The sequence below is a fragment of the Dromaius novaehollandiae genome, chromosome Z, assembly GCF_036370855.1.
Source record: "Dromaius novaehollandiae isolate bDroNov1 chromosome Z, bDroNov1.hap1, whole genome shotgun sequence".
Lineage (NCBI taxonomy): Eukaryota > Metazoa > Chordata > Aves > Casuariiformes > Dromaiidae > Dromaius > Dromaius novaehollandiae.
The window spans coordinates 12,657,481-12,729,569 of NC_088132.1; positions in this window are offsets into that span (position 1 = coordinate 12,657,481).

The following is a 72,089-nucleotide window of genomic DNA, read 5'->3' on the forward strand; positions in this document are numbered from 1 at the left end:
TCTGTTCACAATGAAACAGCAAATGGGAGCATGAGCCTATACTCACAACTAGTTGGGGCCAGGTTCTAATCTTTCAATCTCTGTTAAGCAGGTACAAACCAAAAGCAGAGTAAAAGTATTATGATGTGGAAAATAAGGATAGAATTATCCCTGACAGACAATGGTGTGCAACCATACAAATAGCAAAAAAGACTGGCTACATATCTGGCTATATTTTAGCTGTGCAATTTAGAAGAAAAATGACTTCTCCATACTTTCCATGTTTGACATTATGGTAGTTGCTATAGGATATATAGAATAAGAATAAGATTGAAGGACAGGAGATACTAAACTTCTCAGATATGTTTATTCCTCCTTCCATGTGTTCTCTGCTGGACTTGTTCCTTTTTGGAACTGAGTGGAAGTAAATGTCCCTGTGTCCTTGAAAATGTTGTAGCTAAATTAAAATTATTTGCAGTCCTGCTACTACAGAGGGATGAAAAAGTCTGTGAGCTGTTTGTGGCTTATACAGAGAAAGCTAGGTCATTCTCAATAGCATGTTTCTCTTTTGGAAGACCCAGCTTTGTTGACAGAAAAGTTCTTTTCAAAAATAGTTAATTGCAAAATGTTAGTTTTGAAAAATGTATTTTTCAGAGGGTGGGGGAAAACAAATTTGAAAGGTAAATTGATAATGTCAGTATGTCCAATTCAGTGGTTGGTTTTTTTTTTTTTTAATTTTTCATGAAGAAAAAGTTAAGAGTCTATTATTTTAAATTAAAAATCAGAACAAATCACTTTGATTCACTGTGATGAGAATTTTTCTTTTTGTGGAATTTTATTTCCATATTTTATTGGTGGTGTTTTGGCCTGGAACATTTTCTCCTCTCCTCTCCTCTCCTGTCCATGTGGTTCCTATGAAACACATCCAGTCATTTTTTGCTGCCTTCTTTGGAATACATTTTGTACCTGTGGAGAGTGACAGCAACGCAGCTCCCACATTCCCTCACAACCTATTAAATATCTTGAGCTGCCTGCAGTCCCACAGAGGGATATGTCTAAATCTCTGCTAGGTGGATTCTAAGGTTCTGGATACAATACAAGATATATACCACTGTCCTATGTTACCAGGCAAATTTCTTATATGTCTCCACTGATAACCTCAATTCCTTTTAGAACCTTCCAGGTGCTACCAAAAAACAGCATAATCCTCAGTAAGAGGAGAAACCAAAGCAGGAGAGATGACTGCATGATTTGTCAAGTAACAAGAGCAGCAAGCCCTTGAGAGAATGATCCTGAGATTTCTGACAGTAATTTAGCCACACCATAATGACAGAATATTCTGTAGTCAGTTTGGGGGATAATTTTGGTCCTGATCTTTTTAGTCTTACCTTCTTTTCCCTTCACCCACAACCCGAGAGATGAAGGTTATTCCTCCCTGCTCAGCAGGAGAGTTTGGTGTCCAGAGTGTACCCAGCTGGAGGAATGACACTGACAACTTTTATTCCTGATAATAGTAAGGTTTACAGCATCTTGGAAACTCTCCAAAATATGTCTGAAGCAAATTGCCCTTTGTTAGGCTGAATACTAAGGAGAGGCAGCATAAACACCAACACTATCAGCTGAATTCTGCTGCATATGATGAGCAAGAGGATTCAACCCATTATTGCTGGATGCATATTATTATTAGCATTTTCAGTGAATCAAGCAATGAATCTATCCAAGAGGATGTAGTAGAGGAAGCTATATTGCAATGTCAGGTGGAAAGACTCATTTACCTTTTCTCATCTTGAACTCATGTGATTCTTTATCACATTTCCCTTGGCCTCATTCAATGTTTGGCCTCATTCAATGTTCAGGAGAAGGAATTTGGCCAGAGGTCTGTATGGCTTTGGTGCTCCCAGCATTGACATCTACCTCTATTTTCGAATGTACATGTGTGTAAATAAAGCACAAATTTGTCCCATGCTAAAGAAAGCTGTATTGAAGTCTTGTATGTATTTATTTATTTTTCCTTCTGTCTTGGCCACAACATCACGAAGAATAGTTAGGTCCTTAATATACTCCTCTTCTATTAGCTTTCCCTGAAAAGAGTTAAAAATAAAATACATTTGGAAGATGCATCCACAGATGTATCTAGAAGGACACAGGTGAGTTGGATCTTTACCCAGTATATGTTGTCATCATTCCCTATATCATTGAAATGCAATCAGTCTACACCTGGAAAGATTTTTTCTTCTCATTGTCCCGCTGTAGGAATCCCCGCAACTCCTCATTTCACCTGCCTCTCTTGTTAGTCACTTACAAAAGAGAATCTTTGAGGAAGAAAGGTAATTTCTTCCCTATTTGTGTCCAGGTTCGCAGGACTTTGGATTCCATTAAGGTCTCTGAGCCCTGACAAAAATTGTCACAGGTATTTTTAATAAAGAATCTGTTTAGGGTAAGGAGGTTTCCACCAACAAGACCCTCTCCTGAGAAAATATCAGTGCATGGGCTTGTCCTTTCTACTCCACAGAGCGGGTAGTACTGGATGGTATCTGCTTCCCTGCAGAAATGCCATATGACCTGGGGGCTATGCAAGAGACAACTTCCTGGTTGCTCCTGGGTGCTGGAAATGTTGCTGAGTCCAGCAAATGGCACAAAGCAATTTTTTCTCTCCTTGGCCAGAATGCTGTATTCCCCTCTCTGGAGACTGACACTTTTCTGAGCCAGAAAAAGGGGAAAGAAAAAAGTAAGCTGAGAGGAATGTTATTTTCCTTATTTTTGGATTAACTTTTACTAAAGGTTCAGCGGAAGAATACAAATCTGTTGATTACTGCCTATCTCATGATCAGCAGATGGTTCCACTTCTGAGATTGTCAAATATGAAAAAAGCAGGCATGGGCTGATTTTATGGGCCGGAGATTTCCTGGGCTTATATCATTGCTATAAAGAATTTTACAAGAATTCATTGGAATCCCATATGTCACATTCTGAACATTGATTTTCCTTAGTGAAATCCTGTTCTCAGTAGATTTTAGGTGCGGGTCTTCAAGAACCTAAGGACACTCAGTTGTGCCCATGACTGGCTTTGGGTTAGATGGCCCAAGGTGCTTTCTTTCCTTATCAGGAGTCTGGCCTATTAACCATCTACTGCTGATACCTCTGCAGAGGAAGGGGCAGAGTTTGGGGGCAGCAGTCGGCAGGGAGGAAAGATATCTCTCCAGGACCATCCTGAGCTCCTCAGTCTGATAATGCATCTAGGATGATAGCCAAAAGCAGTCCTTTCACTTCACACTTGAGTTTCTCGTTGCGGTGGTCTAGGAGGTTGAGACAGATGAAGAACAGTGGCAAAGAGGAAAGAGAGGAAAGAGGCGACTGGTTGCTGACTGTGGGCAGATAAACCTGGGGAGGTGGGTGAGCAGTAGATGTGACACCTCCAAAACCCATCTGATTGCTCTCAAACCCTCTGGTATCTTCTAGCCTTTCTCCTCTCTCTGTGCCCTTCCTCTGTTCCTTCATATCCCCAAGCCTGGTCTGAGCTGTCTGCCCTACATGTCAGCCTTTCCACTCATCCCTTTGCCTCCCAAGCCAACATTAGCCTTTGCTACAGCACGACATGAGAGGTCTCATGCCAGCATGGAACAAGCTGTTTGTTTGCAGAGCACCATGCAGTGATTGATACAAGATGACTCCTGGAAGCTAAATAGCCATGTAAGCATGGCACAATGCCCAGGGTAATTAGTGCTGTGTCTCAAGGCTAATTGGCTTGTGGGCGTTAACTGGTGAGAGGAAGGTGAAGGACTCCTCTATGCAGCACATCTACCTCCCTTCCCTTCCCATGCTATAGGATCCCTGCTTCTTACTGAAGTCATTAGGAAAACTCACCTGACCTCATTAGAGGCAGGAATTGGCTACAGCACCGGATGCCTATAGCTATTTTTATTGAACACAGGGAAAACCCTTGTGAAAAATATAAACAACATAAAGCGTGAGAGTAAGTGGTTGGTCCTTTCTTTGTTTTTTGCCTCAGGAACTTTTTGGAGGAAAGGCCTGGAAAGGAAAGGGAACAGGTGAATGGATGCCACAGACAGTAGATGGCATCCTGTCTGATTTTAGTGCTGCTCTAAGGGGTTCATGAATGAGCTAAGAATTTGGAAGGAGTTGGGAGGAATGAAAATACAAGAGCAGTGATATTAGGGCTAGTACAGGCCCATGGAAGATGAGGGAGAATAGGTGTGTGGGAGGATACCACAGGGGGCTAAATTCGTGGAAGCTATGAGAAAATCTGAAGGGGACTAGATATACTCTAAATTTGTGAGAAAGTAGCAAGCAGAAGGAGAAGAATGGCCCCTCAGTGCTGGTGAGTTCACAGTGTTTTTCCTTGGGTGGGAGAGTGGAAGGCTTTATCCTGTCTTGGCTATGTTCCTCCAGGCAAGGCCTGGTTGAGCTCCCCTTGAAGTCAATTGAGAGAATCCCATTGACGTCAGTGGGACTTGGATCTGGGCCATAACTACTGGAAAGACCCAAAATCTAAATGAAGAAATGTCTGCAGCCATGCATAGTTCTATTCCAGGTTAAAAATAAAAATAAAAAGTGTATTTCCAAGTTTAACATCCCTAGCACTATAAATAGATGTGTCTTTCCTCCATTGCAGATATGGCACTGTTCAGATTGAACAGGGGTATCTTAAGCAGCCAAATGGCTTGAGTTTCCCCCAAGGCACAGAAATAAACATAAATATTTCATAAAGGAAGAAAAAAGAAAGAAGAAGAAGGGGAAGAAGAAAAATAAACTTTGGTAACAAATCTTTTTGCTCCCCAGGCATCGAACTTACTGGAGCATTTCATGAGCCCTGCACTTTGGGGTGGGAGGGGGAGAAATACCGCCCCCTCCCCCCCCAGAAAAGAGAACAAAACCCACCCCAAATACATCCTTTGTGAAAAATAATGGTTATTCCTCCTCTCCTCTCCTCTCCTCTCCTCTCCTCTCCTCTCCTCTCCTCTCCTCTCCTCTCCTCTCCTCTCCTCTCCTCTCCTCCCCTCTCCTCTCCTCTCCTCTCCTCTCCTCTCCTCTCCTCTCCTCTCCCCTCTCCTCTCCTCTCCTCTCCTCTCCTCTCCTCTCCTCTCCTCTCCTCTCCTCTCCTCTCCTCTCCTCTCCTCTCCTCTCCTCTCCTCTCCTCTCCCCTCTCTCCTCTCCTCTTCTGTTTTTTCAGAGAGAGAGAGAGTGAATAGCTGAGTGAGCAGCCACACAAGTTCTGTGCTTCTCCAAAAGTAGCAGCTAAAAGGCAAGGATCTACAACCCTGACTTCCAAATCTTTCTTTGGATTTTTCTTGTGATAAGAATGTCTAAAAACAGCAAGACAAGCACATTTTCTTGCTTGTTGCTGTCCCGACAAGTAAGTCTTCTATGCCAGTGGCCAGATCCTCAGCTGGGGCAAGTCACTAGCACTCCTCCACAACTCCTCTCCTCTTCACATCTCTCTCCTTCCAAACTTAACTCATGTTCTTTTATCTGGGACCACTGGAAAAAAGAGCAAAAAAGAGATCTCTTGACACTTAGAATGTATAGCCCCCAAATCAGGGAGAAGAATTGTCTTGCATCATCCCACACCTTGCACTGAGGCAGGACACAATATGATACAAATGAAGAGATATAAGTGGGAAGCTGCTGGGTTATATACACTTACACTGTGTTATCCCACAGGGAAAGCCCTGCCCTGCGATCACATCCTGGAAGGATATTTGCTGATGAAGCTGGCAAGTGGCTTCACATAGTCTGAGGGATTTGCTGGGGTTGCCTGGTGTTATTTTATTATGAAAAAGCACATATTAATGGCAAGGCTGTTACTGCTGCTTGAAGGCACGGTCTGTTTGTTTTGGTTTGCAACTCCATTCAGCTGGCCAAATAGTTTGATCTGCTGATGCCTGCAGAGCTGTTTTCAATGTGTAACCACTAGTGTAACACCCTCTGGTTATTGTGAAACACCATTTGTGAAAACTGCTTTTATTAAACCATTGCTTAACTGGGAAACTGAAACACTCTTACTAATCATCTCATGCTCTCCTGTCTCCCTGTAGAAGACGTCCCATGGGATTTCCTCTCCAGCATGAATCTCGTCGCCAGCCCCCTGAAAGTAATGGAGTTTTTGCTGTCGACTTTAGTGGATCAGCCCCATGAGAACTATTCCAGCATTTAAACCTGGCAGGAGGGCAGAAGGATATTTTCTCTCTGTCTTTTATTTTTGTGTATAGGTTGTTGTCTGTGTCAGGCTTCACAGCAAATAAAAAGTACATGGGGTCAAATTCTTACTTGCTCCACAGCCTGGTATAGTCATTTTCTTTTTTATGTGGTGTAAAGTGGGTGTAAATATACTACCAAATGGGAATAGTTCTTACACTGACAGTAATAGTGATGATGGAATTGCTGCTCTGAAGGACTGAGGACAGTCACACTGAAGAAAAGTAAATTATAAGACAGCAACTTAAAGCTGCAAGTACTTCTTTCTGTTTGGTGTCTGCTCCCTTTCCAGACTTACTTGGCTGAGTCGGACAGAAGGTCCATCTCTCCCAGGAAAGCTCTAATTCTTTTATGAACTTACCAAATGTTCCTTTCTCCGCAGTAGCCTAGCCCAATCCTCCTATTTAGTAATCTAGGAGTTTCCTAAATCTGGAAATCTCTGGACCATTGCCAGCACTAACTTCTATGTGTTTGTATAATTCCTTTTTCAAGCTATTTACTCTTTTTGTCTCAATTGCTTTGCACAGTGATGAATTCCATACTTCCCACCTCGCAGAAGAGAGATGAAGGCACACTTCATTTTCTATTTTGCTTTCTATTTTAAATCTGCTGCCTGATACATTCTGTGAGCTGCCTGAAATCTCTGTGTGTCTCACAGTTCTTCTACTATGATACGCAGCAAATATGTACCCAGTCAGCTTCACTGTATAATTCGACATTGTACAGGGGCCTATCACTTCTCATCTACTTTTATCCTTTTTCTAAGCTGGTATTCTACTCTTAGTCTTTAAGTATATTTCATACTCCTCACCATCCTTTTGATCAGACCAGAGTCAGTTTCCGCTTTCCCAGAATAATTTTCATGAATCTTTCCACTGAAGGATGTTAGAGTGCTTAACGAACTGAAATATCTGAATGAGCCTGACAAAGTAGTCTTGTGTGCACTTTTATTAGTGTGGTTCCTGAGAAACTGCTATTACAACTAGATATGTACTGTTTTTGACCCAATGGATTCTGGAAGAATAATTTGGAAATCTTCTGTCTGAGAAAAACTGAGGAATTTCACTTATTCTTCCCTTTAATCTTTATTTTAAGAAGCAATCAAACTGCTCTCAGCTGGGTGGATCTTTTTTTCCATCTTTTCTCTAGTGCAAGGCTATTTTAGTCATGACTATGTCCTGATAAAAGTTTAAAACTCATAAACCATAGCTAGCTTAGGAGAATCATATTCATAACAGCATTTGGACATGTGTACTTTGACCTAATGGGACTAGATTAATTTAAGAGAAACTTTTATATACTTAAAAAGTACAGCTTGTTAGGGAAGATTTTAATACAGAATGACATGGAAGACTGTTGGAAACCAGCAGTGACAAATGAAAATTTGGGGAGTACATACGTTCTGGAAATCTCTATATTAGTCACCTGAAACTTTCTCTACATCTTTGCTGTAGCAAGAGTCATAACATGAGCCCTCATATTTCTCTTCAGAAATATGTAAAGTCAATAACATCATTTAAAGCATTTCTCCTTCTCTCCAAAGAAACCAAAGGGGTTAAGTGTACAGCTGACTTCTTGAGGTATTTGGTAATCTCATACTGGCTTTGTTCCAAAAGAGCTCAACTCCTGTTAAAGCCCCCAAAGAGGTGGCCACATTTCCTCATTTTGAAGAATTCTTTGTTTTGCGTTCAGTTTGATTTTGAAAATCTGGCTGCAGCCCAGCTGAAACATCTGGCTATAACCTCCTTTGAAATTCCAGCTTCTACCTCCTTGGGTCCCTCCTAAAAATTGCAGCATCAAATGTGATAGCAGTAGATTCATCAAGAGCTAGGAGACTGTGCTGTCAGGGAGAGCTGATTGTGAAAGAAAAGAAGATTCCTGAGAAGAATTAAAAAACCCTTCATCTTCCCTCTACACTCTGGCAGATTTTTTATTCTTTTTAAGTACCTCCCCACACACTTCTTTTATCCAAACACCTTTGTTTACACAATAGCAGGATTTTTCCAACAGCTTTTGGCCTATTTCTCTTTCCACATCTGACACTATAGTTCCAAGGAAGTTATTTGGAAAGGATACATTTGAGGCTGAAAACAAGAGTCATGATGAGTCACTATATTAAAAGGTCATTGTCATTAATACAGTTCTGTTTTCACTTAGTTGAGTATTACAGCACCTTCTGCAAGCATATCCTAGCTTAAAAATGGTATGCATCAGAAAGCAAGTGCAAACCAAATGCTACTCAAATCTAAATCTAATAAGTCTATGCTAACATCCTAAAACATATATCCTGACAGGATGCATCCAAAAGTGCTAAGGGAGCTGGCTGATGTCATTGTGAGGCCACTCTGTATTACCTTTGATGGGTTTTGGTTGTCAGGAGGGGCTCCTGGGTCTATAATAAAACAGATGTGACTCCCATCTTCAAAATGGGCAAGGAGAAGGATCAAGGGAACCAGAGGAAAACTACCTCACCTTAATAAAGAAAACAACCTTGAAGCCATTTCTAAACATATTAAGGACAAGAAGGTGATTGGAAGTAGATTTATGGATTTACAAAGGGGATATCCTGTCTGACCAACATGATATCCCTCTATGATGAGGTGACTAGCTCAGTAGATGAGGGGAGAGTAATTGATCTTGTTTCAACTTCAGTAAGGCTTTTAATAGTCTCCCATAACATCCTCATAGACAGACTGAGGAAGAACAGACTATGTATGTGGACAGTGAGGTGGTTTTGTGGCTGAACCGCTTGGCTCAGAGGGTTGATCCAGCTGGAGGTCAGTCACTAGTGTCATACCCCAAGGGCTGATTCTGGGTCCAATACTATTTAAAATCTTCATCAATGACCTGGATGATGGGACAGAGTGCACCCTTAGCAAGTTGGCAGATGATACAAAACTAGGAGGAGTGGCTGATACACCAGAGGGCTGTGCTGCCATTCAGAGGGACTGCAACAGGCTGGAGAAATGGGCAGAGGGAAACCTCATGAAGTTCAGCAAAGGGGAGTGCAGAGTCCTGCACCTGTGTAGGAATAACCCCATGTAGTAGTACAGTCTGGGGTCAACTGTCTGGGAGCAGCCCTGTGGAGAAGGACCTCTGGAGATGCTGGTCGACCAGCAGTTGACCCAGCAACGTGCCCTTGCGGCAAAGAAGGCCAGCTCTCTCCTGAGCTGTATTAGGGAGACCATTGCCAGGCAGTTGAGGGAGGCGATCCTTCCCCTCCACTCAGCACTTGTGAGGCCACACCTGGAGAGCTGTGTCCAGTGCTGGGCTCCCCAGTACAAGAAAGACATGGGTGGACTGGAGTGAAGATGTTTAAGTAACTGGAACATCTGACATGAGGAGAGGCTGGGAGAGCTGGGACTGTTCAGCCTGGGGAAGGGAAGGCTCAGGGTGATTTACAAGTGTGTGTGAATATCTGAGAGGGGGAAGTAAAGAAGCTGAAGCCACACTCTTCTGAGTGGTATCCAGTAGCAGGACAAGAGGCAGTAGGCGCAAGTTTAAGTACAGGAAATTGCATTTAAACCTAAAGTGTGTGGGGGGACCCAAAAAACAACAAAAAAATTCTCTCCTATGAGTTTCTCTTCAATTCCTGGGCCACAATCAAATATCAGGTACTATGACAGTCTGGAATAATCTTTAGAAATACAAACACAAAGCATGAACTTTCATGCTATTTGTGGGTATGTGTGTAAAATACTTTTCCAGTGACTTAAAAATCACAGAAATAAATATGCAGCTCCCTGTAAGTTAAATTTTTTTTTGTTATTTACATGCCATCTTCCACCTCTGTGCCTGAGTGCTTCACCCACATCAACAACTGATGCAAAAAGTCACCACAGCCAGAAGTCTGGACAGAGGTAAAGGAAGGATGTTGCTTGTAACTGGGGCCAGATTAAAAATAACCCTGCACAAGAAGATGCTTCCAAGCCAGGCTGAACTTCCAGTACTGGTATTTCTCCACAACTCACAGTGATACCATCCTTATAAGGCTGCTGCTTCGGCATGGGTTATTACTTCCAGCTATTACTAGCATACTCAGCACATCTCCTGCTTGCAGTTCATCACAGCTTGAGGGAGCAGCTAATAACGAGCTCAGATGTGAGTCTTAAAGGCTTCACTGCTTTCCTGGAAGGTGTGGAGGAGTCCTTCCTCCCTGCAGGTGGAGGAGTCAATGCCAACTGCAGCTCCTTTCTCATCCTTGGCCTCCAAAGCCCTGCCAGCAGGGAGTGAGGCATGTGGGGAACCAAGGAATACGGCTCTCCTCATCTCCTTAATGTCTCACACCGGAGCCATCTGAAATTCCCCCCTTCCCTCCAAGCTGTAGACTAACTTTTTCAGATGTTCTTCTGCTATCTTATTTCTAATTTGCAGCATTTGGGGACAGTGATTCTCTTTTTTGGGCATGTTTTTTTATGAAACAGATAGGCCTTGATCTCAGCTGTGTCCTCTTGCTCTGCTGTAACAGAGGGAAATGATGGCAATTGCAGCAAAGTTCCTTTTTAGGCAAAGATGAGCTTAAGAAACATTTGTGCCTGGCCAGGTCCTCAGCTGACATTAATGTATTAGTAGGACCTAGAGAGCAAAATAAATGACCACTAAGTGGCACATTTCTAATATATTTTAAATTTCTTTGGAGATTTTTGTAGTGATATGGGGTATGAGAAAAGGAGTATTCAGAGCACCCTTTAAAAGGCAAATGTTGGGTGTACTATTGGCTTTGCCAAAGACAGTCTGGAAGGGCTCTTTTTTGAGACAAGAAAGCTCCCCTTCTCGCCAGTGGGGAGCTTCAGTCCTCTTAGGTACTGCAGGGTGCAAAATTTTGAATAGGTGCTGGTGGGAAATGCTCAGTCTGGGGCTACTGATGTGGCTGTGTGATTCTGCACATCAGACAAATCAGTGGGACCTCAGAAAACCTGTTTCTTACTCTTCTCTGTGTTACTGCTGTTCCTAAGCTCCTTGCTTAGGGTTTTGCCTGAGAGATGCTACCAAGAGAAATTGTATAATAAGAAAGCCTTGCAAAGCAGGGTGGGGGGCAGCAGAACCAGCTCTTCAGGTCACAACTGGTGTCTCAACTTCCCACTGAAAAGCACCTTCCCAGGGCTCGATACCTGTCCAGTGCTGACCCTTCATCTCCCTTTTGTCCACTCACAATTTGACTTAGAAGTCCCAGCCTCCATATGGGCCCCATGTCCCTAGCCCAGCCATTGGCCTCGGAGCCAGATAATAAAACGTGCTGTCAGAGCACCCCTACAGCTGCAGCACACTAAGTATGTGGTCTTGCTTCAGTTACCATCTAAAAAAGCTCACAAATGGCAGAAAATGCAGCAGGGAAGACCTGCCATCTTCACTAGAAAAGCATCTGTCAGCAATGACAGCTAAGTCTAAACTATTTTGAAGGGGAAAATTCAAAGATGCAGTGAAACACTCAAATAACCTTACTTCAAATCTATATCAGAGCCTGGAGATCTTCAGGTGGAAGCTGAGACATACTGTGACAGCAGTGTGAAAAAAATCTAAAATCTTTACTACTTAGTCTTTACTAAGGAATCTTGTATCTCCATTGTTATAAATCTACCACTTTGTGTTTGCCCTTAATCTGTCTTAAGCACCAGTTTCTTATCTGGTGTAGATTAGCATAAACACTATTAAAATCTTTGCAGCTATATTCATTGTAACAACTGAAATTCTAAGTCACAGATAGTGTTGTTAGCAGTAAGAAATTATATATTAACTATGTTTTTTTTCCTAAGTAGCTTTTTAAATTTTCTCTCTCCATTTCTTCTCTTCACTTTTCTGCCACAGTTTCATCCGTTTTTTTAAATATCAACAGTATTTAAGTACAAGGAGACCAGGGTAAAAATAAAAATAAATAAAAAAGACAGAGAGACTAACTAGTGGCACCTTGCTGCAAGAAATTAGCTTAGGTTTGTATTGATGGATATACACTGATTTCCATTGCTCTTTCAAACAGAAAAAAATAGTTGAATTGAAAACAATGCCATCTGGGTTTGGCTTACAAAAAGATTGAAGTTACACTTGAGGCAAAAAGTGATAAAAATTGTCCAAAAAGTAATTGGAGACAACTGAGCACAGAACTCCTGTGAAAATGTCTTACCTGCCTGCCCTTTTAGTTGTTGGACAAAAATGTTTAAATCTGTGTGCCAGAGAACAATGAAAATCTTTAGACCAGAACAAACTTTATATTGCAGATTTTAAACAACAAGTCACTGCAGAGAATGATAGTCATGTATCACTGACTGTTCAGGACTTGTATTACTCATGCAGGATATACAAGGGGTGTTACTTTGGTTCTAAACTTTCAGAGATATTCTGTTTTCATTCATTCATCCATTGTCTTCAGCTTGCCTGCAGATTTATGGAAGATTGAAGAGGAGAAGCAGATGTTTCATGGCATGGCAAAGGGTAAAATGTTAGTGAATGTGTATATAGAAGATGCTAACACATGCTCATGGCTAGACAGGAAGTTCTAGGGTGATAAAAGTAAAATTGTGCTTAGTTTTCTTAGGCTCCCAATTCCCTAATGGATCAAGGAGGTATGATTTGAGATCATCTGTGCCCCTTCCACAGTGGATGGCAGTCAGCATCTATAAGGCTGGGATGAGTCGGACACTGATGTCAGATGGCGAAAGCCGGAGGTGTCACTTCTGTGGGATGATTAATCGCATCCTGACTTCTGGCTGTGGAGGAGCTGAGCTGGCCGCACAGAGCCAGCATCATTCTGGGAAGGAAGAGACCGCAGCTGAGTCCAGATGATGATGCCTCTACCATAGCATAGGAGCGCAGCCAGGCAGAGCCTGTGAATGCTGAACCTGGAGGGACTGAGGTTTAGTTTGTCCTGCAGCTAGATACAACTTTGAGTTAAAGTTTCAAAACAGTTTCTGCTGGGGTAGAAATAAGATCTAGAGGAGTTGAACTCACAAAAGAGGTGGTAGTGTGGCTCCATGTGCTGCGGTCCAGAGTGAAGATCCTGCGCGTTGTGCCTATATGTAGACAGCTGCACTTGACCCTGCATTTCCTGACTCACCGTCCATTAGTCCAGACTGCAGTCAGATGCCTTTCATGCCGAAGGTGGGTAGTGCAGGGAAAACACCCCACTACTTCCATGAGACTGGTGGGAAGGTCATTTGCATTCCCATACTGGACACACATGATGGAAGTTTTACATGCATAAACCTAGAGGGATTCTTTTCCTCAGCATGGGAACAGCATCTGCTTTGGCAGCCTGGACATCAGTGACCAAATCAGGCTCCTCATAATGCAAAGCACTGCAATATTTCTGTTAATCCTTCCCAGAGCTCCTCTCCAGGAGTCTGTGTAATTCCACGAACAGTTTAAATTGGCACTGCTGCCAGAAGAAGCCATTCCAGCTGTTTGCGTGCTCACATGGTAAGCCAAAATAGGGACCTGATTCTGCTGAAAATGAAACATTTTTGTCATTGTTTTTGCTTGGTTTATTGATAGCCAGTGTGGGTCAACATGGGGCAGAAACAAGCAGGCGAGGGCATGATGAGAGACTGCTGCTTGCAGGAACAATGCTGGCTCCGTGCTCAGGGAACCACTGCCTGAAGTTTTATTCTGATTGCTGTAGCTGCAATTTTTCTTCTGTTGTGTATCCAGTTACTTGTACAGTGCTTTATTCTTATTTTATATTTAATCTGTAAAAGGAATTGTTAGATGGAAAAATTGCCATGTGTATGCCTTCCTGGAGGTGCCTTTTTCCTGAGCCAATATAAATGAAATTTATTTCCAGGATAGGCCTCTTTTCCTCAAGTGAATTGTAGATCTCCCTAAGAAATGCCAGCTTCTATCTCTTTGGCACAAACTTCTGCTTGTTCTATTTCAGTGTAACACAGCCCTGTTTTTCCACAGAGTGCTGAGCAAAAGTTACCATGCAAGATCTGCAAACAGGACTTAGGGCTTAGGACCCAACTGTATATAACAGCTATAAAATATAACTATCACAGAAAGTAAAAATATATCATTGTGAATGCTCTGCCTCTGGGAAAGAAGAAAAGAAACTAATAATAACGAAGTCACACAATCATCTTCAGTCTGGCAAGTGTTGCTGTTTGAGATTTGATAAAGTGTGATGTTTATCTAGCTCCCCTTCCAGACCAGGGAAGCAAAAAGTAAAACAAAAAAAAATGTCCATTTTATTTAGCGAAGCAAAGATCACACCATGCTTATCTTAAAGTGCTACCCACTAGTGACCCAATCTCCATACTAGCGCTTCTGCATACAACATATCTTTGCACATACAAGAACTGCTGTTGCTCTTGCAATTGATTTAGTTGCGCAAGTAGATATGATGCGACACAAGGATTTGCAAATTCCAATTCTGACATGGCTTAGGAGTGATACCAGCTTATCAGATATCACAACTGATACAACTTGCCTCACCACCAGCTTAGAGAGAAGAGAGAAATTGTGCAATTTACTTTCCCTTTGGGAGTGCGACACTGCATTTGCATCTTTGCAGTCAAGCGAGGATTCCTGAGGAGAATGAATTTGCCCTCTCAGGAGGTTGAGGTGGACATCAGTGTTCAGACCAGGAAAGCAGATGCTCTTCCCTTGTTAAACAGAAAAAACAATCAAAATTTCCTTGATGTGTTTAGTGTGGCACATGCTTTTCCTGCCTCCTCTGTGGAAGTGGCAGTGTGTTTTCCCTCTGCTCTCCACCTTCAGCACAAAAAGAGCCTGGCTTTGTGATGGGCTCATGGACAGTGAGTCAGGGAATACTGGATTCAGTTGCCTAAATGTAGGTATCTAGTGTTATTTCAGATGCTCTAGGGATCAAAGATATCACCACAGGGCTGGCAGGTATGATGCAAGACCTACAGGAGACCTAGGCTCTCCTGGGTGGACAGCTGGAAGCCAAGCAGGCTACCTTAGTGAAGTCAAATATCAGGTGTCAGACATCTGTCTTTTCATGACTGAATTTCACCCATGGGGTCAGGTCCCATGTTTGGTTCTCTATCCTATAACACAGCAGGCAAATGACTTCTTGGCTTCATCTCTTCTTCCCTTAGGTCGGGTCAAACATGATTCATTGGAAAATACAGATCTGGAATAGCCGAGGTGCTCCCTAAGACTAGCTTTAGTACCTAAGCTGTGGACTTTTCCTGCTAGACAGGCTGTCAGTAACATCAGTTAACTCCCTTCCTACGCTGTGGAAACAAAACATTTCAGTCTTTAATAGATACAGCAGTGCTGAGAACTGTAAAAGAAAATGCTATTGAGTTTTTATGTTGTAAATGTTGTTTTGTTCAGGTTTATAAAGTGAATATACTGATTTGGGTAATTAAATGGTGCTTGTATGAAGGCCTTTACTGTAAAAACCTTATCAGGGATCGTGCATGTCTTTGTGAGTCAAAAAAGAAAGATATTGTTATTGTTGTTGTTGCTGCTGCTGCTGCTCTTGTTGTTACTGTTATTATTATTTTTAATTGAAAGTGGGTACAAACTAGTCTTCTAACATGAGGAAAAATGAGTTAGATCTCCTTCCATTTTGCCCTGGGCCTCCATCATTAGCCAGAGGTGTCTTCTCTTTCTTTCTCCATCCTTTCCACTGAGAGAAAGCAGAGGACCCACTGGTGGATGCAGATGGCCCTTTATCAATTTACTTACACCCAGAACTCTTCAAGATCTCCAGGAAAAATTGCAGGTAGCAGCACCTTGCAATAAACCATTTTATTCAAACTGTCATCTTTAGAAGTCATGGTGTCAACTTGTTTTATCTAAACTTATATGTCATAATCATCTCTTAGGCCATAGAGCTGAGCTGTGGCCTCAGATTGTCTCTGAGATACCACCTTTGACTGGTCTTGTCCTAGAAAGCTGCCTTCTATCCTTGGTAGTAACCCACAAGGTATCATTCCTTGCTTCTCTCACATGGAGGCACTATGATCTACCTGTTAAGCAGGGAAGGGGCTTAGTTTCCTGATATCACCCCTCTGAGCTTCACCTGTTCATTTTCCAAAATACAAGAAATAAATCTCCTTTCTGTAACTGTGAAGCAATCTCTGCCTCTCAATACAGAGGTAGTGGAAATTACAGCTACATTACTTGTTGTTTATAAATAACTAAATATCACCAGGCATAAAACTTGTCAGAGACTTTGGGCTCCTAATGAAAGTCTTTGCCGGGACAGTTCATGTGAGCTTGAAGGGGGGTGAAGCACTCATAAATAGTCAGGTCTAAGCAGCCATAAGCAAATGTATCACTCTTGCTTATTTATTCACAGAACACACATTTTCTGCAGAGGAGAATGCTGCCATCATAGTTAAACCTGAATGGTTTTGGCGTCTTTATTCCAGACAGCTTCCAGGGTGGGACTGATGCCCATCAGTGCTTGCTTCCATGAATGTGAGGCTGGATACTTGCTCTGCAGACTGCCTCAAACACAACTCACAGCCCAGGCCTGCAGTTTGACAAGAATAGGTTGTGGCTTACAGAGAGGAACATGGAAAGCCATGGGTTGATTACTGAGAGAAGGCTAAGGGAGTTATCCCTAAGTATATCATTCTTTGCTTAGTAAGGAAACAAGATAAGGACGTGTGTGGATGGTCTGGCTCTATGCTACAAACAGTTTCATATTTGCTCTATGCAAGTTTAGCACTGGGCTAAGGCAAGAACATAGCCTATGGTCTAAAACCATAGGCTTGTGGCCAGGTGGGTTGATAACACAGCAAACACAGAACAATGTGGTCCTGTCCATGTAAGAAGAATTTCTCAAGCTAATTCTGTTCCTACTCCTTGCACTGGTTTAACATCACTTCCCTCCCTCACCCCCCCTTTCTTCCTTTCACTTTAGGTGAATTATTTCTGAAATCAGATTGCACCATTGCAGGAGGAAGACCAAGGCCAGTTTGGGGGAATGAGGACAAGCAGGATCTTGTTTAGCAATTATGTCTACTAGATGAAAAATGTTGCTCCAAAGTAAAGCTCTTTTGCAAGAGATAGATGTTATTATTATTAATAACAATTTAGACAGTGTAGTTACCATTTAATAACATAATTGTGCCCTTTCATGGAACCTTTTATCCATGGATCTCAAAGGGGTAGTGGTAATGAAGCTAGTGTTGCTGAATTCCAGGGATAAATGTAGAAACTGAGGCACAAGAAGGTTCTAAGTTCATCTGTTCAGATTAAATATGAGAGCCTGTGGCAGGCAAAGATAGCCTATAACTCTTTTGCCTCCACATCTTCTGCCTTTAGCCACAAGCTGGTGATCTGTGCCTGTTTGCACTGTAAGACCTTAGCTTATATTCCTTACAGTGTTGGGCTTTCAGATGCACAGAGCATGTAGGATAGTACTCCTTTTATATCAAGAAGGATATAAAAAAAAGTTCTATGATATTCTTTAGACATGTGCCTGGAGTAGTGCAGTCACAGCTAAATATAGTCGAGAAAATACAACATTAACCTGAGTATCATCTATAGCAAACCTTTTCTTATTTATTGTTATCACTGTTGCTCATTAAAATCATTCCCTGAAGCACTCATGAAGCAAAGAAGGCACTCCTTCTCCCAGTGTAACACTGTGCCTTGAACTTATCCCTGGTGAGTGCTGAATGTCTGCCTGATCACGAATTGGTTTAACCCTCAGTGATAACTAGCATGTGTGATAAAGAACTATGTGTCACTGTGGTCATTTTCTGCATGGAAGAGATCGAGAAGAGAGTTAGCAAACAGTCCAAGTGCATATTGAGTCAGATTTTGTTCCTGTACAACAAAAGAGGTCTATTTCAGGTCAAGCTGGGGTCACTGACAGGCCAACAGAAATCAAGTTCCTGATGCAAAATCCCTTCACTTCAGTTCATTCACAGCATTATCATCTTTGTACCTCCCTTCCTTCCTGACCCACTGAGGTAAAATGCCATCCTCCACCCCTTCCAAAGCCAAAGAAGGGAACCACCTTCTGAAGGTACCAGCTCTTCTGGTTTGTTTCCATCTCCTCTCCCGCTCTTCATGTGTTGTCTCCGCACAACTCTAATCAGGAGGAATTTCATTCTCTTGCAGAGGCTTTTTTTCAAGTGACCTTGCCAAAAGCTATCACAGTGCCAAAGCAAACAATATGTTATGATGTTCAGTGCTGCTACAGAAATCTAGAGTGAACTGTCTTTTTCTTTTCTTTTTTTTCTTTTTGCCCTTTCTTGACCTATCTCTAGGGCCAACAAAGCAGTTGCCTTCCTGAAAGTGCTTGACTCATGGGATAACTCAATGCCTGAGACACAGTCTCTGTGGCTGATGGCTGGCCTGTCTGAGAAGGCAAAGGGCATTCAGCTCATTCAGACACTGATGCTCTGTGGCCAGTTACTATAGCAGCCCCAAAATGTTAACCTGATGATGATTTTCTCAGTTTCTGGGGCTAAAACTCATGCTTCTGCCATGTCCATCCTGAGTTTTCTTACAGCCCCCGGTGTAGACATCACCTTACCATTTTGTCTGGGTATTACCTTCTTTGTCCAGCAAGTGCTGCACTTTGGTGTCATTTGCACTCCCTAAAAGAGGAACTCATAAGAGAAATACAGTGGGAAATGGATTTAAATTGTTGTTTCCTTTTATGGAGAGGATGGGTCAGCTTCACTAGAAAGTGATGGAAAAATCCAGCAATGAGACCTGCCAATTCTTGGGCATTCTCAGTAGGTGCTTCTGGACCTATACAGGAGACTTCCAGTATGGACACGCTTACTGAAAAGCTATATTTCTGCTCCCCTCCAAACTGCTGAGCTGTTATAAGCCACAGGGAGGAGGAGATGGTGATACACAAGGAAGTTAAAGATTGACTTGTTCTCTCAGTCACTGATGAACAGAGTGACTGTTGCAGGCCTGAGCAAACATCTCCTGCCCAGTATCCTGTACCTGACAATGGCCAAAGATAGATGCATTGAGAATAGTGCACATGAACAGATCAAGCATAGATGGTACTATTCTGAATGCCCTCTCAACCTGCAGCTCAGGAACTTCATAACCCAAGTTGTTCGTATGCTTTGAACAGCCCTCAATAGCTTTTTCTTCCAGGACCCTGTCCAAATGGCCTTTGGCATCCTGTAGAGAAACAGGATTGGGAAAGGCATTTGTAATGGTCTGGGAATAGGAAGGATCAATACAGACTAAAGATTACTGTTCCTAGGGACACGAAGGAGCAGGAGAGGAACAAGTATTAGCTTTAGAGCAGCAGTTCCTGACAAGTTTTTTCCTTCAGAGCTGGGATGGAGTGTGAAGAGAGAAAAGTTCAAGCTACGATAGAACATAAAGTTGTTCTTACAAATGCCTTTCCTTTCTTGCATCACACCATCTCATGAAAAGTAGGGTGGAGAGAGGCACTAGCAATGCTCTGAAACTTTTGTGGACACTGAGCAGGAGTCAGAAGACAGTTTTGTTGGGGTCTGGCAAACTGCGAATGTTTACTATCAGGTTTGTCTGAACTTCACAGCAACTGAATGAAGAAGTCTATGAGGGACTTCAGTGAGCACAATGCTTCATTTTTTCTTTTGTTCAAAAACTCAAGTATTCTAAATTTATTTATTTTGCTTGTAACATATACAATATTTTCTGCATGCATTCATTGTTTGTTTTAGTATGAAGCTATTTGATATCTTCTCTGCATGTTGACCAGAAGTAATAAACAGTTATCAAGTTTTACATACAGTAGCCTGAAGTTTAGCTCTCCAAATTCTTCCCTAAATGTCCAGGAGAAATGAATTTTGGGCATGTGGTAAAGAGTTATTCTAAGATTCAGAAAAAAAAGTGGAGTATTATGTCTTACACACCTTGCATTACATTTTCATCCAGGACCAGGAGATTTTAAGTAGGTCTAAAACAGGTCTGTGGATTTCCACTTGTGCTGTATTCCCCACAGCCTCACATTAAAACCTCCAGCACTATTGGCAGTCCATATTTAAAGTGTCAGCTTTGTCCTCAGAGAATGATTTTCAGAAGGCAACAAACAAAATAAAACCAGGCAGCCACATGTTCCTGTGTTTGCTGCAATGAGTTTCTGCTCTGAAACTGCCTTCAGGGTCCATGCTGTTCCAGTTACTGCCATCACACAACACTTGCACAGCTTTAGTTTCACAACAGTCAGCAGGTGCAATGATGTATGGTGCACTACAGTGTCAGCAAATCACATTTAAATGAAGACTTAGTCCTGAAGTTAAAAAAAAAAAAAAAAAAAAAACAGTGGGAAGGAATTTCTACAGCTCATTTTCCTTCCTTTGAATCAAATTGTGCTTACCACACATAGGCATGATCCTATTATATTCCTGCTTACCAAGCTTCTTTGGAAATCACTTTATGTAGCAGCTTTTTCTTTTCCCTTACAGCCCTTTTACACTACGGCGAAGGGGCCTTCAAGTGTTTGTAGGGCTATTTTAATTTGATGAGATTGTACCATGAAACATAGTGTCTGCAAATCACTTATTATTGGTGAAAAGGATGGTCCAAGGAGCTTGGCCTAGTGGTCAACATCTGTGAAAAGAAGCTGTGGCAGAAAATGTGGTATTTACCCCCACAGAGATGACTAAGGTGAATAAGACCAAGCCCTTTAAGTCTTAGGTTGAGACATGTTGAGAAGGCTATATGAATATTTCTGAAGAAATAAAAGTAAAGAATCAGTTCCTGCAGCCATTGATTTCTCAGAGAGTCCAACAGAGACTTTACAGACCTTGGAAGAGCCCCTGCATGACTAGGGCTGCTGTTTTCAGTTTTAGAACAGCTTACATCACGCGTGCTTTCCAGACATTGAGTCCTTAAAAATATACACATACGCATACATATACACACACACACGTATGTATATATATAAAATGTACACATATATGTATACATATATACCCATATACATATATACATACGCATACACACATACATATACGTATATATATACACACATATACGTATACGTATACGTATACGTATACATATACATATACATATACATATATTATTTCCTGAGAACAGTGATGAATATTTGCTAAATTGTGTTTTCTCAGGTCTCTAGCTTGCAAGAAATAATAGCAGTAGTAGTGCAAGTCTCTTTTGAAAGTGAAACCTAACGAGGCCCAGAGTTATTTCCTAGCACATTCGCAAAGGAGAGATATTCATGTTTTTAAAAGGGAATCACAAAAGATGCAAAAGAGCTGATGAAACAGAATAGATGCTCTGCTGTGGTTTGTCTTAGCAAATGTGCACAGGGGGCTGAATGAAGGAGAAGCAGTGAAAGGCCAGGACGTCTTTTGATAGTTTTGCTACAAGAAGGCGGTGGCTGTGGAGCTCCTCTGTGGCTCCACTTCTGTGAGGGCAGAGAGAAAATGAAGGAAGGGCTCCTGTCCATTACAGTCAAAACCATTTTTTTCCTGTTGTGTCTGGGTGTAACTCCATGACCTCCATCCGCTTTGCTCTCCCAGTTAGCAGGGACTCTTGGATTCAGGTTTTCCCAGAGAAAAACAAAATATGAGACCTATGAGGTTTCCCAAGAGAAACAAAGCTGGAACAAATAAATAAAGTAGGTTTATGTACATGTGAGAGAAAAAGAGTTTGTTTCTAAAAGGGGGCCTTTAAAATCTTTGTGATTTAATACAGTTAATTGTATAACAATGTCAAACAAGGTAACAGATTTTCTCCTGGTTTCCACACACTTGGAAGTGCTCTTTTAATTGAGAGTCTCTTTCAGAACTGCTTAACCTTTCTTTCAGATAGGTTTCAGGGATAAAAACATTGTGTCGTTGTTCAACAATGAGTAAAGAACTGTGGTAGATGCATTTTATCCTTGACAACATCACCTTTCTGTTCCCTGGAATATGCTGTACATACTGGGTGGAAAGCTATACATCAGACTGCTCATAAACAGTTCTATGGGGAAAAGTCCTCCTTGTGGTCATCAGTTCTTGATGAGATTCAAAACGTTTTGTTTTGCTGTTGTTTCCATATGACATCACTGTGATCATTAAATTGAATAGCCAAGCAATCAAAATGTGTAGATTCCTCCATCTTTCTCTCTCTCTCTCTGCCTTTGTAATATTTCCATTACTTTTTTTTCCATTTGCTTGACTTCTTTGAATTTTCCTTGTCCATGTATAGTTTTGTTCAATGGTCCAGCTGCCCTGTGAGCCATTAGAACCAAGTGCTGGCCACCTTGCTGAAATGGATGCACCGTTGTGCTGTATCCTTCCTTTGCTGCCAAGCGGTTTCATCTTGCTGCAGTGCTATTGAGAGAGTTCATCACACAAGAACTTTGATATCTGTGGGACAGCCACCCCCAGCACAATAATTCTATGATTTTTCCCTTCACTGACCAAGGACCCACGTAATATGAATGGCATTGCTTGTTCTTCAGCTCAGCCTATTCACATGGACCTTTCATTCTGGGGAGAAAGTGATGTCCAGGACTCCAAGATCAGTGTATAGCCTTCCTATTATTCATGGTGGTTTGCAGTGTTAGGGCTCTTCAGAAAAGCCTAGTAGCAGTACCATCACTATCCTGTTATCTTTTCTTCCCACAGCTGTTATTTCCGTATCTCTTTCCTGCTCCAATTTGGGCTTTTTCTTTTTATATATATTTTGCAGAACTGAGGTCAATGAGACCCACTATTCCATGCCAGTACTCTGTGTAACATAGAGAATAATATTTACTGAAGACACTTGGACCAAACCAAGTTTTCAGAACATCTCAAACATGAGTAATCATCCTGTAAGCTCTTGCACCACAAGGTGAGGAAGAGCTCTTCTCTTGCAGTTTCTTGTCAGTTATTTGTTTTTTCTGTGGCTACTAGAGGTACTTGAGGAATAAAAACACCAAATGTATTGTAATAAATAAAAACAGGTTTGTTGTGGTGCTGGAGAGAGGACATGGATGGAAAAATTCCTGCTTTCTATATGTGAATGTGCCACCGGTGCAAACCTTATTCAGGAAAGAACTGATGTATGTGTGCATTCCTGTTTCTGCCCTGCAGTGTGAACTGTGAATAAGCTGTTATGTAAGAATACATGCTGTACGAAGAAACTGACCCTATAATGGATAAACTTAGCTTGTCTGCTTTTGCATCTGTGAAACTAATGAGATGATATCCTTCTAGTACATGGAGATACCAGGAAAGCAGATGATCATTGACTTCAAATGGCTGTGGGTATAAATCAAAGAGGAAGGGCAGATTTCATGGTTTTGCGTGATGCAGAATCTGGTTCTGATTGCAATATGTTACCACTTTATGGATGGCCAGAAGACTGGCCAGAGTATAATTCCCATGAATTGGCACAATTAATTTTTCTGTCCTTGATTTCCAGGCAGTGTAACTCTGGTATGCAGGCTGAGAGCTTTGGTAAACCACCTACGTCTGATGGGGTGTGTGTGTGTGTGTGTGTGTGTGTGTGTGTGTGTGTACACATGTATGTGTGTCTGTGTGTGATTTATTTTATAAATAGACTCAGTTCTGTTAGTTTTGCTCAATGGAGATGAGACCTTTGGGGTCAGATGTACCAGATATGAAACCTTGAACTTTCACAAATGAGTTCAAATACCATTTTTTTCCTGTACATGGCTAACTGAAAGCTGTTGCTAGGCTGGCCCCATTTATTACAATGAGTGCAATTAAGGTGTTGTAACATTCCCAGCTGTGTGCTCACGAGCCGGCTTTTATAACACCAGGATAATCAGCTTGGCAGTGAATTTTCAGCACTGTTAAAGGGATGCAAGCGAGTTGCAGAAATGAAAGCAATAAAATGACACACACACTTACGCACCAGGTTTAGTCTTTGTCCCTTTGAACTAATTATGACTCAGGCCCTTAATGGACAGCATTAATTTCGGCTGCAAATGTGTTTTTTCAGTGTGTTTACATGTAAGTTTGTGTAAAGCCATTTACTTCAGCAAGCAACACCTGAGGAGAAAAGTTCTGGTGCCTTGTGGGTCAGTCTGACTGCAGCCAAAGAGGAAACAATGTGAGGTCTCTGTGGGGCTGTGCAAGTCAGTGGGTCATACATGCTTTTTATGCAAAGCAGAAAGCTGTCCCGCATGTACTGTGGGACAGCTCCTCAGCTGCAGCAGGAAACTTCCGCATAGTGCCACTGAAGTCAACAGAGCTGTTGCCACTGGTTCTATCAGCCAGAATCTTAGTCTTACATCTTGTCTGGTGTAAAGGAAAGTAAGAGTCTCTTCTTCTGGGTTCCTCAAATGCTTTAATTCAATACTCAATTTTTAAGGTCCATTTATTTATTTTTAAGTAAGGGCCCTGATTATTATTTTCAGACTTCTGTTCACATTTCTTAACTAGTTTCTTTAACCATGCTTCTAAACACAGTTTTGTTTTATTTTGGTGAAATAAACCTGTCTATACCTCTGCCACATACACACAGGCTCTGTGTTCTCTTGAGAAGGTGGAAGTCAGCACGGAGATCTCTCATTAACCTCACTGAAGCCAGGATCCGCCTTGAAACCAGTCAAATAATTCTTATTTAAATTCAGTAGTGATGGTTGCTATTTGACTTCTCTGTGTTTTTGCCTCTGTCTTATGTGTTTTGTTAGCACCACAGCCTGCACTAAGGCTGACAAGGGTGTAGTTTGTTGCTGTTGTTCATCTAACCACGAGTACAGCAGGATTTGAGATTTCATTGATAATTACAATGACTGCTGCTCCCAGCTTAATCTGAAGCTGTACGTGTAAAATGGTATCTGAGCAGAGTTCCCCCAGCTTGTGAAGCTGCCATGCTTATTTGCCTAAGAAAGGCAAATGTAAGCGAAAAGCAGTCATTAAAATATTAAGGATAAAAATGGTTTTCTAGCACATGAGTCATAATAACCTGAGCTTTTGTTTACCTTCACCAATCAAGATGTGCAGTGTCATGCAGTCCTTCAGTCCGTAGGAGAATATTTCATGTCAGAAATTCCATGTGAGGAAAGCAAACAAAGTACTTCCCACTGTGAGAGAGGAAATAAAGGATGAAAGTCAGGCTCACAAAACTCCAAAGATCTTTGTGACTTGTTAAGCTCAGACCGTTGGAGGCAATTCTCAAATTCAGTATCTTACTGCCTACCAAAAATCACTTGCTTTTGTGTCAGGTTTTTTTGCAACATCTGAAAGTGTTCATCTACAGGAATCATTTCACAGAGCAAAAATACTTAATACAAGCTCAACTTTGTGTTTGTGATCCATATAATAGAAGCAGCTTGAGTGCTGTGCTGAATCAGTTCCTCTTCCAGCCCATCTCTTTCTTTGAAATGAAAACATTATCAGAGATTAACTGCAGTAATGCAAATAGTCTTTTAAGACTTATTCAGCAGAAGACATACAAACATTTTCCCAGTATTTGCCCTGATCTGGAATTAATTTGGCTCTTCCATCTGCCCATCAGTGTTAATTTCCAGCAATCCACTGTGTTGTCCAGTCCTACTGGCAACAACTGCTTTGCACTCCTGCATTGTTTTGTCAGATGTGATATAGGTTATACAGCATGAGGATGCTGCTTATCACAACAGAACAGGCTTCCACAAAAATACTCTGCAGAACCCTAATACAGAGGCAATTAGATGAGCCAAGTGGAAATCTGACCACACCTTTCTCAACCAGGTCCAAACATGCATTTCAATTAATTTGAGAGTTTGTGATGAAAGAAAATTAAATGCAAGCTTCATAGCCAGTGCATATAACTTCTAGCAGACTCATTCTTCGAGGAATGATGGTTCAGGCAAAGGTCTGTGTGACCCAGAGAGGAACTTGATTAACATTTTCCAAAATTTCCTAATCTTGTTGGTCTCTGGCACTTCTCTAAGTCCTGTCACTTTCCTAATAGGTTCTTTGGACCCTTTATTTTGTTCCTCATTTAATAGGTCTGCAAAATCCATGTGAAGGCCAGCCATTAACCTTTGTCTTGGTTAGTGATTAGGTGTGTTTGTGTTAAATTGGCAAGATACAATACCATGTGATTTTTGCAGCCATCACTAAATTTGAGTATCAGCTATCCAGTATACCCAGCAAATTGCGTATGTTCACCTTGAACAGGAAAACATACAAAACTCCATTCCCCCCCCCCCCAAAAAAAAAAGCTGAATTAAGTCATATAAATATCTTCATACAAACAGCTCTGAAGGAATGTGGTTGTGCTGACAGGTAATATTATGTTTTGCAAAGTATTGTTATAGAAAATCAAGGCAGCACAGTTCTAGTTAATTTAAAAGATCCTAGATTAACTTCACAGTCACCTGTTTTGTTAAGTTTAGTTCAGATCTTCTTCTTTCTGACTGGATATGCATCTTGTTGTACATACAATGAATGTACATATAATGAAACAAAGAGAAGGACGTATACTTAGAAAGAACAAGCTTGGCTATGCTAGATATTCTTATGATACTGGCCAAGTAAAACAGAATTTAACATTGTTAGGAGTCTAGATAGGCCCAAACCAGGAACTGCTCTAAATAAATGTTCATTGTTCCCTTTGTGGCTCCAGAAGAAATAAATGTAAGCATCCAATATCTGTCACACTAACCGATAGTGATGTAGACAAGTGATGTTGTAGCTGCAGTGTTCGGGACTTGCAGTCTCACAGGTATAAATTATACTTCCTTTGGAATCCAGGGTGTGTTTGTACATTGACTTCAGCAAAGGAAAGAAAAAAAGCTGGTGCATTAATTTTTTTAACTTATTGCAAATTCAATAAACTTTTGCTTTTTGTACCTTACAGCTCTGAAAGAGAGGAAAATGGTGGTTGACAGAAAGAAAGCTAGGAATTTTCAGTTTATTAGTAGGACAGAGAAATACGAAAATATTTATTCTGATATCTCCAAACCAGCTGGAATTTCCCTGAATGACATATCAGACTCTTCTCATGCTTGTATGCCTACTGACCGAAGCACATTCAGATCAACACTTCGTTTGAAGAGAGAGGCATGGCAACAACTTTTATAAACAAGCTAAAGGCAACAGAGTCTGGAGACAATGGGATATTCTAGGAAAATCTGGGTGTGAGTGCTCAGTACCAGCATCTGAGTCATACTACCTCATCCTGAGTTAGTGTGAACACCGCAACAATCAGATTCAGACTTTTCCAAACAGCATGGAGTCATTCTTGACCCAATCCATATTTTTGACAAAATCGTGTTAACAGAGAAAGAGAGCTTTTGTTTATTTATGGCAGAAATGCTAATTTAAAAGTGTGAAGGATTTGTTTCCATCATCAATATTTTGATCAGAGAAACTACTAGTGTCTGGACTCCATCTTTGCAGATGACATGTCCCATTACATACCAGCATTTTGAAAAGTCACAAACATTTTCTTGTCCCTTCCCTTCCCTTCCCTTCCCTTCCCTTCCCTTCCCTTCCCTTCCCTTCCCTTCCCTTCCCTTCCCTTCCCTTCCCTTCCCTTCCCTTCCCTTCCCTTCCCTTCCCTTCCCTTCCCTTCCCTTCCCTTCCCTTCCCTTCCCTTCCCTTCCCTTCCCTTCCCTTCCCTTCCCTTCCCTTCCCTTCCCTTCCCTTCCCTTCCCTTCCCTTCCTTTTCTCTTTCCCTTTCCTTTTCCCTTTCCCTTTCGTTCTTTCGTTCTTTCGTTCTTTCTTTCTTTTTTTATGAAACACTTGCTTTGTTTGGGAGTAGCTGCTTTTCTATGCTTCCTCTGGGAAACTTCAGGTGTCTCCACTACTTCCCTTTTTCTTCTTTCTGCTTCCTCTTAAAACCATGTGGTGCAATTTCAGAACAGATTAGTCCACCACTGACACTGTTATGAGAAGCATGTGTGACTGCATTTCATTTTGGAAGGAGTTTCCTAAGTAGCACCTGATTGATTTAACTTGGGCTGTCTGTGTATTCTAAGTTTAACAGCTATTTATTAAAGTTTTACAACAAAGGAAGAGATATTGCTACTCCTAGAAGGTAAAGAAAACTCTTTCCAGGTAGATAAAACAGTTGTGCTGCTACACACCCTGTATCAATAGCACTTGAATCAATCAGAACATGATTTCATGGCTTGTACTATACAATTTGAGAAACCAGGGCAAGTTCCCCTCCTCTTTCTTTCTTTCTTCCTTCCTTCAGAGGTGTTTGCAGCCCTGATCTAGACCACATCATTCTGCCCAGGCTTATTTCAGTGCAAATGAGTCTGAATATTTTTATTCTCTATGAAAAAATCCCTGCCTGTGACACTGATTGCTTTGATAATGCCAGAGGGCACAAGCTGTGCTGTCACATTCAGATCCTAGCTCCAAGCCAAGGTGTTGTTTGCTTCTCTTCTGTGAAGGAGGAACTTTTGTTTTCTTTTTTCTCTGCTATATGTAGTTATGTGTCTTCTTGGTTTAAACAAAATGTAAGAAAAACTGTACAGTTTTAGGTCAACAGAAGGTGTCTGGGGCATAGCAGAACAGAAATATAGTTATTCCTCTCCTTCACTGTTTGCCAGCCCCCAACAGTTTGGATCTCAGAGATTTTCTGAGCCGGAGGTGGTGTCTCTGTGTTATAAGTCCTCAGGCGATTCTCCTATGGATATGCCCATCGCCCACAAAAAGCAGGAGACTTTTCAGCAATGATAGCATCCCCTGATGAAGAGTCTGCAGCTGAACTCATCCATGTGAGAGGACCACCCTCCCCATGGCTCACACCCTTGTAGTTTCCTTTCATTCCTCTCCCATTTCCCTGGTGTGGCAGGAGACCATGGACCACTGTCCCCAACCCAGAATGTTGGGGGATGTTTTGAACCCCTGCCGCCTTGCGCTGACAAACCCTCATTGGATTTTCACTCAGTTGCCTTCTTTCCAGGCTGACCTTATTTGAACTGTTTTGGTGGGAATATCTTTGACAACCTCAAGATCATGTTCTTGACTGGTCATCAGATAAATGTGAGTGTCACAGTAAAGGGTTTTTTTTTAGTCACTTGTTATACGAAGAAGTATGAGCATTGCTCCAGGTCAAGTCCTCTGTAACTGACAATGATAAGGCTGAAGATGTTGCCAAAATATCTATCTGCACTGTACTGGTTTCTGCTGATGTAAGATCCACCATCTTCTTCAGCAGGCCAAAAGGAAACAGGCAATGTAAAGAAACATAGCATGAAAGCAGGGTACACAGATAAAACATCTGTTTTTCACAGTCTGTCACAATCTCCACAGCTGTGTTTTTTTTTTCCTTGTAATTTTAAGCACAGCCCTTTGCCATTTATCACCTGAATTCTCCTTTCTGCCAAAGTCTTGATTTTTTCAGGTTTAAAATAAAATTTTAGTTGAACTTAGCTCCTTAGAAGGAAATTTTTCAGAATTGCTGGGTTGTGTATTCTCTTCCTAGCTTTCTATGCTTCCACTACGTAGGAGGAAGAAAAAAGAAAAAATAAAGATGGAGAGAGAAATTTCTCCAGTGGTTTATTTAGAATAAGAAAAAAAATTGACAACCCTGAATTGTCCATAGAAGTAATTTTTCTGTCTCCCATTATTTATGCAACAAACTGGCATCTTCGTAGCAGTTGATATTAATCAGCTTGCATATCTTCCCCTCTCGCTCTCTTTGTTTCAGCTCAGAATGTCATTTTTATTTCAAGTTTTCAAAAATACTCCAATCTAATGCAATCTCCAGTTGCATTTTTCCCTTTCTTCCTCCCCATCCACCTGCTAGTTATATCTGATGATGAACTCTAACGGCTTCCACCCCCCATATTTTCATTTCTTCTGATTTATTCACTTTCTTACTCTGCAGCTTTTCCAGAGTCCAGGAAGTTTTGAAATTACACAATGGAAAAAGTTTGAAGGAAAGGGAAGAACCCAAAATGCTGAAAACTTCAGCTCTTTTCACATCATTGTTTATGGTGGAGTAGTCCTTGTCAAAACCCCAGCCAGGAAACGTGGCAGTGCAGGAACATAAAAGGGAGAAAGAAGGGGCAGCAAGCAGAACAGGGCTACTAGATGTCTGAGCGTTCAACCCCACTAGAATACTTAAAACCTTCAATACTCTTCAGTCTTTGAACCCTGCAAAATGGGCACAACTGAGGAATGGAAGGGTTGTGAATGAGCTGATGGGTTATTTTTCTGTCTGCCCTTCCTCTCCTTGGTGTGATTAGGAAGGAGGGAATGGAAAAGGCAGGTAGTGGCAGGGGGACAAGACCCTGGTGAGTGACAGAGGAGATAGGGCAATGCCCTAAGAATGGCAGGAGAGGTGGCATCTTGAACAGGCAGCCAACCAAAATCTGACAAAACATCACCTGGTCAAAGTTGTGGTGGATCTTGCAATTAAGCTTTTCAGAGGAAAACAAAATGTAAACTCCATTAATCATGAGCTTACCTCTCCTCTTTTCATTTACCTCTGAAGACAGCTGGAGCCAGCTGTGCTTCCTTCCTCCCTTGGGCTACTGGAGGGGAGGATGCTGGGAGCCCCCTGTTTTCTCTCTCATCTCCTTGTTGTTCTTTCTCCTGCCACAGCACTTCCCCCTTCCCTAACATAGGGAATCCTTGTCATGGGTCTTCACATCTTTTGTTTTTAATTCAGTCTTCGCTTTCTTCTGTCATTTTGCTCCTCCTCTTTCCCTCAAATATTCTTGTCTTTCTTCACCTTTCCCTTCAGCCCTTCTTGTTTTCTACCTTTCCTATTTTTTACAGCACATAGATAAAAGAGAAAGGGAAGTACTCGCGGTAGCACTCCCAGATAGGGACAAGCTCCTTTGCTCTCTAATGATTTCCCACCCTACTTTTTCCTTCATTGTTAGTACACATTTTGTGAAATACTGACATAATAACATAATAGAGTTGATCAAAGACAACGAAAATTTTACAACTTTATTGTCTCTTCTCTTTGCCTTCTGAATTTCAGCTTTTGAGGACTTGTTTGCATTTTCATAACCTTCTAACCACCTTTTAAATGGACTTCCATTTTTAATGTCTGAGCTTCTAAGCATATTTGCTTTTCCAGCTGAAATCTGATCGGTATTTTTAATGATAAACTGAAATTCAGAGAAAATTAATCCAGCAGTGCTGATGAACTTGAGATGTACACACAGGTGCCCTCCAAGTCACCAGGACTTGTGGCGATGCTTACACTGCAGAGTTTGTTGTACTCAGCAGTGTCTCAAAGTCGTTACTTCTCTGCTGAACTGCACCCTGCGTTTTGCAGGGGGGATGTAAAAAAAACCATCCGTCTGCAAAATTTTTTTGCACACGACTTCTATGGCATGTACAGCAGGCCTAAAGTCAGTGACAATTCTAAAAGGGGCAGCTGTGAAAGAAATAGAGACTATTAGACCCATTCGCCATGGCATTTTGATTCGGGTTGTTCTCTGCATAAAATACCTTCCTTGCAGGCCTCTGCACAGCAGTCAGTCTTGTAGAGGATACCCCTGTACAGTGGGTACAGTCTGCAAGCTGTCTTGTTTCTGCATATCGCAGGAGAGCCTTTTTGTTTTGGTTTGTTTTCTACACTGCTCTTCTACTCTTGATTGGAACAAGCTGCTGTCCCTTGAGTAATCATTGGGCCACTGCCCATTGCTGTGAGTGATGTCAACACATTTTTGAATGTGTGGCTTTTAGCACTGTTTCCAAACAGGTTTCAAAAGCCTGCTCTCACTATATTATGATTTGTTCAGTAGATACAAGTCCCCCCTTTCCCCCCTTGCTATTGGGCAGAATGACTGAATTTTTTTGTAATTTAAGCAAGCAAACTCTGTAAATTATTGCTTGCTGACCCCAATTAAGGCTTACAGCTGCTTGGAAGACCAGACAGTGCACTCCCTTCTCCTCCATCAATAGCAATAAATACATGAGGTTTTGAATGGAAGTCTAGTTTTTTACTTCAGATGGAGGGTGGGGCTGGGTGGAGGGAGACAGGAGAGATGTATATGCTACTCTTCCTTATACTAGTGTAAATCCAAGGTGCTGCCTGTGTAGAGGGTTTGCAGATTTCACTTTGGTAAAGAAGTCTGTGGTACTGAGATGGGAACAGGGTGTGTTGGTACTTTAAAGTATCTGAGAGTTGGCCAGGGCATGGGGGCGGGGAGGAAGTTTAGCCTACTCTGAGAAGGTTGAGGAGACTGGAAGCTTTTGTTCTCTTTTGAAGTGGCCCTTTGGGTCACTCCTTGACCTTCTGAGCTTTTATGCAGGAATATGGCAGCAGGTGCCATGGACTAGTGGTGCTTGGACACTGGCCATCTGGCAGAGGATCAGCTGCTGGCATCCCTGAAATGTTAGAGGGCAGGGGAGACTGAGGATGGGAGTGGAAGAAACCACAAGCTGGGATTTCGTGCCACTGAAATTTCCCAGGGGCTCACACTGTCTGGGGCCATCCTTGCTAGCAGTAAATATCCCACAGAGGACAACTCCGGCACGAGGTGCTGCCTGGCATGACAGGGCTGCTGGGGGGACCTTCACTATGATGAAGCAACCTGCTTCAGTCTGATGTGCTGTGCAAGTGTAAAGTCAGCTGCTGTATTCTTCATTATATTCCTCTCTTCTGCACACATGAAATGGGGAACTAATCCATCTCTGTACTGTAATTTCCAGTTCTAAATAGATCTTGTTGTAAGAGGCTGTTCAGACCAGTCCTGCCTATAAGGCCACCATGTACCTCATGTATTTTCACCTACTCATCTCTATACTTACACATGGACAAACACCTTTATTTGCATATATACACTTATATTATGAACTGCACAAAATTACAAAAGCTTTGGCAGTAAACTCCATATTTCTATAGTAGATGGATGACATCCTGCCATTCTTTAGAAATTCTTAATAGTAATAGTAATGATATTAACCATTTTTATAGCACTTACTGAACCAGTTATTAAGACACACTGGGCTGGATAGCCATTTGATTAGGGCATGAGGTATGTCTGGAAATCTGAACCCAAAGCACCAAACAATTCTCTAATCACGAGCATTTTCAAAGCACTGTAGAACAGAAGGGTTAGACTGTGCACCCTGCAGCTTCAAGGAGATGGGGGTAACTCCAAGGTATAAAACTAGTTCAAGAAGAAAATAGCAGCAAATGTTTGGAGCAAGAGGTTGTAAAAACATGGGTTCTGAAACCAGTCTTTTCATGGTGTGTTTGTTTGAGTTAGCTCAGTAAAGCATACATCACGTGTGCCTACCCATATACCAGTCTTACCTTCTAATATCAGTGGAGACGAAGCTTTTGAACTGCTTTTCCACAATTCGAAGGAAAATTTGCAAATGAGGAAAATGAGTTTTCGGCTGAAGGTGAGGTTTGAACTCTGGATAGATTACTTCTCTGAATCTTCCACCAGATCAACACCAGCATTCCTATATCTGACTGCCACTGGTAAAAGGCACTTATATTATGCTGCAGGAAGAAGAGTGAATATTTTAGGAAAATGGACAAAGAAAATGAAAGAATTCAGAAATTAGGCACATGTTGCCATTTGAAATGCTTGGCCAGTTTAGAAGTCATAAATTACAAAACATACTGGATACATTGATTTATGCTGATTATCTTTCTCAGATGTGCAACCAACAGAGAGCAGCTGTCTAGTCACTCCATTTCTAAGAAGCATTCAGATAATTCGGGAGTCTGAATGCAAAACTAGGAATTGTCTTTTCTACTAACAAAAGATATACTGCTTTGAGTATTCTGACAAAGTTTAAAATGATGTGGTTTCGTGAAATGTTTCTGCAAAATAAAATGGAAGTGTCGTGTAGAGTGAGTAAAAAGACTCATATTAATTTTACCGGTTAGCAGAGGTAAAATAACTGTTAGTATAAATTTTAGTGTTAACCAACAATCAGGTCCAAATAGGAGTCCCTGGAGGGACTAATAGTCAAGTTCTCAAGACATTTTTGCTGTCATATTTACTAATAGTGGCTAGAAGAAAAGCAAATCAAGTGTGCCTATATGTGATATGATCCCACTGTCATGTTGCTGTGTTGCCATATTCTTGGCATGGCAGCATTCTTCCAAGCAAAGATGGAGTAACATCCACCTGGCAAACCAGGCCATAAGGCCTCATTCTTAAGTGAGGAAATGACGACATGAGATGGAAGCAATGGATGTTCCTTCATAACAAACATTATCTATCTATGTATCTATCCATCCATCCATCCATCCATTTATCTGTCTTTCTACTCTTTCATATAAAAGGATGGGGGACTCCAGTATAAGATAAAGTATGGGAAAGGGGCTATGGATTCTTACACTCTTTTGCAACCTTCTAACTTGAAATTTAATTTCACAGTGTAACCACTCAGAGGCATTCAGATAATACTTTTCATGCCACTATTCTAGTAGGTTTGTCCAAAGCAGCTATTATTTTTTCTCCATCTGTAACTATATCATAAAGAATTAGGAATGGGCTGAAGTCATCCTTAAATGTGACTGATAAAAGTAATACTGTAAATTATTATGTTCCATTTTATGGAACTCTCTCATGAGAGTGGGTAAGAAAGTAAGAAATGTAGATAGGCTTTGGCAGAGTTAAGGCCTGTCTTTCATGAAGGAAGACTAATGTTTAAAATGCATCTTTGTTTCTAGCTCTTGGGTTAACATTCATTGTAAGTCGTCCTTTTTTATCAATTTCATAACTTGCACCATGGCACTTAGAAAGCTGCCCTCTTACAGCTTCCAATTCTTGAGCCTGAAAAGATATGGAAACAATCTTTACTATGCCTTGTACATACTTAGAGAATTCTGCTTAAAAAGAAAGCAGGACGTTGTCTTTTTTCCCCCCGCCCCTTTTTTAATAAAGCTGAAGAAACTAATGTGGGACTTTCTTAATTTATGTTAGATCCAGAATAAGCTGAAGTACACTTTACTTTGTGACTGTTACTTTTGCAGTTTTCTAGGTTGCTTACAGTTTTTCTACTGAAGTAATGCATATTCAGGTGTCAAAAGCATATGTGATGAAACTATGCACTGATCTTTGTTCTTTCCAGTATTTCAGTGCAGATATTGAATTTTTGCCATGGAGAGCTTTGAATTTGGTCTTCAGTTTGCTCAGAGCTGCATAAAAAATGTTCATTAACATTTCATGTACCTGAAATTGAAACCTGCACATTTTTAAGGAGAGCTAAAATTTTTACTGATAAAACAGACAATAATTTCTTAAGAAAATCCTAAAAATGCTTCTATATGTGGCAAAATATTTCTGTTATTCAATACTTTTACTTCCTTATAATTCTTAGTAGGTACTAAGAATTTAATTTGTTATTACATTAGAAAAATAATCATTTGCATCTGTAAGTGTTTATTTGGCTTACAGTGACCTTAGCTACATTGTGTCTGGAAGACTAATTTTCTGTAAATTGTATGCAAAAAAGGTATTGTAGAATGAAAGGTTTTGCACAGATTTCCCTGTGGATTTTTGTCATCTTTGAGAAGGAGCCGAAGTTTAATGGTTCCTTCAATTCAGTTGTTAGAGTCTTATGGAATTTAAAAAAAAACATACAAAAAAGAAGATAACATTCTCCTAGTTGTTGTATATGCATTACCATGTTTTTGTTTTGTATGAATTTAAGTACAATTGGGAACTGATTAATAGGTTTAGAGAGACTGGTAAAATCTGTTTTAAAAGATGTTACAGGAATGGACTAAGAAATATGTGGATTTGTGCAGGCAATGAAGACATATTTGAATTAGATATAGTAAGTGCTAATAAATTTTACAGTAAGTTTTTCCAAGAGAACTTGTATTCTTCCAGAAAACTACTTAGTAAGACTCAATGTTGCGGCATTACACAAGATACACACCTCTGATTTTAGAGGAACAGATTTTGCCCATACTGATTTCACATGCAAAAGGGATGCAAGTACATTAACTTTTGGAAGTCCCTCCAGTTCTAGAGTTTCATCAACTTTTACAGAAAAATGATGACTCTGTAAACAGCCCACTATTTCTTTTGGATAATGTCCAAATACTTCATACAGTCATTGAAAAATAGGCTTGGAATGAACTTCTACATGGAAAGCAGTCCATCTCCTAACCCAAAGTAAAGTAATCTATAACTGTCATTTCAGACAGATATTTATTTAATCTGTTCTTAAAGATCTCAAGGGATGGAGACTGTATACATTACCTAGGAGATGCATTTTCCCTGTTTCCTGAAAGAAGATTTTCATATATCCTTTATCAAAAATCCATTTTTTTCTTTTTCCTCTTTTCAGGCTAAATAAACCCAGATTTCTAGTTTTCCCTTTATTTTATTTTTCAGGTGTTTATCATTCCTATTGCCCTCTTCTGCATTCTTTCCAATCAGTCTACATACTTCTTGAAAACACCTACCAGCTAGGTATGTACTGGGTAAAACAGAGGGATTACTTTCCATATCTTGTGGGATAAAGTTGTGTTCAAATATTTCAGTTCTTTTTTCTCCACAAAACTGTGATGTTACTGGTTCAAAACTGTGTTCAGTTTTGAAACCTTCTAACCTCTGGTGCATAACTAAAGAACTTCTGCTGCACATACTGCTTCCCATCTTGTACTTCTGATTATTCTTGCCTGAGCACAGAACATGGCACTTGCCTTCATTAAGTTTAGACCATTTTAAGGGCAGTTTCCACAATTTTTCTGGGTTGTTTCACACCCCAGTTCCTCCCAGCTTTATGCTATCTAGAGATTTTATATGTATACCTTCTACCATCTGCCTAATCCTGCATTCTATCATCCAAGCTGTTTATAAAGTCTTTGAAAAGGACCAAGAACAGAGCAGATCCTAAAGAATGTTTTCTCATCCTTCCTTTAATTCTGTCAATGAAATATTCTTTATGGCTCTCTAAGTGATTTTTTTCCAAGCAGTTTTGCCCCTATTTCAGTTCACGTTCCCTTGCTAGGTTGCAAAAATGTCATGCAAAGCTGCATCGAAAGCCTTCCTCAGGCAACAGATATGTAATGACAACTATTTCTCTGTATGTACAAAATCTATTATTTTGTCACAGAAACAAATTGGGTTCATCTGGCATGACTTTTTCTTGACAAACCCATGTTTTGTCTTTATTCATATCATTTATTTCTTCTGGACATGTACAAATAACTTCATTATTTGTTCTGGAGTGTTTATGGAGATTGAAGTTAAAACCTTTAGCCCCTGCATCCAAACAAGTGCTCAGTTACATCCTGACACTATTTTTGTTGAGATCTGGGCATTCAGCTTCCTGTACTTCTGCCTTTGTTTTGATGGAAAAGAAATACAGGAATGTGGACTAGGATGTCCTCACACCCTGACTGAGGTAGTAAAGAGTATCAAAGATCCTGAGCACCTGGTGACAATATGGACCAAGCACCAGCTTAAGAGCCTGACAATGCTTCAGCCAGGTGTTTGTACTGTTAGCTTGAACAGTGCCAGAGCTTTCACTCAGCCGGTGGAACAATGTTATCTGTGTAGTTTAACTATGAGAGTAGTTCCCTGCACACTTTGGTTTGGGCCAGCTCCCAAAATATTTCCAGGCATGCTTAGGGAGTTAGCCAGGCCCATAGGCAGCTTGGAGGTTTTTACCCTACTTTGGAAGATGAGAGAGTTTAATATTATACATGTAGCCAAATGACACCAGATAAGTTGGGGAATGAGCTCTGGCACTTTTTAGTTTTCTAGTGTAGAAGTAGACTTGTATCTTGTCGTGAAGTTCAGTAGATCAGTCAGTCTGAGGCCTTCCTATACCGAGATCTTACTCTTAGTGCTGGTATTGTGTTAGCCAGATGTTCATATCTGGCCTTTCATGAAACAATATGCAATAAAGGTATTAACTAAATATCTCAGTCTCTCCTCAAATTGTAACTTTTGTAACCAGTTTCTCCATGTTGAATAAAACAAAACTAGGAGACCTTCCCTCCAGTTCCTTTCTCTATATTAAAAAAAAAAAAAAAAAAAAAAAAAAAAAAAAAAAAGACTTTTTCAAGATCTGGTTGGACTGCCTTGCACAAAAATGGTATTTTTTGTTTATTGTTATTGTCAAAGACAAGTATATGGCAACTGTCCACATGTACTAGGTAAAAAAGTAGATGACTTGTAGATTAATAAACAGAAAGTTCTTTGAATGCACACTATATGCTAAATGAGATGGGAAGCTAGCTGTTTTACTGTTAGCAACATGAAGCTTCAACAACTTTCCAGTGTGGTTTGTGTTTATTCTATTTTTTTTTCCCCTACAGAGCACTGGTTGGATGCAACTCAGATTTCAAGTGCTCTGAAAGTCTGTTTGCTGTATCATCTGCTTCAATGCAAGAATATTTGTATCTTGAAATTTTAACATTCTCACTCTTGCCATTTTTCTTCACATTTTTATTTCAACTTCTTCAAGCCTACTCAGTCCTTTTGTACTTTTTTTCCTTTAATGACCCATCCTCACAAACTAAAACCTTATTTTTGATTGTCATTCCATCGTGTTCCATCTGAGCTGATGTTATATTGTTCCTTGCTGACCAATTTAATGGCACAGTATTGCAATAAACCAAAGATAATAAAGACAAAGCATCAAGAGCATAAATATTCACAGAAAAGAAGAAACAAAGAACAAGTAAATCGTTCTGTACCAAATATCTTTCTCTCTCTCTGTTTAAAATTCAGAATGATCAACCTTAATTACTTTGAAATTAAATAGGGGCTGTTTACATCGTTAAATGAAAACACACACTGATAAACCTTGCTTGATGTGATTTCTTATTTATGTCATGGACTCTAGAAATAAAATGAAAGCACCACTGTGGCAGTGATACACAAGTCTTTCTTCCCTGACTTGATGTTGGTAGAAGGCTTACTGGTCCACAAGAAGGGAAAGGATGGAGGGATGGAACTGACCTAATGGCCAAGGATGGGAAGATGCTATTAACACAGCAACCCTCTTGTGCCTCTTTAACATAGCAACTGGTATAACGAATGGAGACCTTTGCAGAGAAAGGCGATAATAAATGCCATTGATCCTGCAGACCTTTCTGCACCATGCAGAATATCTCTGTGTTTGGGAAATGAGATTTCAGAGGTGCATTGAGTGATCATCTGAAGTCTGAGTGAATGGAAGTGTCTCACATATGTACCACAGATACAGCTTTTGGAAAAATCCTGGACAAAAGTGAATTCGCTAAATGAACTGTCCAAGCCCAGTTGTGTACAATCTGTATAGGTAATCTGCAGTTAACTTAGCTCAATGAACCAAAGAAAAGATGACATGAAATATACTTCCCCCTATCTAAAATCCACAGAGAAACAAATACGTTTGCACTTAGATGTTTATGGTTTATAATCCTAACCCAATCAAGCAGTTCTTCAAAAGTTTAAATTTAGGCTCAAAAGAAATCCCATTGATATGCAAGAGCTTCCTTTTTGAATTTCAAGTGAGGGTGATGTTTTAGCACTTGGATGGATCAAGGTCTATTTTTATAAATTTTTTCTTTTCTTTTCTTTTCTTTTTTAATCATTTTTTTTCATTAAGTCTGACCCAATGGTGGTTCAGTTGAGGGGAAACCTGTGAAGCTAAACCATTTTAGTGGTTAGGGAGGTTATTCTAATTTCTTGCTCAGTGTGTGCATGTTTGGGTAGTTGGGTGGACCAGGGAATTATTACTGTACGAGTTCTATAACTTCCTTCCTTGGTGTTATCCTCTAGCTGAAACTAAACACTCTGTGTGTTTTCAGAAGTAAAGAACTTCAACTATTTGTAGATTTTGATGAAAAGGTCTAGTAAAAGGAGAATGATGACATGCTGGCTGTAACATAATGCGAAGTTATTGGTGTGTGAAATAATAAATATTCTTAATGTTTACTGGCTGAGATTGATCTATATAAATGATAACTACTTAATCCTGTCTCTGTCATGGGAGCAACAATAATAGCAACACAAGATTTATCGCCTTGTGCATTCCTCACCAGCCCATCCATGGACTTTGCAGTCCTTATGTTTGTTTTTGTATTTGCTTACCCTGCTAGTAGACCATGTCTTTCACACAACTAGTTCCTAAAGATAAATATGTGCATAAGAGTCCTGTAAAATTTGGTTTCAAATTATTCGTGTTCCTCCATGACAGTTCTGTCTGTTTTACCCTAGGAACTAGATCAGACCCTCACCCATCTTGTCAGCTGCACCTGGGAGACTGGCCCTGCCACATGTCAGACATAAAGACCATTCCCATGGGTTGCTCAGCACTGAAGGGTCATATTGAGTTATTTTGACAAGTGCGAGGGAGTCTGAGTCTGATACGCACAAAGTCAAGAGGCTACACAGTCTTAACGAGTTTTCAGGTGGAACCCTGACAGTTCACACTGGTAAAATTCAGCATGTCAGAAAAGAATTTTGATGGCTGGGGTATGTAAGTATTAACCCTTCTGACAAAGCCAATCCACACAGGACAGTTGTCTTCTGCTGCTCTCAGCCAGACAGCTTAGCCTTCCACTTCAGGCTGTGAAGAACCTTGATTATAGTCATCAGAGTCAAACAAAACTGCATCTTTTGGACTCTTCTTAGCAAATGGATCTGCTTACAATGAGACAGTGTGGAGTGTGTGAATCCTGGCCATTTAAATGCAAATTGTTTGCTTTTCTGTTTCTCTTACAGCAATTACAATTAAATGGGTCAAAACAGAATATCTTCAAATAGCCAGGGGATGTTTAAAAGAAGAAAAGAAAAAAGAATTCACATGATCTGGGCCTGGTATATGTCCGTGCTAAAGACTTAAACACAGACCGATAACCTCAAAGTTAAAAGAACCTATTCTAGTCTCAGGGAGGTGGATCTTGCAGCTTTCCTTCATGGGCTATCTTTAACCATGGAAATTACTTTCTGAGTTGATGAGAAAGGTCTTAGAAAGTAGGGTTGCAGGCCTGACCCAAGCATTCAATAACCATTTTTGGTTAGCAATTATAGCTATCCTCTTTCTTCAAACAAGCTGAAGGCACTCAAAACGTAGCTAAGTGATTGCTCCTCTTGGAACTGTGAATCAGATTGCAAAGTGGCTCCATCATTTTGTCTGCAGTGACCTCAAGCAGTATGGTTGGCTGGCATGGCTGAAATCTGATTCATAACATCACCATTTGAAGGGAACTGAGACAGCAAAATATCATGTACATTTCTGATATTTTCTCCAACTTTTCTTTATGTTTTCTATTGTCAGATGATCAGTTGTATTCTCAGAGTTCCCCAGTTTAAGTTTTAAATGCAATCTTATTCCATTACAGACTGAGAATCGTTTCCTGACTCTTGGCAGAGTGCATACTCCCAGCGCACTTTTTTCAGCTTTTGCTTCTGGGTGAGAGACAGAAGCTGAGAGGTTTTACTTGAACCCACAAAAAGCAGTGGAAAGATTCCTGTTCATTTTGGTGGGTTTATAACAGGCTCCAAAAGCTTTCTGTGGAAATACAAAAGCACCTCTGGCAGAATGTCTAATTCTAACTACAGCTCATTGCCTTATGCAACAATAAGAATACAGAGTCTTCATATTTAACCTAAAGAGGAAGAATGTCCCAGGGTTCAGATCCAGAGACAAGGACTTGGAAAAACCCTTGTCTGGTTGTATTATAACACTGCTTTGTGATTCTTCGTAAATTCCTGAAGGTATATTTTTACACTGAAATAACTAGTGTACAGTGTAGGGAGTTCAACTGAAGTGAGTTAGTCCAGATATTGACAGTGAGCTATCTTTGATAACACAGGGTTCACAAAAAATCTGATGTTGTATGGGGGGAACAGAGGCAATCTTATGCATAGGTAGGCACAATCAAAGATGCAAATGCAATGGGGGAAAAGTAGTAAGGCCTCTGGATCTGGAGGTGGGAGAAAAAAAAAAAGAAAAGAAAAAAAAAGCATTTGAAACTTTAAGTCACAAAACATGGGAAATTGTCCTTCATTCTGTTCAGTGGGAATATGATGCCCTGCTTAGTTAGTGGAGTTCAAGAAAAGGTGTGGGACAATCAGAAATGATCCAAGGAGAGCAATGAGAAAGCTAAAGGTCTAGAAAACATGGCCAATGAGGAAAACTTATGAGAACTGAAGCCACTTAACCCAAGAAGGAAAAACTTTGGATAGGAGGAATAGACAGTGCCACCACATATCTTCAGATTTGCAAAGGGAGAAGGAGCAAATGTTATCCATATCAGCTGTAGGCAGAATAGAAGTAATGGACTTAAATTGCAGCAAGAATGGTTCAGGTCAGGTACTGCTTTCTAGTACAAAGGACAGTGAGGCAGTAGATGAGACTTATGTTGTGAGAATATCCACCACTGGAGATTTTTCACACCTGGTTAGGCTAACACTTGCCAGTAAACATATAGTTACTCTTGATCATTGACATCAGTAATATGTAGAAATACTTACCAGATTTTCAAAGCATTTTTGAGCATGGCTGGTGAAGAGTTTCTACCTACTAATATCTATGTATTCAAGTGCACCATTGTGAAAGTACTGCTTTGTGGTGCCACTTGCATAAATACCTGGCCAAGTCCCATACCTATTGTTGAGGTTCAGTGACTGATTTAAGGGATTGTAAAGTTAAGGCTGATATTGGATTAAAATCATTGTTAGGCAAGGTTCCAGCCTTGCATAGAGCTTCAAGAGGTTATACTAGTTTTCTTGGATGCTGTTTTAGAGCCAGCCATATTTCTTGGCTTATCTTTAACATTGATTCACCTTAGAATGAAATAGTGTTGATGTCTGTTCCCTGGGAAACATAGGGTTGCATTCATCTTTGGACTCTATTGGCTTCTGTGGTCTGGCACAGGCCACAGCACAGTTGTCAAATCCTCAGATAGAAATAGCAGATGATGTTTGAAATCACTGTATGTCAAGGATTGTGTGCCCAATCAGCTCTTCCTCAAACACAAGTGATGCCATTCTCACTGAGATATTGATGGCATGCCTTATCTTATCATCTTCTGTGCAAGGCCTGCCCTAGCTGCTTTAATTCTGATTGCTGTTTATATAAACATGCTGAAACCACATCCTTGAAACACAATAAAGTTGAGCTCAATGGCCAGCGTTTTATCCAAGGCTTTGTCTCATTCTCCTTCCACCAAAAAAGCAAATTTACTCTTCCCCACTCAATGATAAAAGTGACATAAGCATGTAGCTGGACTGGAGTTACTTTGTCAGGAGGAAATCAAAAGGGCTACTTTCCTCCCACCTAAATAAAAGGCAGTATTTTTCTAGTAAGAAATGGTAGGAAGAAAGGAGTGTATTTATTAAGGAACAAATATTTGTTAGGGAATAACTCCTTGTTTTTCGGCTTAGACTCCATCATCATCAAGAATGGCCAATGATCTTTCATCATTCACCATATTTACTTGTATCATCCATGAGTAACTTCCATGCTGAGACGTCTGCATGCAGTCTGAATTTACCTAATGTATTTTCCACCTGGAAAGATGTACTAATACTCATTAATGAAGATCTTAAACCTTCAGAAGAAACAGACAGCTATTTGGACAATGAAATGTTCTGAAAAACTGGGGTGGGACAGCCAGTGGCTGTTCCACAGAATTAAACGAGGTGGCAAGACCCTGCTTCTCTTGACAAAAAAGACTCATCAAGAGAAATTACTGAAACAAGATAAGTGTGTAAACAGTGAATATAGCCCTAGTCAACTTAACCATGCAAATGTATCCCTTATGAATAATGGATAAGGATGAACATATGTTTAATCTTAGCATATTATTCTAGTTAGTTCAGAGGGAGAAAGAGAACATTGATATACAACATTTATATGTCTCTCAGTCCTAATTATTTTGTATTATACTTTACAGAAACTCTTTGAAGGATGAAACATTGTGATTTCTCAAAAAAGGTTTAAAGAAGATGGTGCCCTGTGTTGCAAGTTTAGAGTCTCTGTGACTTACGGGAACAGGCAGAGGTAACTGTGGAGTAGAACAAGGATACGAAAAAAAAACCCGAAAGACCAACAGGACTTTTCCAAGGCAGCCTTTCCTCAGTGCAGCTTGGTGGCAATCAGGACCCTACAACCATGAAGTCTTTCCTAACTTCAGAAGGACTGTAGCAATAATGAAAATGGGCAAAATTGTTAGTGAGACCCAACAAACATGTATCAAAGGAGCAATCTCAGTCAGGAAAATGTTATTTTAGGAGAATAGTGAGAGTGAACACTGCAGTTGTTTGAGATCAACTTAACTGCTATTTGTTCTTCTCCTTTGACAAACTAATTCCATGGAAATCCTAGGCCAGGAACTACTGGATACCGTAAGGCAGCAAAGCCACTCGTGAATGTTCATGTGTTAGCTGTCTTCATTAGCTGTTGCAGTCGTACATTGGAGTTGCAATCTCTACCATTCTGCTCAGTGAAAAATGATGCATTAGACACAAATGCAAATTGAAATAAACAGCATACCTCCAATTCACTTGCTTTTCACCTGAAAGACATTGAGCACTCACATTCTCAGGTAGTCTAAATCTGGGCTTGAAATCTCTACCAAAGTCATTCAGGAGAGAAAGACTGAAGCTTTAAAATTAGGGTAACTCTTGAAATGAACCTTTTGGAGTCAGTTGAGGCTTTTTCCCTGTCAAAATCAGTGGCATTTCAGGATGATAGGCAGTGCTGATTCTTGTTTATTAAATGTTTTCTTGATACTTTTCACAGAGGTTAATTTAAGGTGGCAGAGGAGTTATGGTGTCTTGTTGAAGCTCTAGAGGGGTAGAGATCAGGCTTCACTCTAAAGCCAGTTTTATGAGAAAGAACAGTGATAAAGTCACTGTGTGCTAGAAATCTTATAGTTACAGTCACAAAATCTAGATTAAAATAGAGATAAGCTAGCAATGTATTTAGAAGTTTCAAATGTGTGACATTAAAGATTATCAATCAGAATTAGACCTTTTTCTCAAACATACAATTATAATGCTCATAAACCTAAACAGTTTAGCAACTGAGTCTTGCTGTGGTCAGAAGACAAAAAGAACTGGAATCAATCTTTCTTTCTCAGATCTTATACAAATCAACATATCTGATACTGGTCTGACAAGAATTTTGATCTCTACTAAGCCAAAGAATGTCATTAATGCTTAGTAAAATACTGATATTTCTTAAAACAAAAACAAAAACAAAATCCTAAAAAGTAAGCAAGGCTTAAAGGAAGAAAAGAAGAAAAAATAAATACCATTTTTTGCACTAATTATGTCATTTTTACTTTCTTTCAATTTGCTTTCTGTGCTATTCCTTGTTTACAGGTGCTAATAATAAGTATGTCATGGAAAGATGTATTTCAAGAGAAACAGATGGTGCTAGCTAATGTTAAACAAAAATTATAACAACAAAAAACTGCCTCAAAAACCTTAAGGTGACAGGAAATGAGGAGAATTCAGCTGTGAAGATCCACCTGACATATTTGGGCTGACAGACCTTTTTGCTCAGCACGTGTTTGCACCGTCAAATGCAAGGCCAAAATTTGAGGAACAAAGAGTATATGCCAAATTTTAAAAGGGACTATCAAATCTTGGAAGTGACTGACCTTGAAGAGGACTGTGCTATGATGAGTTGTAATCTATATGAGTTCCCAGAGTAATGTTACACTCAAGACAGTAAATGTGATTTTCAGGGAATATCCACGAGCAATAAGGAGGCAGATTTTTCACTGCAAGACAAGTGTAGCACCAAAGTATTGTATTTAATGCTGCAGTCCACATCCCAGAAATGATTTTGGAAAATATGAGTGGGTGCCAAAAGAGTTTCAAGACTCATTTGAGGCTGATGTCTCACAGTGGGAAGTTTTAAGACGCTAAATCTACTTACTTCATCTAGAACATTAAGAATTGACGTAATTATAACATGCAAGTACCTACATGGGAAAGAGATTTCCGATACAAAGCGGTCTTAAACCAGTAAAAGGCAGAATGCAAGCCAACACTTGGAAGTTGAACCTAGCCAGATTTAGACAAGGAATAAGGAGTTTTAGTTTTGGGGGGTTTTGTGTTTGTATTTTTTTTTTTTAATGGAGAGGATAATTAACTATTAGAATAACTTACCTTAAGGGTGTGGGGAATTCTCCAATCTTTAAATCAAGATTAGTATCTTTTAAAATAAGATACAGTATAGCTCACACAAGAGTTCTGGCCTCTTGCAGAAATGGCTGGGTGAGGCTTTTGGCAAGGCAAGATGATCTCTTCTGACCCTGCTAGAAATACCAATGGCTGCATTCAGCAAGCAGGAATTCTGCTATATTGTACTGATTCCTAAGAACAAGCTGATATGGTTCTTTTTTCTTTATTGTGAACCAGTACAAACCTCGAGGCATTTTGTTAGTATCGGCCCTTGCAGCACCTTCTTAATATATGCTGTGTTCAGTTTTGAATGTCTTGAGCCATTTCTGTTTGTAAAGATTTGCCAAAGGCAATGATGCAGTTCAGGAGTCTCATCTCTGAGTTACCTGTGAATGTCGCAAAAGAAGCAAAAGTATATATTTCTGGTTCTTATGTTGTTGTTATAAGGTAGAGTTAAGGAGATGTGATTAAGGTGTACTTATGTGAGAAGCAGCTGTGATAACATCCATTTCCTGTGTTTTGAAGCGTTCCTTAAATCTCATCTCCCTTACAGGGTAACTCGTGAGGGTACAATGTTCACATTGATTAATACCTGAGTGGGCTCTTGAGATCCCAAGTTGTGTAAAAGTGCAGAGAGCAGAGAAACTACTGTGGGACAGCACATCACCTTGACTAGACATTTGTGGAAACCTGCATTGATTAAAATGGGAAGGGAAATCTCACCATATGAGTCAAAGGAGTAATTTTTTTTTACCTGCCTGTTTTAGGAAGCTGTTTCACGGTACAGTTTTATCTGTCAAGCTGACAGCTCTTGGCATTATCTGGAAAGGTGACAGTGTTTGCAATTTAAAGGATGTTGACCCAGGCGTCATCAGGGATGGGAAGCCCAGCTGGCCCTCTAGGCAGACCTAAGAGGAGCTGAAGTGAGGTGTGAGCACTAGTCCCTGTTTTCACTAAGGGAGGCATTGGGTTCCTGTTGTTCCTTTTGACCTCTGTATTTGACAATCACTCTGTCAACATGTGCTGCCAAGTGCACAAGAGCACACATTTTCGTGACCCAGCAGAAGAGAGAAGCTCATGCCTGATCCTTCAGGACTCGCATTATGCTTTCAGCTAGGAAAACAAATACTGTGCTTATTTGAAAACTGGGCTCTAGACAACAGCACTAACCACTGCTGTCAGGAAGCAGCATTTTTGTTTTTGTGGATTTGCATATATGTATGTGTTTTGTTTTGTACATGTATGGGCCTCAACTGTTGTTTCAGTGGCACTTGTGTAACCATGTGGCTCCCAGCTGTGATGGTGTGCCAACCTTGGGAGACACCCAGGGGCAGCAGGCTCATCATGGAACCCTTTTCTATGCCTCGAACACAAAGCCAGGAGGGAACCAGGCTGGAACCACATTCAGCGTGTGACAGTGTCGGCACTGACTGAGGGCATCTGCTCTCAGGATGAGAACATCAGGATTATGAGGAAGTCAGGTAAAACATAGGGAAGTAGCTTAGTTCTTGGTTATTACATGAGACTGAATTGTGAAGAATCTTTTTTGAGGCTTGCCATTGCAGCCCGTAAGGCATTTAGGAAGCATCTGGAGCAGGAAGACAAGCACACAGCTAACTCTCCTGCAAGTGCCTGGCTGTGCATTTGTTTCACAGTGGAGGGCTGTGGGGATGCGCTGTTTCTCCTCTTCTGCAGTGTGAAGCAGTAGGGTAGGAGCAGGTCAATGCATAACTGCATTTCCCCCATTGAGCTTTTACTGCTCACCCTGCTGAGCTTGATGAAAAGCATGCTGTCTCATGCTGTTTCACAGCAGCTATTGCCTGTGCTGTAATTAGGTTCGTGCTATTTGCTAAATAAGTATCAGGCCCTGGTGACTCATGATTGCTGGGATCTTCCTTGACCTCCCTTTCCCCTTCCCCCACCTTGCCTTCCCTCCCACCATCCTACAGAGCTTTAAAAAATCCAGCCAGCTAAGTGGAGTATGAAAACAGACTGAGCTGCCAGCTCTCCCGAGAGAACAGGGTTCCCTTCCCTTCCTACAGGTCTGAAGCTCTCTGAGCAGGGAAGCTCAGCCCCGTGCTATGACAACGGGGCACATGAGCCAGCAGGGTCTCATCTGCTGTTCTCCACCAGCTCAGCACCACGGTGCTGCTTCATGTGCCAGTGGAGAAACAAGCATCCTTCACGCAACCACTAAGACTCATTGTATGATGAGGCACTGCTCTGCAGGAGGACAGGAGGGGGAATGTGTTTCTTGATGACTTTATTTGTGATGCTGATAGAAAGCCACTGCATTCCTGCTCCACTGCCCCAAACAGCAGCCAGTACATGCACTACAAGTAGAATTTGGATCTAACATTTAAACGTACTCTGGCATGGAAATAGTATAGTGATTCACTATCCCTGTTGCTAAACATCCCCCTCTTCATGCCCCAGTCTATTCGTCTCTCCCTCAGTATCTACTGGTTTTCTGTCATGCTCTTTCCATCTTGATGATGAGATGTCAGCCTGTAGGAGCTGTGATTGAGAGTACATTCCTGTCACAGCAGCTGCTGCCAGAGGCATAAAAGTTTCCACCTAGGAAATTTAGGGACAGCATGCAGTGGTGAGGCAAAGCTGATGTGCCCACAGCAAAGGTGTGAAATCAGCCCTCACGAGATGAAGTGAGACGACAGAGCACTGGAGTCAGGATTCAGATTGTTGGTAGTAGCAGTCTGAGCCCTTCTCCTGGCTCAAGGTTGGAAAGCTGAAAGCTAGGGAGGCTGTTGCTTTTCCATTTTCTTTCCTGCTGGAGGACAGGCTCAATTTGGCTGTGGTTTCTCCCTTCGGGTGCCAGCACTGCTCCACTTCCTGCTGGGAATCCAAGTCCTAGTTGCCTACTCAGGTCACACACACCCAGTCTCTGCTTCCAGTTCAGGTCCTCCTGCCTGATAACTACAGCAGCCAGCCAAGCAGTGGGAGGAAGGCAGTTGTGAGGAAGCTGAGACCGTTCTACAGAAGGCTGCTGGGGCTGAACTGCCTCTAAAGTGCTGCCCTTGAACGCTTGGAGGTGCAATAAAAGCCTGCTTGGGTCTGACTTCTTTTTCACGGGGAGTGGGCGGGAGGTGGAGTTTTGGAAATATACAAAGACTAGGCACCTGTTACTAAGTCACCCCAGCATGGCAGGCCAACTACATGGGGCTGGAGTGACATCTGCCCGGTTGTGTGGGAACCACTTCCACCGAGTCTACCATACCAGATGTTCACAAACAAGAGTGCTCAGCACAGCTCAGGGTTCACTGCCGACAACTGGCAAATCCATAGGTAAGTGGGCCCAGCTAGTGATGACGTGGCTTGACAGTCTTCTGGTGGTGGGATCCTGCTGCTTATGCTCAGAACAGCATCCAGACATTTCTAAAGCACTGGAGGACTTGTACTGCAGTTTAAATCAGTTTTCAAATGATTTTAGTGAGGGGAACTAGGTTACTACTACTACATGTTTTAAAAAACCCTCCTTTTGATCCTTTCTTTATCCAAGGCATGTGCAATGGCAAAGGAAGTCTTCATTCTGGCTAATGCTGTTCACCAGTGACAGCTCTTCCTGGTGGATGTGGCCTTTTTTTTTTACCTGTTTTCCAAACACAGATGCCTGAATTAGTAGAACTGAAGATGAGCAGATTTAATGTGAAACAAACAAACAAACAAACAAAAAAACATAGGATTTATTTACCCCAAAACTCTAGAAAGATCAAGATCCCAAGTTTGACTCTTATTCTAAAATCTTGCTATGGTTTATAGCACGATACTCTGTTTTATGATGCTAATGCTACAAATTCAGAGTTTACGATCCTACAGGGTTTACGATCCTGACAAGACCAAGCCCTTGCCAAACACTAAAGCTGATATACATTCCTGAGCAAAGTTCTGAAGATGACCTAGTCAGTCTGAATCAGTGAAACCTTCTGTTTGGTTGTTGTTTTGGGTTATTTTTTTCAGTTCTGGATCTTTACTTCACACTTCCACATCTCCCATTTGGCAGCTCAGAACATCTTTCTGCAAAGCTGGGACAAAAAGCCAAAGTGTTCATATGGTGCAGTGACAATTTTCAGAATGTTTCTGGCTTTGATTGGAAGCAAATGCATCCTTAATGAGATCACAAGTGGTCCAATTCAATATACCAATAAACCTGGGTTAAATGCATTTTTTTTGGTTTCCTTTGCACACTCAAGCTCACTACCATTTCAAGGTCCTTTTTAATGCAAAGAAAGGTCATACTAAAAATGAAAGTTGATGCCTGTTACATAATTCTCACAGGCTCTAGTATATTTCTCATAAGCAAAAGTAAACTCTTTGGTTTTTCAAATAATAGCAAAACTGCTGATGATGCACTGGAGACTGGGTAGTGTGCTATTTTCTCTGATGTGGTTCAGCCTCACAACCTTGTTCTGTGCTTTAGCAGAGATCATGGTAGAATCATGTTTGCCATCATGACATTGTTACAGGAAATAAAAAGAGAAAAAAACATAGAAAGATTGGGTAGCTGGTGACGTCTTTCGATTTGAAAATTCACAAATATTTTTAAAAAACAATCTGTTTTTAATTCTTTCAGAACTTTCAACTGGATGCACTCAATGTTTGAGTAAATGCAAATGCCAACTTGGCATAGTACAACATGATATAAATCTGCAGAGACGACCTAAGCAATATGATTTAAATGAAAACATACTCCCCCGCTCCCCCCCCCCCCATCAGATATTTGCTGTCCATTTGGATGTACAACATTTGATTCAAATGGATTTTGTCAGAACTGGAAAAAAGAGCTGTGTGTCTTTCCAACTTCAGATGCCAAAGACCCTGATCCAATGCTTAGTGATGTCATTTGGAGTCTTTAAGTTGACTTCAAGAGACTTTGGAGAGATATCTTAATGTTCATTTTCTCTTAAGTAGCATATACAGGCAGTACTGAATACCACTGGATAGATTTCTAAAAGATACTACAGAGCTACGTAAATCTTTCCTTAATTAATTGCCTTTTTGCCCTTTTTCTTTCCTTACCCTCTCTCCTGTCCCTCCAAACAATTTCCTAGTAATAACATCTATGATGCTGAATGACACTCATAGAAAAGTGTTCAGGGTGGAGGGTTGATAGGCATGTGTGTGGGGGGAAAGATTAATCAGAAGCATCAAAACATTTTCTTTGGTGCTTCCAGATAAAATTCTTTGGATTTGGAGAAGGATTTTTTTTTTAACTTGTGAAGAGAGTGAGGCCAAATTTGTCTTTTTTTTTTTTTTTTCCTGGAATTTAACAAAATGTTTACTAGGTAAAGAATGTTTTTTGGTAGCTTTTCATTTCAAGAAAAGATTTTTTTTTAAAATTTAGATCAGACTGATCCTTGCTTTTTTATATATATATATTTTGCCTTTGGACATTGAACTGGAAAAAACAGCTCTTCACGTGGCTCTATTTCTGAATATTCTTTGAGCAAAGGAAAAGGTGAATTTTCATAAAAATAGAACTGAGAAAAATGAGCGTGGTTCTTACACAAGAGTTCAGTTTTCCAAGCAAAAGTTTAATTTCAAAATATTGTAGATTAGAAACAAGTTATTTGGACAGATATCTAAAATGATTCTTGAAAAATTTATGAGAGTGCCTCATGGGATTTATGGCTAGATTACTCGATCCTTATAGTTTCTCTTCTCAACTGAATGGCATATCCTGCCATATACTAGGATCTTCCCTCTTAGAAAGCAAAACTATAAGGCCTCGGAGGGGATGGAATCTGTTTGGGGAGCCTGTCTCATAGAAAATAACATGGACTTGTATTCAGTCAATTGCATATGCATGAGACTATGATATTTTGTTGGGTTTTTTTTTGAACAGACATCTAAGGGAAAATATCTTTTTTCGAAGCATAGCTTGTAAAAACTCATCTTTCTATCGCAACCAATTTTGATGGAAACCTGTTGTTTTCATAGTGGTTGTTTATTTTCTTTCGTGCCTCTATGGGAATGCTCATGGAACATGTTTCACACTCAGTACAGGCACCTTGTCTTCTAGGAATGTTTTTGATCTTCCTACTCTCATTTATGAAAGTCCTACTTCCTCAGTCAAGTACAGAAACAGAAATACCACATGACGAGTTAACATTATGAATGACTAAAGAATAGTGGAAGACAGGTTTGAAATGAATAGCTTGCAGATAGGCCATCAAATGAAGTAGCATCTTTAAAATGATCCTCTGACAGTTCATAATGATTAATGTATTTATTAAAATTGAAATTGGCTTGGAATGTTCTTTTCACGGAAGAAGACAAAAGGCTTAATTACCAAATAAATTACTGGCTGCAATACCTTTCATACTGACTTCATTGTGCTCAGACTACATACTAGGTTCATTCAGAAATTAGGTTTGATATTTTATTTTCAAGTGCAACCAAACTTTTCTCTCTCATTATATATTGCATAAAATTTGTATGTTTTTGCAGGTGTAGTTTAAAGACAATTAGTTTGCCAGTTTTGAGAAAGGACATGTACACCACAATATTCAATCAGAAGTCAAACATAGTGAGCAGCACATTTAACTTCTCTTGAACAAAGAATACTTCATGTATTATGGTGTTTTTAACGTCTGTTTTTCCAGTAGAAAGCTGAGGACAGCAAGAAAGAATGATGATCTGCAATCTTCTGAGAATTTTTGGAAGTCTCAGAATAGTTATTTATTTATTTATTCACAAAGATTTTAGGAAAAAAGAACTTATTTTTCTAGCTGAGAAGTCTGTTCTGAAAAAACAACTACTTATAAGTCAAATTCTTTGATCTTTATATATGCAGATGGCATTTTTATCTTCAGAATAGCTGTAAAGCTGTGTTTTTTTCTTGCATTTTATTTTAATTCTCTGGATGTTTCAAAATGCTGGTGCCTAAATGAAGCTGTCATTTTTAGATGACATCTTATTAGAGGGAATCAGAATTTCCAAATAGTCGAAAATTGCTTCACATTATAAAAGAATGCTGACTATGCCATCTTTTCTTATGAGGAAAATTAAAAAGAAAAGTCAGTTCCTGAAAAACTGAAGAATATTGGGGGGAGGGGGGGGACTTTATGGGAGTCCAAAAGCTGAAAAATGGATTACTGAGTCATCAATATTGTATATCTGAGGAGGAGAGTGGGAGCTTAATATTAGTTCCCTGAGAAGACATGTACCAGGGATGATGAAGAATTGCATTTGGGCTGTATCCTGTGAAAGTCTCTGCTCTCTCAAATGATAATTTTCCAACAGAAGAGTCTTCTGTGTGCAAAGCATTGACCAAATTCTAGTTAGAAACAAAAGTGAGTACATCTTTTAGTTCCAACTTGTGTGGACTAAAAGAGGTGGAGGAGAAGGAGGAGTAGGAGAAGGAGGAGGAAATGCCCTCTTCGTATATCTGACTTTTGGAGTGTTCACTCTGGTTCAGGAATGAATTGAAGCCTGGAGCTGGTAGCTGTGTTTCACACTGATTAGAATTAGGTAGTAGAGGATCAGCTCTTCAGCATGAAGAGTGGAGATGAAAGCAAGCATGTGTTCGTTTCTCCTTCTAACATATTTTTTTGTTAAACAAATCACACCCTATCTCCATTTTTTTAAATGTAAATATATTTATGAAAATCTTTACTGCACAAATAGCTGTCTCTCGTCAGGGAAAATATCCAGAAGAAGTTTGACTAGCTCTACTTATATCACAACTGAATCCTTTATGTCATATTTTAAATCAATCTACAATCAGTCAGAAAGTGAGTGGGTCTCAGAGCAGTTCTGAGCAACGTTGCCATCAGTCAATAGCAATTAGCAAATTCACTGTTTAGTTAGTAAATGTTTATATCAGATAGCTCCTGAGAGCCTGTAACAAACACAAGTACTTCATTCTGATAATAACTTCTGCTCCTAAGAATCTTCTGTAATACACATTGTTTTTTGTGATTAACCTTGATATAAATTAACATAAAATACATCTTACATTTTTCCTTTTATTTCACACTGCTGTTGGCATTTAGGCAGGGGTGTGTGTGTGTGTGTGTGTGTGTGTGTGTGTGTGTGTGTGTGTGTATTTTAAAGAAAATTTTTGTCTGATGAAAAATAGTGGAGAGATTTTAGGCTGAATGTAAGATCCTGGAACAGCCAGCCAGGTGTCTCTGTGAGTTTCTGGCAATAATTGTGTGTAGAAGAGATTGATTAGAGTAAGGAAACATATTGTACTTTCAATTTTACAGGGTTTTTATAAAACATGAGTGAAAAGGGATTTTTAAAGTAATGAAAACTGTTTTGCCTGCATCTTATCAAAGTAAAAGGAATGGTAACATCCATAGGAACATGTGTAAATGCTTCCACAACATTTATTTCAATTGTCATGCAATGAAATAACTCTTCCACAATAGCATTTATTCTTTGTGCCAACATGCTGAACTTCAAGGCAAAAGATTTATAATCCCACAGGTATTCAGTTTTAACTAAGTGTTATACAGAGCTCATTTTATGGCCTAAAACTCTGAGTTAAACTTGGATAACCACTTTTTCTTTGCTTTAAATGTTCCTTGCCTGACTATTACTCTTCAGCATTATGGGCTCAATGCTCAGCTTGTTGCGTTCAGGCCTTTTCAGATCCCACGGCTGGCACAGAGCCAGCCCTCAATGCAAATTAGAATAGCTACAGGGCTGTTTTATCTCATGCCAGTTGGATGGGCTCCTCCAGGACAGCTCCTACAGCACCGGCTTCTCAGCATGCAATGCATCTTGCTGCAGCTCTGCTTACCGTGCAGTACCCTCTTTTGCAGAGGTAAGGAGGAACAGTGAGTGTGTTTCACTGTGCTCACCAGCATGGCAAAACCTGCCTCTTAAGGCAACTCTAAATCCTCTTGGCATTGCCAGGGTGTCACAAATGTGTGTTAGTGTTAAGTATTGATATAGTCCTGGGTTTTCCGTGGTGTACACTACAACATGCTCTTTCTTGATGAAAGATGTCATGAAGTATAACTGCTTGTGGCACTGAAGAAAATTGTATTCTTATCTCAGTCACAGAATCTCAGTTTTCATTTAGTCTCTAGTGCAGCAAGTTGATGCTGCTGCTAATCTTTTAATGAAACATCAAGGTTCATAATTCTCATTGCATCCTCAGGCAACGTGGAAAACTGACTAAGCTATGGATCAGATCTTAAAGACATGTTTCTTTTTGAGTGCTGTGCGCCCCTGAACAAGGAAAAGAAAAGAAGGTTGTTGCAATGATGTTTTTGTTTTGGATGAGTTTCTTTCTTTCTTTTTTTCTTTATTTCTTTTTCTTTTTTTTTGTCTTTGTGAAAATTAACACCATAAAAATTTGGCTGAAGTCTTCAAAGTTGGAAATAATACTGGGGTACCTCCTGGGAACTGTAGTAGGACCAGACTACCTGGTTGAGCTACACCACCAAAAACAGGCAGGCTTTGTCTTCATTTCCTTTCCTTTCAAATGAGGCTTAGATCCTCAACAGGTGTAAACTTTCAGGTAGAGTCAGTGAATCTAGGTCAGTTTACAACCAAAGGTCTGTCTTGAAATTTGCACCCTGCTGTACTGTTTTCAGTTCTGTGGGGGCAGTTAGTTTCTTTTAAGCTCAGAAACCTGAGCTTAACAGTAAAGAGTCAATAATCAGTTTGTTTGTTTGCTGGACTGAAGGCTCTAGGCAGTAACTTAGCAAAGAAGTAGTATTGCAGCAACAGTTTCTTTTCTTGTTTCTCTTGCATGTAGCAATTACCCACACACTTTTTTCTGATCTAAACTTTAACGAAAATGTCTGACTTAAGTAACAAATCAGTTCTTACTAGTGTGCCTAAAAAGCTTTTTCATCATACAGCTGCATTACTACTATTACGTTGCAAATTGTGGGTTGCTCAAGCTGTTGTGACTTGCGTATGTCCCTGTAGTTTTTGTTCCACAACAGAATTACGAAGGGATCAGAAGACTACATGACTGGGATTTTCAGTGGGCCTTCCCGTAGCTGCATGGCCTGCCACTGCTTGAACTGTGCCTACATCCTCTATGCTTTTTTTGGCAAATGCCAGCCAATAACATTTGCATAGTCCTCTTTACTTGTCTTTATTGTAATTTCTTTGTTTCCGTGAACACAGATTCTTCTTGCTTCCTGCTTTTTTTTTCATTTGACCACACATGTCATCTCTGCTGTTTTTAATGACTGCAGATAGGAGCTCATATGGTTCACATTTTCACAAAATATTACCTTACTTTAAACCAATTTGCAAATGAATAGATATGGCACGGGGAAGGGGGGGGGAGGATGATGTCAAATCTAAACGGCAGCTTGAGAAGCTTAAATTATTTCTGTCACTAGTAGAGCTTGTCAGGGTGATGGTTTTAAAAGAAGAAGGTGCTGTTTGAAGTACCAGTCAAAATCATTTATATCATTTTTTCATTAGTTTCTAGAATGCTGATAGGGAATAAAAGCCTGTAGAACATGGGAATGAGGATACTGGGGCTTAACAGGCCATTTCACTTTCTTGTAACCCACCTCTGAAGCTGAAATGACACTTCAGAGTGGATGTGAGTGTTTGTAGTAGGAAAAAGAGCCTCAGATGATTGTATGTTATAATGTGGTGTTGCGTCCCCATCTAAATAGTGCCATAGCTATCTTTCTATAACTACAGACTTCATTACAGAAATAAATTTTCTCCTTCCTTTAATGCTCATGAAAGTAGCTAGTTCAGTTATTAAAATCATTCATTTACCTGTGCAAGAGGTCTATCATGCCAGAAACAAGTAAACATGCCTCAGTCATCTTGAAAATATACATCATCATGATCTCCCAGGGAGCATTTGGAAGAGTCATGAAAACTGAGATTTAGATTAACTTCAGTTTCAGACCATGACTGCAGTTTTCCTTAGGCAGAGGCCTCTTATGAATGGATGCCTCTCTCTCTTAGGGTAAACATACTAATATTGTGTGAGGCCTCACATGACTCCTAAATCTTTGTGATCAAGCAACTAGATTCCTCAATATATTATGCCTCAGGTGATCTCTCCTCATCGAAAGCACTGGTCAGGAAGGGTTCTGTAACCAGACTTTACATGCCAATTAGTGGGCATTCACAATTTACATTTACGTGCCCATTGGATTTCACTGCCTGGTGGGCCAATGGCAGGAGGCAATGGTAAATTTGGCCTAAGAAGCATAGTCCCTGCAACTGAAAGGAGGAGGGGTAGTTTCCTATAAGCCCGGGTCCTCCTTGGGTAGTTGTTGCAGGGCACCCTGAATCTCTAGCTTCAGTTCAACATTGCAGGTGTTCACTGTGCAACATATTTGATCTCTGAGTGGAAGGTTTTCTGGCCACAGCTCTTGCAGATAGACAGAACTGTCCTTTGCAGCTGCAAAGGAGCCCTGAAAAAATCTGATAGCACTGTCTGTGGGGTAAGGTGAGCAAGAATAGCAAAATTTTGCCCTAGGCAAGAGGTTTTTCAGAGACCAATTCTACTTTTTCTTGTGCCAGTGTAAATCAGATGCTTTTCTGAGTTCTGTGGGACCAGTGTCTTGTCTTATTGAGTGAATAATGAAATTCAATCCAAATCCTTATAGATTCTTCCTGAACTGTTGATGGTGAAGTAACTGCACCACCATATGTTGGGGGGCTCTTCATGCTAACCTCCTCTGAAACACTAGGCATCTTTTCTTCAAAATTTAAAGAGTTAAAAGATGAAATATATCTTGTATAAAGACCTCTCACAAGATCTAGTCTTTTTTTGGTTGTATAAATGTATATTTGGCTGTTTGATTGTTACTCTTCTTTTTAGTGCCAGTATAATGTAAAACAAGGTACGTTGCATGCAAAGATAAAATGGGATAAGGACTGAGAACCTTTCAAGCATGGGTCTTTGTCTGCGACAGTAGTCTTCCTGTAGCATACAACAGGCTGCTACAGATGAATGCAGAAGAAGACAAGCTACAGACCTCTATGTGGAAAGCAGTTTGCAAATACACATTACCACTGGCTACTCTGAATTTAAGTAGCAGAAGAAAGAATCAAATTCCAAGTGCCTCAGCCTTTCAGTGCATTTGATTTCATATTTTTTAAACTGAGGTGTGGTACTACTGGGTCCCTGAAGAGTTTGTTTCCAGACGTCTCTATGAGGGAACAATATTCTGTGCAGAAGCAGCAGAGAGTAAAGGCATCTAGAAAACTGTGGTAATACAGCTTTAAATGATCACTTCTACTCTTCTATGTTCTGGAGCAATTACTCAATGGTCTCAATGGTATGCAAGTGCAGTACGTGACAGACGTACCTGTGGACAACATGATTACATTTTATGATAGATAAATCAATGAGCATTCTCTAAGGAATGCAAAGGATTAGCGGCAGGACTGATTGGTTCCAGAAAGACAAGCACACACTGGGGGAGCTTTCCTCACTGCACAGATTAAAGAAATCAAATTTCATTGCTTCTTGTTAATTGTTTTTCCATAAAAAAAAGTCGTTCTCAGATGGTGGGTTGAGAGGGCTGTCACAGCCCATTTTATATATTTTCATACACGTCATGATTCTAAGGAAAGCAAGTCAGCTTGTGAATGAATTATCACCTACTGATATTTCATAAAAGCAAATAAAGGAAGATTACCCAATGGGAGGGAAGCTGCTTGAAGATTTACTGCAGCTGCTGCACAGCTTTGGCCACTGAATTTCACACCTTCCTTCCTCATGCCTTTTGTTAGCCAGAAAATATCCTTAACTGGTGTAAATCAACAATAGCTCACTGTCAGTTTCAATGAAGCCTCCACTGCCTTTTGACATCAGCTAGTGATATGGCCCAAAGGCCTCTTCAAAGCTCAGCTGGTGCATTGCGTAGAGATGAGTGAGACTGAACAAGCCTATTACAGACTCATCATGTGAAATAGATGGTGAATGCACTTGATCAGTTTCACCAGGACAGCTCCTGGTTCCCCAGGTAGCTGGGTTTGCAGCCTTTACGCTCAAGTCTAAGTGTGCTCCCAATGCGGGTGGCCTGATGTGTGTATCTGGTATAAATTCCATCGAGAACTCCAGCCTCTCTCTTGTGTAGGTTGCACAGGCTGCTTTCTGGTAGAGCACAAATCTCTTCAACACAAGATGAAGGAAAGCAGACAGCTTAAGATCAATCCTGTGGCTTGCATAGGTATCAAATCTCATGGTATTGGCCAACCATCAGGCAGATGAAATTTTTGCCTTGCATAAGGCAAAAATTGCAATATATTTTTTTTGTAGGCAGCCACAGAATCACAAAGAGAACACATTGGTTGACTCTTACAACCCACCACATCTGCTCAGTAATGAAGAAAAGACTCTCATCTCCATGTTTTCCACCTCATAACATGTGCATTCTCCATCCTACTCCCACATAAACCTATCTGTAATGAATCTACAAGCTCCACTCGCTCTCTGATGAACCTTTGGTATCCAATTACAATACCGACTGCTACCTGCTAATTGTACTGCCAGCACCCTCTTTGCTTGGATGAATTCAGCCTGAGGAGATGGCTGTGGTGGAGGAAGCTCCATGTGGGGTGCTGCCTGCTGCTCACGAGCTCCCTGACTTGTGTGGTCTTTCTTTGTTGAGTCAGTCACCTAAAGGCAGCTGCTACATCCAGATTCACACAGAGAGAAGCTATCTGGAGTTAACTAGGTGTTTTTTTGTTTTTGTTTTTTTTTTAATACATTACCCGTCCAGAGCAGAGCAGGTCTGGTAGACATCCATTCTGCTATCTGTGCTTGGAGGTACAGCCCATACACTTAAAAAAAATCTTTCTTTGTTATTGCTGGCTGCCTTGTAGCCCCCGTCAGTGTCCTGGTTTCCTAGGGGTAGGTTTTTTGGATTTGTTTCCAATACATTTTTATTTGCTTCAGTGTATTTGTTTTAGTGCAGCTCAGGAACAGGAACATTCTGAACATAGTCTTGTTTGCTCTTCTGCTCCCTGAGGACTCTGGAGCGGCTGACTAGAAACCAAATGAGATAATATTTCTTCTTTTCTTTCTTTTTCTTTTTTGGCTTTTTTAAGGGGGGTGGTGGTTTTGTTTTGCTCAAAAATGAAAAAGAGATAGGAAAATGGAAAAGAGACAGGTTGAAAATAGTGTTGAGTGAAGCCCTCTATTAATGGAATTGGTAAAGTAGGATAATAAAGCCTTCCCTTCCTGAGGCCTTTTTGGTTTCTAGAGAGTGGCAGTAACCAGAGGATCTTGTATTTCTGTAGTCTCCTAGACGGAGACTAAAGCTTTCACGTCTTTCCACCTTTCTCACTATTCACCTAATGCCACACAAGAGAAGAGAGGAGGAAAGTGTTGAGAGGCAGCGTTTTCCCTTCCTGCAGCACTTGCCCTGCAAGGTTACCAGTTACAGGTGTACCATCTGCTGATGAAGGGGATAGACAGACTGGTGGTGTAAGCAGAGGAGGGGGGCAGTGGGAAGAGTAGGACCTTAGCCACAGCTGGGAAGCTGGGCACATGAAGCTGAGGAGGTGAGCAGCACTGCCATAAGAGCAACAGGATCATGTGGGAGAGGACAGTTTATCTGACTTGCCCATGAGGGAGAAGCACATGTGGTAGTGGCTGAGGGTGAGAAGGGCTATTGTAGCATCACTGTGTCAAAAACAAATTTTATTCCATTGTTAGAGTAAGCAAAATGTAATGTGTGCAATGTGCGCGCACACATTGGTGCTCTCAGATGCCCAGGAATGCTGCGGTACTAGGAAGCAGGAATTTTTAAAGAAAAAAACAAATCAAAAAGGAAAGGGTGCTTGTGATCTAAAAGGCTCAAGCTCTGACTCTTGTTTTTTGACCCCTTGAGGAGAAGTAGCTGGTTGTTTCCAGGCCCCTGAAGTGCTCTCCCTGCTCAGAGTGAATCTCCCAGTCTCCTCTGCAGTTACAGTGTCAGAATCAGGCTCCAGCGTTGTTTCACCGGACTGCAAGCCAAACCTTAGGAAACTGCTTATGGAAAACTGAAACTGTGGAAACAGTAATTAGCAATAAATGTATACATGAGAATCAAGAGGAACTAACAAATCTGTGGAATGAATTCTTCAGAAAAGTCATTCAGTTCAGTTGAAACCAGACATGCACTTTGTTCATGAGGCATGTAGAGTTTCTCCTTGGAAAGACAGGGATTGAGAGCTAAAAAATACATGAAACTGACTTTATGATCAACCAAAGAAATAGTGGAAGTATACTTGTTCAGTTGTCCATACTGATCTAAATGCCTGGATTTTTTAAAGATGATTTTTCTATAATCAGCCCAGAGCATGTTGCATCTCATCATGCTGTTATTTTGTTTTTAACATCATTAGTATGCATGTAGAGCAGTCAAAAGACAAAGAAAGCCTTGAAAAACCATCAGACTACTGGAGCTTCTTCCTCAGGTGAACATACAAGGCTGTCCCTGCTGCTGAAATAACAACATTATAACCCACACATGACAGCAATGTATGGAGTCAGGAACAGCTAAGAACTGACACTGTTTTTTCACTTAGTTTTAGGTCAGCAGACTATCAAGTGCTTTCTGTCTTCTGCCACATTTTTCATCTGAGATGCCAGCAAAAAAAAGAAGAGGGACATCCAAAAGTGTCTGGCAACCAAGAAATGAAAAGGTTTGCTTTTTCTTCGAGTTTTGTTTGGTTATTGTTTGACATCTGGAATGTCTTATTCCTGCATCAGATTCCCGAAAATGAAATTAGAAAGAAAAGGGATAGCAAAATTTGCAAGAAGACTAATGTAATAGAGATGAATTTAGAGTTTAACTTAATTTCATAATAATTTAAGAAATTATATGGTTATTATTAAACACATTCTTTTCAGTTTCTAGTGGTGAGGAGACACCCCATTTGGTTCCATTGGTATTTCAGGTTGCAGGGAGACGGTGAATTAAGTCTCAATTTCCTCATGAATGCTGTCTAGCTCATAAAGAATTACTGAATTTGATCTGATATGCGTGCCATGCCATGGTTTTTAAGGCTACGTGATTTTTTTTTTTAATTTATCCTGAGGTTCCAGGGATCAGAATTAGACTCAGCTCTTTCATGTTTGCTTTTTCAAAAACTGGGATTTGGTAATTAAGTTTTCTGTCCTTGAGTTACTGTGGATATGATGCATAGCTCACTGGATGTGATTTTCCACTAATTTCTATGCATGTTCTATATCATCGGTTCCATCTATGCAAAACAGGTAAAAACATAGCTGAATTGTAACACTGTAGGGAGTAAAAGTTGCTTTCCACCAGGTGATATGGCAAAGACTATTCTGAGGCCTGAAAGTTAGTTTGGAAAACTTCTGAGTTTTTAAGATGTGATATTTGCCTCAGACCACAGGAAAACTTCAAAAATTCTCAGCAATGGCTGTGACATAAAAAAGTTAAACATAATACCTTGAAACTTAGACTAGTAAAACACTGTTCATCTTAAAATGCTTTGACTGATACTGCTACACTGTGCACTTCAAATGTGCAGCACAGCCTGGGCTTCTGTGAGCTCATGGTTTTTCCAAAGGCATGAATATTAGATATTGAGCACAGGGAAACAGGAACCCTGGACTGCAACTACAAATACCTTGAATGACCAAGTCCTTTGCTAACTTAGGTTACATAAGGACCCAAAGGGAAGGATGTACAATAAGTCTTTTACCAGTGGTACCTCATATGGCTGAGGCATGGTTCCTGTTTTCGCGAGGTATCAGTAGTGATATGCTCACAAAAAAGGGATAGAAAAGTACCATCTCCTTCTGCCTTTGAAGAAACACAAAAACGAATGGCCACTCATCCTCTGTTGTAAAGCAGCATACCCCTGTGTGAATAATGAATTTTTCGATATAACTGCCAGAGAAGAATAGTTGGGAAGCTGTGACTTGCTTTGAAACACAGCTGAGTACAGTTGTTTTTTTTTTTTTGGCAAAACAACAAAAAATATTTTGTGTTGACTCAAAATATTGCATCAAGCTGAAATAAAAGTCCTCCCCCCCTACCATTTTTTCTCTGCTGTAAAAAATGACTAGACTATCTTGAAATACATTTTGTTTATTAATATTCTAAACCCAAAGTATGCATTGTGAAACAATGTGGTAATAGCCACAAGACTAAAAATTGGTTTTTCTGCATCTGACACCCTAGCCAAAGCACTGGGCAAGTTCCAAAAGTGCCTCATCAACTAAATTTTTAAGGACTGCAACAAACAGGAAACATTACAGCCAATTCTTATTATCCCTTTCAATTTCTATGAAAACAGTAAAACAATGTAATAAGAAAGCTTGCAAGGGTTTGATTTCAAAAAGGAAAAGCAGAATAAGTATTCAACTAAGTCTTAAATCCACATCTTCTGCCCTCTGCAGAGATATAGCCAGAGATCTGAATCACAGTGCTTTTATATAATCAGATAAGAGTAAAAAAAAAAAAAAAACCAAAAACTTCTAATGTATACATTAAACACCTCTTCTCTGTAAGATTATTTCTGCATGTGTTACCTCATTACTCCCCAGCCACTGTAGGGACTGCAGGTGTTGATGGTGTTATGGCCTTTCCAGTTGTGAACCATAAAATAATTTTATTTCCTCAGGACTCAAATGATTTTGCTTAGCCAAAGTAAAGGAGAGGTGTGTTCGTGGGGAATGCAGTATTGAGTGAGATACAGGAGGGAAGGACGGATGGTGTAAACGTCATTTACATTAATTTGAAAGGCCTGTGGAAAACAACACCATTGAAAGCTAATGAATGCAGATTTTCATTTGTTTTATCTTATTTTCTGGCTACTCTCATTTCAGCCCTAAATTCAGTTCTTGCAATTGTAACCACGACTGCAAGACTGGATAGTCTCTAAAGACAAATGTATAGTGTTATAGAGGCAGTATGGAAAGGAAACGGTATCATATCAACAGTGGCAAGGCTGGCTGCAGCTGGGTAAAATATTTGTTGTTCTTAAAGCTACGGAATTATTATCTTTTTTTCCTAATTCATTAAAAACTTTGAAATTCTCAGATAACGGGAATTATATTGCTTTAGGTTTTTTTCAGTCTCAATTTTAAAATACACTTGATTTGAATTTATTTCTAAAGAAACAAATTCTTTGACCCAAAAAGCTTTTATCTTTAATCAAAACACTTTTTAATTGTATGACTATTAAAAATACATGCTTTTAAGAGTCAGCTACAAAGGGAAAAAGATCTTTAAATTTAAAAACAGAAATAAGCCAAAAGCTAAATTTAGAAATATCCAGACACTTTTGCAAATTACTTGACTTTTGTCAAGAAAAGTTTTTGTTTGAAAACATAAACCCTGCTCAACTTGTGACTGTTTGTTACAACAACATTTTAGTGCCTATATATTAATCTTTCACAGATTTGTTTGTGTTTCTGTTGGTGTATTGATGATGTTTAAGTATTCTTTGGATAGCTTGAAGCAAGAGGAGTGTGGTTGCTGTCGCCTGACATGGCAAACTAACTCTGTAAGGCAGCGCCTGAAAGCGAAGTGGAGGGCAGGGAGAGAGAGGTGGTTTCCTTCACCTCTTTTCATTCCAGAACCATATGACCATTGTAAAACATGCCCCCTAGCACTGCCTAAATCTAGGCACTCCCAAACTGAGATTTTTCTTCTTCTCTCTTGGTACTTCAGCATATTTTGGCCCAAAACCTTGCAGCTAGAAAGCCCCCATAGAACAATGGAACACAAAGTCACCAACACAAGGTAATTGTCATGTAAAGTTGCATTGCTTTGAAAGGTGTCAAATTGACAGTGCCTGAGAAAATACATATTCCAAAAATATGGACAGTATTGTGTAGCATCAGTTTTAAGACATGCCAGGAGACAGCTGAAAATGCAGTCTTTTCTTCTGAGGAGATTTTCAAAAGCAATCAGAAAGGGCTTAATTCTGCTCCAGCAGATACATTCCTAGAATATGTTAACTTTTCTGAGAATTGATCGAGGTCAGAAGGGAATGCTTTTGAAAATCTCATATATTGCTGCCTTTAATAAGATATAAATTCTACATCATCGGAGAAGAAGCAAATGAAACACAAAATGTTAGAGCAACAGATGTGTTCATTCTTCCTGCTGCTTGTTCTCAAGCCTGAACCTGGAACAATGTACACTGCTGTCTAAAATATAATAATGACTCTTTATTATTATTGATAATAAACCTATCAGCATAAAATAAGTTTAATGGGCCACTTTATGATTTTACAGAGAGAAGATCTTATCTGTTTAGTGAAGCACATGCCTCTGGTGTTTGATGAATTGTTCTGTACAACTCTGTAGTTGCTTTGCTGAAAAGAAGCCAAATCCCCTGAGTATTTTTTTCAAATTTGTTTGTGAAACTCACATGATTTCTATCAAGATATCTTCTGCAAAAGCTGGGATAAGAAAATTGTCTCTTGGGTTATCTTTTTTTCTTTTTCTTTTTAGCTAAGGAAATATGTTCTCAATAAAATCCATTTACTAACAGAAAAAAAAATCCACCTATTTTGCGAGGATGTTAAAAACAGATCATGTTTGGCTGAGAGCTCTGCTAATGTTCTTGAGTCTTTGAGGTCAGTTCTAAGCAGACAGGGGCTTGTCCTTGTGTGAGCCAGGCTTGGCTGAGAGCTGCAAATGCAACGTGTTGATGTGTTTTGGATAACGTGGATATAAGATTGGATGAAACACTGAAGTGGCAAAAAAGTTTGAGATTCTTCTCAATATTAATGTATATATTTGTGGTCTGTAGACTGCCATTGGTACCTGTGGCCATAGTCAAAAGAAACATATTGGCTTATTAGTGCATCCATTTAATATTTGATTAGAAGCATGAGGGGTGAGCATTATGCAAGCTGACAAGAGTTTATGATGATGAAAGTTTGAGGACTGCTGGTTTAAATCCATACCTTTCTGACTGTTTAATCCTAATGGAGTCATCACATCTTTGTGATACCAAAGCTTAAGCAGAGTTTTTGCATCCAGATTGGGAGGAAGTCAGTCCTTAGTGTTGTGAAGCTTGATTTTCAGCAGGCAAAAGAAATGTGAAGATACATGAAGACAGTGAAAACAAATACAATTCACTACAGTAAAATTAAGAGGAGAGAAGAAATCTGAGTCTGGGAAGTGGTCTGTGTTTGTTTCTTTCTGCAAATTGTTAATCTCAATCCTAGGCAGGAAATACTCCAGTTGTACTTTTATAAACCCATATTACAAGATTTAAACAATAGAAGAAAAAAATAATAGAAGCTTTAGATATTTTTAGGGCCAGCACACATGATCTACACATAGCTGTGCATAAGCATCAGTGAAGAGCTGTGGGACTTAGATACACCCTCTTCCAGATGTAGTTGGTAGTGATAAAATTCAGCAGGTTAATTAAAAATAACAGTGCAATGGCCTGAACCCAAGGACTGCTAGCGCAGTGGCTCTCTGCACAATGCCATAGAAAGGGAGGTTATGTCTGACAGTATGCACAAGACCAGGCATTAGTTTAACTGCTATTCAACAGTGTTCTACTTGAATAGTGAAATATATAGTCTCTCCACCACTGGAGAGCTTTAGGATGAAAGTAAGCAAACAGCTGTTTGCTTAGGTATAGTTGATCCTGTCTCTGTGCAGGGCAAGTAAAAAGGGGGCCTGTGATGTTAGAGTTGAACTGTTCCATTAATCTCTATATACTCAGTTTTGGGTAGGGCTGAATCAGGCTTTCTGTGCAGAAGGCCTCCGGGAAACAGCATGGGAAGGGGAGAGCAAGACAGAAAAAGGGAGGACAAATTTTTCCTTCACTTTTTTTTTTATTTTTGCAATAAAAAGGTGAATTTAAAAGAAAAAAAAAAGAGTGGACAGGTTTATTAAATAGAAATCTTCTGCTCAAACTTTGTTTCAAAGAAGTCTACATGTGGACCATCCTTGTTTTCCCAATATATTAATGTGACTTTTCAATGCCCAATTAACTTTGAGAGTGGAAATATCTTGGTGGAGCAAATGTAGATGGACTGCCACAGGACATTCTTTATCATCCTTATGAAAAAGACCTCTCCATTTCACTCATACATTGTTTGAATTGGCAGCTGGCTATACCCACATAAACCAATCCACAGGGGTATTCGAATATGTGCATGACACTGTTCACAGCGCATGAGATAAAATCCCTAATGTGGAAGACTTTGCCAGGAGTGGGATGATAAAAAACATCTGGTTTTGTAAGTGTTACTTCACTCAGCGTACTTACCAAAGCTTAAAATACTCTCTTTCTTTAATGGAGGTTTACTGAAGGAGAAGCAAGTAGGGGCTTTTTGTCTTGGTGGGAGATGTATAAAAATTGGTATGTGTATTAACGTGTATAGATAAGTTGTGGGAAGAGGTAAAGAAGATGCAGTCAGACCCTTCTCATTGGTTTCCAGTGACAGGCCCAGAAGCAATGAGTGCAACCTGAAATACAGGAAATTTAAACAGGAGAAAAACTTTTTTTGACTGTGCCACTGGTGAAATGCTGGAGCAGGTTGCCTGGAGAGGTTGTGGAGTCTCCGTCTTTGGAGGTATTCAAAAGCCATCTGGACAGGCTCCTGCGCAGCCTGTTCCAGGTGACTCTGCTTGAACAGGGAAGTTGGACTAGATGATCTCCATTGGCCCCTGCCAACCCCAACTATTCTGTCATTCTTTCAAATATGCAGAGTCCTAGGATCAGATTTTCAAAAGTTTGGAATGTCCTGCATCCTTCCCTGGAAAAAACAGAAATTGTGCTGTTCTCAACACAGTTTTAAATATAGTTCTGATGTCCTGGATGCAAAATGAACATCTCTGAAACTGGGCTGTAATTTTCAGTTTCTTTTCTTTTTTTTAAAAAATACTTGTCTTTAGAATTCAGGTTATTCTGGATGCTTTCAGCGTGAGCATAATGCACTGCCCAAACAGATATTTTGTTAGCATTCCTTCCCTTTTCTGAAAATGGCAGGATTAGCAGCCTTAGACACAGTAATCATAACTGAGGAATGCTTTATAATTATTATTTTAGCAGTATACTGCTTAACACTAGTAATCTTCTGTAGTCTTCCTCTCTTTTTTGGATATTTTTTTCTAAAGGAAGACTATATATACATACTAAAAAATTACACATACCATTTGTTAGGTTAAAATTTTTTTCAAATGCCAAAATATTATTAGAATTTTCTTACACAGTATTCCATTTCATGTCAGCATTTATTATAAGAAAAACAATATATATCACTTTACAGTGTACATTAATAATCCGGACATGGATACAAATTCTTCTCTGAATTTCATCTGTTTAGATCTGTTAGAGAAGTTGTACCAAAGCTGAAGAAATCACACCAGCTGGCATGAGGTTAGATCAGCATAAATAAAAATCCAGTCCTCTTAGTACATGACTACAAAGTTCTGCAGCACTCTGGGCCTTCTTTTTTTCCCTTTCTACCATGTTTTATGACATTGGAGAGGTACTGCCAGGAAGGTACTGGCAGAAAACCCAGCTTTGAACCGTTTGAAAACTTGTGAATAAGCATCTGAAATGATGGATTCTTATCTCAGCTGAACGTACACACATTTTTGTGGTTAAGACAACACCTATCTAAGATGTAAGGAAGTGTTTTGTCATGCACAGAAGTCGAATTCAGGAAAGATGAAATAATTTTGGCATAAAGAGGCATCTGCTAGGTTCCATGCACTGGAAAAATAACAGATAGGGCACCTTTGCTAAGAAAGTCATTCTGATTCAGAATAGGGGTTCTTCTTTGCAAAATAACTTAATGCTAGATTTCTGAAGTGCTTAGATCACAATCTGACCTTGTGTTTTCAGGGTCCTGACTATCACAGGCTGTTTCACATACATTCAGGCTTTCCAGGGAGCCCAGCCCCTGCCAGATTAAAAATGTTCCTGGGTAAGCTGACCCACTCTCAGACATATGGGTGCAAAGGCAGCCTTACCTCTCCAGATGGTCTGAACCACCTCCACATGCAGCAAGGTGAGCTGGCAAATGAAACCCCTCCCACAGAATGGTTAAAAGGGGGAAAAAGATGCAATAAATCCAATCTTTGCCTTGATACTGCTGGTCTTCGGTAGGACCACTCATTTGTTCACAGCTGATTATTGATTTAAACAAACTTAGCCTTTTTGTATCTGCTGCAGATGAAGCCATATGCTGGCTTTATGATATTATTTGCTTTAGGGAATTGCATACAGACAGTGTGAAGAAATCTTATTTCTCTAAAAAATTCCAGTCAGCTTTATCACTGACTAAAATGTCGATTGCAATAATTTTTGCTGGACTGAAGTTTTTTTGGACACTAATATTCTGAAGTGTATAAATGCAAGTTATTTACTGCAGGATAGTAGTTCAGGTCTTGTTTGTTTAAGAATTTCCCTAAGAAATAATGAAGTTTGACACAGAACGAGAGAGCTGTAACTCCTAGACTGTAATGCTGAGAGGTTCTTAGAAACTCACTTGCCTTCTGGCAAGTCACTTAGTAACTTTGCACAGATTTACCAGAAGTCTGTGATGGTGGAAGACCAGAGGTCTGGTTCCTGTGAACAGCAGAGTGAACTGATGCCCAGCCTCTATTAACTTCTGAAGGAGCAGGACTTGCCCGAAGATGAAGGTTTAGGAAACACTGTGGCTCATTTTCTAATCTCCTACATAGCAAGAGTAAGCAGACAATTAGAGATATGAGACATGCAGATACATTATTAGTGCTATTTAGTCTGTCCCATGCTATGATGATGTAAATCGCTCTGTCAAAGCTAGTTATTATTATTCATTATTTTTCAGAATAACTTAGTGCTTTTAATTTACTAATGCTATGTTTTTCATTCTCTAGCTGTTCACTTTACCTCTGCTGGTAAGTATTCCTCACTCACAGACCCCACCTGAAGAGTTCGTACTGCTTCCGTACTTGCAGACTATTTCCCTGGGGAGGACTACTTGTGCCTGCAACTGCACAACCGATTGCTTCAACTTTGGCCACAAAGGTGTGCTTTGATACGCAGCATTTCTTGCAAAAAGTTAGTATATAAATAATATACTTGCTTTCATTATAATGAAAAGAATAGAGATAAATCAAATCTAAACAGATGCATTGTGGACTCCCTGAACTTGAAAAGAACTTGAAATAGTAACTCAGAGAGGAGACTGAATTAATTTCAATCTCATCTAATGTGATTCTTATCATTGTTAAATTTGATACTTTAGTGTAACTACTTGCATTTCAGTATTATAGCAACTCTTGGCATAAATCTTTGCCCAATTTAGCTAGTACAGAGGACCTCTAAAACCTTCTCAGAACCCAAACCCATGGCCAAACATCCAGCGTCCCACTCTCACATGTATTCTCTTCCTCCCTGCCTGCAATATTTTCTACACTGCAGCTGTGAATAACACAGATTGTATTTTCCAAGTACATTTTGATACATGTTGCATAAGTGTAGTTGACAAAGTAATAGGCATGCTAATTGAATTATGAGATGGATGGTAGATGACGGCTGGAGATTACCACATCCAGTGACATCACCTGTCTGGATAAGGTGGGGCCTTAGACTCATTTCTTGCTGTTACAAAATACTGTGATTATCTGATTTGTGACACAAGGTAAATAACTGGAGTGCAAACAGTGGTAACTAACAGGCCTAGGAAAGAAGTCATGCTGAAACAGTTTCCTGAGGTATGGTTTCATTTTGGTTTTCAGACTGAGCACGCTGTTTCAAGAAAAGCATTTATTGTTTTTCTTTCCCCCCCTCTTTTAAGAAACAACATCAAAATCATGCCCGCAGACAGGGATTTTTTTTTTGCCTTTTTTTTTCAGTCTTGTTTATTTTGGCCTTTTCTTGGCTAAAATAAAGCAATTGGACTAAAAAAAAAAGAAAGAAAGAAAGAAAGAAAGAAAGAAAGAAAGAAAGAAAAACACTCCTTTTGCCCTAAATGCTGTTGCTGTGCCTTACTGGTTGCTTGCTTCTCCTTATGCCTGCCACCTTCCCACCGGGTCAGGTTTCCCAGCTGGAGTTTTCTTTCAGATATGCTGTGGCAAAAGCTGGACACCCCCTCCTCCCCCTACCTTTGCCAGCAGGACATATCACGGAAGACCTCATCTAATCACATAACGCAGCACAAAGCAGAGAGGGAAACAGGAGAAGTTCTGGAGCAGCTCTCAGGAGATGTTACAGCTACATTCCAAAGGAAAATACTTGTGCGTTGGCCAAAATGGTTGTGCTCTGGGCTCCTTAGCAGCGGGTCAGATTTTCTAGGTTCTTATCTGTGGCTCTGACCCAGTCTGCAGTTACAGTTGTGTTTAACTTTATGAGCGACGGTATGTCTGTAAACTTCAGGGCTGGAAATTAATTATGTGCAAAAGTGTTTGCATTTGGGACAATTTAGATTGCTGCAATTGGAAAAATTAATTGTAGATAGTAGGAGCCTTAGAAACTTCCCAGTACACCTATACGATAACAGATCACAAATATGAGCTATGAGCCTTCAATGTCGTTACAGCAATAAGAAAAAGTATTGTTAAGATTGTGGCCACTTGATAAATCATGCCAGAGTTTTCAATAATGCTAAGTGTCTGTCCAGAGATTGTCTGTCATTGTAGTAAACAATACAAAACTGGACAGCAAGAATGCCTCATTCCTTTCCTATGTCACAGCCACTTAATCCTTGCCAATGACTGTGCTTTCTTTTTTCATAATCCTGCATTGCTCAGTCTTTCATTGGAAATCTTTTCTCTGCGTATTTCAGCACGCAGAATTTATATCATCAGATAATTCCAAGATCTGGCCAAGTTTGATGCATTTCAGGTACTTCCATGCCTAATGGGCCTGTGGGATGACAGAATAGCTTGCCAGGTAGTATAGAGAATCAAAAAGAGGGAGGGAAAAGCTCCTAAAAGGAGGGAGTAGCTTTTGTAGATGTATTAAAATGCCCTCTGTCACACACCTCTTTCTGTGCTTCCTGGTTCCAACCGGGTTAAGAAACAAGAAGTACGAGGGCAAAATACTTCCTCCTGTCTTTGTTTCCCATTTTGGGATGAAAGCAGCACTGAGA